At 34.0% G+C, this 72,089-nt stretch overlaps 1 protein-coding gene across 1 annotated transcript; it reads right to left on the reverse strand.

Annotated features, from left to right (window-relative positions):
* Positions 1 to 2,783: 2,783 nt before the first annotated feature.
* Positions 2,784 to 21,685, reverse strand: LOC139888309 (probable receptor-like protein kinase At2g23200). Its single transcript, XM_071871324.1, has 3 exons — positions 21,623 to 21,685; positions 4,668 to 5,615; positions 2,784 to 3,008 (listed from the first exon to the last, which is right to left on the reverse strand). The coding sequence occupies exons 1-3, from the start codon at positions 21,683 to 21,685 to the stop codon at positions 2,784 to 2,786; spliced, it is 1,236 nt and encodes a 411-aa protein (XP_071727425.1).
* Between the last annotated feature and the right edge of the window lie 50,404 nt (positions 21,686 to 72,089).

The following is a 72,089-nucleotide window of genomic DNA, read 5'->3' on the forward strand; positions in this document are numbered from 1 at the left end:
CCTTGTTCATAATTTTATTCGATTCATATTTATATAGCTATCTTATTTTGTGATATAAAATTTTAACAACAAGAACATAGTTTGAATGATTTCAAATTTGTTCGCAAACTAAATAGATCCTTCTAACTTAACTTTTAAAATACTTCAAGACTTGTAATATATCATAATGATATGCTAATTTAACAAGATATAACTTGTTTTTACAAAGAACACCTTAAAACTGAATCTATGTCGTCGGAGTGTAACCGGAGGCTGTTTTGGGTTGGATAATTAAAAACCATCTTGAACTTTGAATTAGAAGTTCATGTTTTGGAAAAATGATATTTCTTATGAATATGTTAACACATAAAAATTTCATGGTTTAATTCAAAGTATAAGTATTTTTAGAAAAATGACCATTAAATGTTGTTTTTATGACAAAAATGATTACTTTCATAAGATTCACCTAGAGTTTGGACTATAACCTGTGATTCCGAATGTAAACCAAGGTATTTACAGTTCATATTCTTAAAATTTGACTCGGTCCAAGGAAGTGGCAAGTTGAATCAACAAAAAAGGAGTTGTAACGAAGAAACTACGACTAAAATAAGATCGGGTATCCAAAGCTTGTTTAACAACGAAAATAATTGGAGAAAAATTAAATAAATCATATCTTTCCTAATTAATATGATATTTCATATATATTTACTCATGATTTAATTTTATATATTTCAGGACCACCCGTAAACAACACGAGAAGATTAATCATAAGACCTCATGTACGTACGCAACACGTCATTTGACAACACGGTACTTTATGTACGCAACACGTCATTTGACAACACGGTACCGTGGGTCAAGATTAATTCCGATCAACATGAATACGATGGGGTCTTTATTTTTTTTAGCAACTAATTGTGGACTACTAACATCGGACTGCTAACTACGGACTAAGAAATTATTAAAAGTATTAAAAGTATATATATGAAACGTTTATTTCTTAAAAAGAAAATATGTTGATATATCATATATATGGTTTGGTTTGTGATATCTATCGGAGACCAAGTCGAGTTAAATACCTTCAAGGAAAAGGTGAGTATATAGTCCCACTTTTAAACTCTAAATATTTCGGGATGAGAATACATGCATTTTATGATTTACGTTATAGACACAAGTACTTAAAAATATATTCTACGTTGAGTTGTACCACTGGCATATCTCCCTGTAACTTGGTAACTACTATTTACATGCGGTATTGTAAACGCGAATCCTGTTGATAGATCTATCGGGCCTGACAACCCCAACCGGACTGGACGACCAGTATTCAACGGTTGCACAGTACTTCGTTTCGGTGACTACACTTGGTACGGTGTAGTAAGATTTCATAATAAAGGGAATATGCGACGTTGATTAAATGTTAAGTATGGTTATCAAGTGCTCAACAACTTAGAATATTTTTATTGAAACGTTTATATATGAAATCTTGTGGTCTATATTTATAACGCTGCCGGCATTAAACCTATATCTCACCAACTTTATGTTGACCTTTTAAGCATGTTTATTCTCAGGTGATAACTAAAAGCTTCCGCTGCAACATGTTGAATTTAAGCAAGATCTTGAGTATGCATATTTGTGTCAAAAATAAAACTGCATATCGGAGGATTTGTAATGTAAAATATGTTGGAGGTCGTATTGTTATTATCACATGTAAAGTTTGTAAGTCTAAGATTATCGCTAAACGATAATCATTATTAAGTTGTTTAAACCTTGTATTTGTAATAAAAGCTATGGTTTGTATTGTAAAAACGAATGCAGTTTTTGAAAAATGTCGCATATAGAGGTCAATACCTCGCGATGAAATCATATGTTATTGTATTCGTCCTTATGGTTAAGGTTGGGTTATGACATGAAGGGTTCAATTCTTAGAACCCCATGATTCTCGAATTCTAGAAATGTGTAATATACTAACATGAAAATTTAATTTCTGAAACATTTTCATTTATGCATTGGTTAGTCTACTAAAATGTGAGTGTGTATGTGTATGTTTGTGTGTGTGTGTGGGGGGGGGGGGGGGGGTTGTTGGTGATTTTAGTGTTATTCAACAAGCATTTTAGGTAGTTGCGATTTACGTAGTAGCAATGGTTATCGAGTTATACCTATTAACGAGTTTAAAGAGTGTGAAGTGCACGCCCTTAAGGGTTGAGTCGATAATGCGGTGAAAATTAGCGGGGGTCAAGGGAGCAGTGCCCTTTGCAGGGTCCAAAAGGTAGCGTGCCTGGTTGGGGTCCCGCTCCCAGGCAGCGCCCCGAAACCTCAACCGAAAAGGCACTATATGTTATGTCGAAAAGGTGTTTGCCATGGGGTTTCCAGCCAAAATTTACACCTTTTCGTGTAATAGTTTTTCTCGCCAAAAATGAAGGGTTGCACCCTTTCATTTTAAATTGCCTATGAAACTGTATTTCATAATTCGTTTTGGTACTTTTGCTTACACATACACAACCCACATAATACACATTTCTCTAATAAAGTGATTTGTGATTTTATTGCCAAAGACACAAATTGCGTTCTTGCTTTATCCAGTTATCCTTGTAAAGATTTCGTGAAACCATGACAATCATTGAGTCGAAATACTTTATATAGAAAGTGATTACACGATTTAAGAATCAATCCGGACATTCAAATCATACCCTGTTTCTAACACCTTCCTCCTTTAGAACTGTTCGAATGCTTCCCAAAGTAATTACGTCATTAAGCTTCAATAAAACAGAATCTTGGGCATCAGGAAGCTACTTCAAATCGTTTTCTTAAAGAACAATTTTTTTGGTTGAATCCCCCTGGGTACCATTGCTAGTACCAACCTTCATCTTTATGACATTACTATAAGTGTTTTCTTTGACGTAAAACGCGGCAGGAGAAGTAACCTTCTTAACTAGTGCCTCAGTCCTCTCCTGTTTCTTAATTTCCATTTTAGCTGACTTACGATTTGAAGAACCATTAGGGTTACGACTCCCTTTCTGAAACACACCCACCTTCGCATATAATAGTACATTATCACAACATATCGTGGAAAGCAGTCTAGCAAAATTATCTGGTTCATTGACGTCCGCAACCCTAATAAACCTGAATCCTTGGCCCGTCTTCGAACTTTTGAATGCAACGTAAGACTCTTTAATCATCCCGTACGGTTGACATAAAAGCTTCAAACCCTCGTAATCAACTCTATCAGGAAGATTAGTGATAAAGAAAGTCGTAATATTCTTCTATCCATACAGATTCGGGATCGATCGTTGCACAAACTTGTTACCGTTACGAACCTTACAGTACCAACCATCATCGTCCATTCGATAACGTCCCAAAAAAAAAAAAAGAAACAATCAGAACGAAAGGAAAAAAATTGGCGTCGAAAATAACCTTTAAAAAAATATAGTGGGTGAGTAGTTTAGTGTCATTGGTCAAAATTTTGAGAAAGAAACTATTTTTCCATTATTAATTATTAATTATTATTATTTTGTGTTATTATCTATTTAGTTTAATTATTATACTTAAAATAATAAAAGAGACCTTAAAAATAAAGTAACACTTTCATTGATGAATAAAACTACAGTTCATCAAAAACGAGCTATATCTATCTATAGTTTCTACTAAAATTCTATAATGATGATGTGCTAATTCTTTTGTTAAAAAAAATCAAAAAACAAAAGAAAAAAATCTAACCATGGCGGATGATGCCATTAATCTAAATAATTTTGAATTAAAAATAAATCTTATTAATTATTAATTAATTATTAATTATTATTATTAAATCTTATTAATAATTATTTTAATCATTAAAATTAAATAATTTTGAATTATTTTAATTTACACTTTTAAATTTATATTTATATTTTGAAATATAAATATAAATTTATATTTTAATTTACATTTTTAAAATAAAATGACAACCAATATGATCTCTTATGATTGGATGTGGATTGTTTAATATGCATCTTAGGCGTTTGATGAAATATTCAGCTGACGAATTTTTTAGTCGGACTATGTGGTTCCACGGGTCATTAAACTAAATGACTTTAGCATTTACGTTCACTTAATACCTAAAACATATCATTAAACTGTTTCATTTAAACAAACTCGTGGTTCCACGGGTCATTTCACCTGTATAAAAATGCTACTTTCATAAAAAATGAAAGAACCACAAAAATACAGAGACAAACATAACACAACCAAACTAATACGGAGCACTAAACTACCTATACGAACACCTATAAAATCATAAACGAACAAACTAACAAGAAACACGAGAAAACACGAAACCAATCTCACCAACGAACTCGCAATACTAAGTGCCCGGAGAACTGACGTCACCAAACAAATTGTCGAAGGATAAGAAAGTTATATTCGTGTAAATTGGTTACATATAATAAAAAGTCAATGCATAATAAAGTCAACGCATAATTTGATGCATTTATGTGCATTTAAACCTTAGATAAATCCCAACCCCTGACCTACTTTAAATTTTTGAATAAAATAAATAATTAACTGTGGTTAGAACTTACTGTTAGATAGTGAAACCTAATCCTATGTGTAACCTAAAATTTCACGATTGTGAATTACTATTATTATAATTAGATTTTCTAACCAAGATGAAACAATATGAAAATAAAATATTTTGTTATCAAAAAATGACTTACTTGTAAAGATAATGCTTTCTCAAGTTCTTCCATGATTTCTTTAGCAATAGGACGCTCATCTTGAGTTTCTGCCACACATCGATATGCGACTTCTATAAAAGCATTTAAAGAATCTTGATTTGGTCCTTTATTTAGGGCGGAACTAAGCTCATCTACTTCGTCCAATATTTTTGGATCTATCAATGCATTTATTGTTCCTTCTTCATACCGTCGTCGTGCAACATGTGCAATGCCCTTTTCATCCTCCGCAATGTAAATTTGATCATTGGCAATCTTCCCTGACAAGATCTCAAATAAAACTACCCCGAATGAGTAGATATCTATTGCTCTTTTCAACCTACCCGTCTTCAAATATTCTGGATCCAAATACACTTGAGTGCCTGCAATATTATTTGTATAAATAGTTTCTTTTTCTTGATTTGCATAATGAAATCTCGAGAGCCCAAAGTCAGCAATCTTAGCTACCAACTTCACGCCTAACAAAATGTTGCCGCTTTTTATGTCACGGTGTATTATCCTTTCCTCATCCTCTGTCTTGTTATGAAGATAGTTTAATCCACGTGCAATATCAATGCAGATCTTTAAACGTAGTGCCCAAGTAAGGTTAATTGATTTAGTTGTGCTTCCCAAATAGGTATCAAGGCTTCCATTAGAAGCATACTCATAAACAAGTATCATATGAGGACCTTCATCACAAAAACCAAGTAGAGTGACTATGTTGGGATGCTTACAACTAGTAAGCAATTCAATTTCTGCAACAAATCCTTCTTTTGCATGCTTATCTTCTTTAAGGCACTTTATTGCTACAGTTTTGCGCTTTTTTGAAATTTCACTTTTATTTTGATCTTCTGTTGGGAGCTCAAGTTCTGCTCCGTACACGTTACCATATGTTCCCGACCCAAGATATCTTTGAGTAAAATTCTTAGTGGCCAACACTATTGTTGGAAGCTTCGACGAGCCCAACACACCCACTATAGAGGACCTAGACTATACTAGACTCACTACACCAACACTTTGACGTTGGTTAGCCTTTAATTTTATAAATCCTTAGTGCACAATGTACTTAGGCGACAGTGTCGACCATATATCTTTAGGCGGTATAACCGACCATGTATTACTTAGGCGGCAGAGCCGACCATATAATAAGAACAACAAAAGTGCACTAAGAACTTAAACACAAACTAAGGCTTAACCGGAAAACTTAACAAAGAACACTTTTATTAATACAAAATACAATTACAATATTACCTACTTATAAGTTTTCTCTTCTCTAACTCACACTCTTCTTACTTCCTCACAACTCTCACTCACTCCTTATTTCACTCTCACAACTTCACACAACACAAATGAAATCTCCTCCCATATTTATACTACTCCATGGAACATTCTAGAACCTAGATATTTCCATAGATATATAAATATCTAGATATTTCTACAACCTATAAATATCTAGATTTTTCTTTTACATTTCAATTTCTAGATTTTTCTCTCATATTCTAATATCTAGATATTTTCTTATACATATTAATATCTAGATATTTTACCCATATACATTTACTAATTCCATATTATTCTAAATTTGCATTGTATTTTAACACTCCCCCTCAATGCAAATTTTCTTCCAACGATGTCTTGCAGACCATTCCAAGTGCTTCTCTGAATTTTGTAAACTTCGGTTTACTTAGGCTCTTGGTGAATATATCTGCAACCTGTTCATCTGACTTTGTTGGCACCATCTTGATCTCCCCTTCAAGGACCTTCTCACGAACATAGTGATAGTGCACTTCTATATGTTTTGTTCTCGCATGAAAGACTGGATTTTCTGCTAGACGTATAGCTGATAAGTTATCGCAGAAAAGCTTTACTTGATAATCTGTTGATTGATGAAGATCTTCCATTAGTTGCTTCAACCAAGTAATTTCTTGTGTTGCTGATGCTGCCGATCGATATTCTGCTTCGGTGCTTGATAAGGATACAGTTGGTTGTCTCTTGCTGCACCATGATATTACTCCCGATCCAAGACTAAACATGTATCCAGTTGTTGATCGTCGTGTATCATAGTCTCCAGCATAATCAGCGTCACAGTATCCATGTAACAACCCGACTTCATAACCCAAAAACGCGTACCAAAAAAAAAAAATTTAAGGCAGTGCATCTGGACGGCGTCCAGAATCCTGGACGGCGTCCAGCTCAGAAGGGTGGGACGGCGTCCAGTGTTTTGGGACGGCGTCCAGCTCAAACAACTGGGACGGCGTCTAAGCAATTGGGACGGCGTCCCAATGGCCTTCCAGCCACTGATCACGGGTCCAACTCACACGAGCGGAAAACCCGCTTCCCGACACTTTCAAACGGAAACCTTTTTACCACAAGTCAATATAAGTGAAACTAAGAGATTTTCATCATCAAATCAAGTTTTACATCAACGGGTCCACATCGCCCATTTTACGAGTTTCGTTCTAAAGTAAAAGTTTCGACCAAATATAAGTTTAAGTTCCAAACGACACTAGAGCATGGTGTTTGGGGTTAAACTACCCAATCTCGGTCGAACTCCAAAAGCTAATACCCAAAAGCATCCCCTAACAAAACAAGCGGGAGATCACTAATCCAATTGAACGCTCTTACCCTTGTCAATGCCCGAGCCTATAAAAAAAGTAAACAACGAGAGGGTAAGCAAAGCTTAGTGAATGCAATAATTATACGAATACATATATAATTATACCTACTTGCATACACTTACACAACCGCAAACATGCTAGCAAACAACATTAGCTTATCGTCGCAATAACAAGCTATAAATCACCAATACCCCCAAGCTAGCATAACATCCGCATATAAATGTAACTCGAATAATATAATATGCTTACAACACAAATAACCATGGTCGACCAATAGTACAAGGGAACGGCGCTCGCAAAAACGCCATCGGTGTTCATAACATCCGTTAGGGCACTTAACACCTCGCACCACTAACCCCTAGGGTGGCACCTTAACACCTCGGCACATCACCCCGAGTGGCATCTTAACACCTCGATGCAACACTCATTATTTTACGGAGTGGTGTCTTAACACCTCGACACTACACTCCTAGGTGGCATCTTAACACCTCGATGCTACACCCGAGTGGCATCTTAACACCTCGATGCTACACTCTTCACGTGAAACATGGTGTCTTAGCACCTCGACACTACCCGTTTCACGCTACAACAAATAGATACATTATATACATACGCATATAATTATTCCACTCACCTCAAAGTCTTCGTGTAAGATAACCGAACTTGCAACGTCAATGTAACTTACCTATTACATTTTAGCACATAATCAATTCACAACTCAAGTCGGTCAAGCAACTCACTTAACAATCTAGAGTCTTTTGACCCTAAGTGCAATCCCGACCCATTTTGCACCTTTAACCCTAATAATGGGTTAACTTCACCAAAAACCCTAACTTTAGCCAATTAAGGTATTAACACACTTTTAACCACAAAGTTAACTCGTTTTCATACTTGCAAGACAACCTAGGTCATCAAAGACCCATTTGACCCATTTTTAGGTCAACACACCCATTTGGGTCACCCACAACCCAAATCACACCCACTAACATTAACTATAAGTGTATTAGTATTTACTTAGGTCTTTAAGACCCATTTACACCATTTACCCTTTCAAAACCCTAAGTTAGTCACCAATTGGGTCTTCATGACCCAAACTTACCCAAAAACCCCAAATTACTCACAAATGGGTTTTATGTGCAATACTAACCCAAACCCTAACCCTTAAACACATTAAACTAAGGTAATCAAGTTTAGGGCTTACCACAACAATCAAAACGTAGCTAAGGAGGAGATGAACAACTTTAACTCCCGAGTTCTAACCCGAAATGAGCTTCTTCTTCCCCGATTTAAGCTTTCTCACACTTAACCACCCCCTCTCTCTCTAGAATGAATGGATGATGTTTGGTGGTTGAGAAATGAAGTAATGAGCTCACCAAACTGATCCTAAGGCCTTTAATTCATTTACCAAGTGAAATTACCAATTTACCCATCTAAAATATTTAAAAACAAAAAGACATGCCTGCAAGCCATCCTGGACGGCGTCCAAAATGTTGGACGGCGTCCAGGTCTTCAAACTGGGACGGCGTCCCAAAGTGTTGGACGGCGTCCAGGTATTCAAACTAGGATGGCGTCCCAAAGTGTTGGACGGCGTCCAAACCCAAAAGAAAACAGGATCTTACAACTCTCCCCCACTTGAACCGGATTGCGACCTCGCAATCCAAGCCGCATGACACGAGGGAAGATAAACTAACACGAACTCTTCGGGCTCCCAAGTGAACTCGGAACCTTTACTTCGCCGCCATTGAACCTTGAAAGTTCTCACCTCTTTATTCCTCAACATTTTCACCTTCTCGTCAAGGATAGCAATCGGTTCCTCGACATATTCTAACTTGTTGTTTAGCTCGATCTCGTCTAAAGGCATCCATGAGGAATCATCCGCAAGACACTTACGGAGGTGGGAAACATGAAATGTATTATTGATCCCCGCAAGCTCTTCGGGTAATTCCAATCGATATGCAACTTCACCAACACGAGCTGAAACCTTGAACGGCCCAATAAACCGAGGAGCTAACTTTCCCCGTTTTCGAAATCGAATAATACCCTTCCATGGCGAAACCTTAAGCATCAACATATCGCCTTCTTGGAACTCAATCAATCGCCTACGTCTATCGGCATACGACTTTTGCCTATCTTGAGCCTTCTTCAAATGTTCCCGAATCAAATCGATCTTGTTATTTGTCTCTAAAACCAAATCGGTACTCCCGATCTCTCTTTGACCCACTTCTCCCCAACAAACGGGAGTTCGACACCTACGCCCATAAAGCATTTCGTAAGGTGGCATCCCGATACTAGTATGATAACTATTATTGTACAAGAATTCCACCAAAGGCAAATGTTCATCCCAACTACCACCAAAGTCAATGATGCACGCCCGTAACATATCTTCCAAAGTTTGATTCGTACGTTCGGTTTGACCGTCCGTTTGAGGATGATACGCCGTGCTCAACTTCAATTGCGTGCCCATATCTTCATGAAACTTTTCCCAAAACCGAGATGTAAAACGGGTATCTCGATCCGAAATAATAGATATAGGAACCCCATGTCGCGAGACCACTTCTTTGATAAACAACTTAGCCAAAGTCTCCGACGATATCGCTTCTTTAATGGGAAGAAACAAAGCGCTTTTTGTCAATCGGTCAACTATAACCCAAATCGAATCGAATTGGGTTCTCGCCGTTTTAGGTAACTTTGTAATGAAATCCATGGTAATGTGCTCCCATTTCCATTTCAGGATTTCTAACGGTTGCAACTTACCATACGGCTTTTGGTGTTCGGCTTTTACTTGTAAACACGTGACACATTGCTCAACATACTTCACAACATCACGTTTCATGCCCGGCCACCAATAATCTTTCTTCAAGTCAAGATACATTTTCGTCGCGCCCGGATGAATGGAGTATTTTGACTTATGTGCTTCATCAAGTAGCACTCGTCGGTAATCACCCATCTTAGGCACCCACACCCTTCCTTGGAAAGACAACAAACCACGCGGACCCATAGTAATAAACTCCGATTGGCCCACGATTCACTCCGTATGCTTGTTGTGAACATAAGCCTCTATTTGAATCTCACCAAGCTTTTCAAGAAAATCGTTGGTAATAATCAAACGTAACGACCCCACTTTTATCGCCGGATGTTGACTCTTTCGACTCAACGCATCCGCGACCACATTCGCCTTACCCGGATGATAAAGTATTTCACAATCGTAGTCTTTCACCACATCCATCCACCTACGTTGGCGATAATTCAAATCTCGTTGATTAAAGAGATGTTTCAAACTCTTATGATCCGAATAAATCGTACACTTGACACCATACAAGTAATGGCGCCAAATTTTCAACGCATGCACTACCGCCGCCAACTCAAGATCATGAGTCGGATACCTCGTTTCATGTTCCTTTAATTGTCGAGAGGCATAAGCGATGACTTTACCTCTTTGCATTAGAACACACCCGAGACCATTTAAGGAAGCATCACAATAAACCACCATGTCTTCAACACCTTCCGGTAACACTAACACCGGAGCTTGACACAACTTCTCTTTTAACAATTGAAAAGCAATTTCTTGCTCGTTCTCCCAACCAAACCTCGCATTCTTCCTTGTCAATTTCGTCAATGAAGAAGCGATCTTAGAAAAATCTTGGATAAACCTACGATAATAACCGGCCAATCCGAGAAAACTTCGGATTTCCGTAGGTGTAGTCGGTCGTCCCCAACTCTTCACCGTCTCGATCTTCCCCGGATCTACTTGAATACCGTTTTCGTTCACAATATGACCAAGGAATTGAACTTCCCTTAGCCAAAATTCACATTTGGAGAACTTTGCATACAACTTCTCCTTTCGTAGCGTCTTCAATACTTCACGCAAATGATGTTCATGTTCGTTCATACTTTTCGAGTAGACTAGTATGTCGTCAATGAACACTATTACCGACTTGTCCAACATAGGTTGGCACACTCGGTTTATAAGATCCATGAATGCCGCCGGTGCATTCGTAAGACCAAAGGGCATAACTACAAACTCATAATGCCCGTAACGCGTTCGAAAAGCCGTTTTCTCTATGTCTTCCTCACGGACCCGCATTTGGTGATAGCCGGACCGTAGGTCGATCTTAGAGAAATACGTTGCACCTTGAAGTTGATCAAATAAATCGTCAATCCTAGGTAATGGATAACGATTCTTGATCGTCACTTTATTCAACTCACGGTAATCAATGCACATACGCATACTACCATCTTTCTTCTTCACAAATAACACCGGAGCGCCCTACGGTGAAGCACTCGGTCGAATAAAACCCTTCTCGAGCAACTCTTGGGTTTGATTTAACAACTCTTGCATTTCCGTTGGTGCTAAACGATAAGGGGTTTTAGCAATGGGAGTAGCTCCCGGAACCAACTCAATACGAAACTCAACTTGTCTTTCCGCCGGAACACCCGGTAATTCGTCCGGAAAAACGTCTTCGAATTCACTAACAACCAGAATTTCATGAATAGGTGGTGGCTCATTGCGAGTATCAACAACATGAGCAAGGAAAGCCATGCCACCGGTAACAACAAAACGACGTGCCCGTGCAAAAGTGCATATCGGCACCGGTCTCCTTCGCTTATCACCATGAATAATTAACTCTCCCCCACTTAGGGTCTTTACACGAATAAACTTATCATGGAATGCAATATCGGCTCTATAACGATCAAGCCAATCCATACCAACGACAATATCAAAGTCGCCCAAGGTCATTGGAATAAGATCAATTTTAAAGGTTTCGGCACCAAAAACAACATCACAATTTTCACACACATCAACCACTAGCACCGTCTTGCCGTCTGCTATTTCGACTTCTATCGGACGACTTAACTTAGCTAACGGTCTATTAAGTTTAGGCACAAATTTAGGAGACACAAACGACAAATTTGCACCGCTATCGAAAAGAATCCTTGCCGGATTAGAATTAACCATGTAAGTACCTGAGACAACTTCGTGCGATTGTTTGGCTTCATCATTGGTCATCAAATAGTTGCGACCCCTAGCCGTACCCGACGCCTTCTCTAACCGTTTCACATTGTTCTTTCGCAAGTCGGGACACTCCGGCTTCTTATGCCCCTCTTTGCCGCAATTAAAACAAGTGATTTTGTTTCCGGAACGTGGTTTCGGACACTCACTGTAGTGACCCGAACTTTTCCATGTTTATATATATTAATTGAGATTGATATTACATGATTAAATGTTTCCAACATGTTAAGCAATCAAACTTGTTAAGACTTGATTAATTGAAATATGTTTCATATAGACAATTGACCACCCAAGTTGACCGGCGATTCACGAACGTTAAAACTTGTAAAAACGACATGACGATATATATATGGATATACATATGGTTAACATGAGATTATGATAAGTAAGTATCTCCATAAGTATATTAACAATGAGTTATATACATATAAACAAGACTACTAACTTAAGGATTTCGAAACGAGACATATATGTAACGATTATCGTTGTAACGACATTTAAAGGTATATATATCATATTAAGATATATTAATATATCATAATATCATGATAATATAATAATTTAACATCTCATTAGATATAATAAACAATGGGTTAACAACATTAATTGAGATCGTTAACTTAAAGGTTTCAAAACAACACTTACATGTAACGACTAACGATGACTTAACGACTCAATTAAAATGTATATACATGTAGTGTATTTAGATGTATTAAAATACTTTTGGAAGACTTCAAGACATATATCAAAACACTCATACTTAACGAAAATGGTTACAGTTACTTTCCCATTCTTTTCTTTCATCAAGAATTCTAGTCGTATTCTTACCCGTATTATACACAGCTTCAAAACGTACTTACTATGGGTATATACCAATAGGAACTAGCATGGGATTCCACTCTTGATTATGTCATGTATGACTAATCAATTTTAACTTCTACCATGAGCTAGTCAACTAACTAGAACTCCTTTTAACCCCACTCACCACTCACCAATTACCACTCATCATTCACTCCATTTCACTTCCAATTCTCTTTCTAATTCTCTCTCAACACACACACACACACACACTATTATGAACGTATTTTTCCAGTAGTTAATCATCATCTTCATCAAAAATCACTTCAAGAATCAAGCTATAATCATCATAGGAAGAACACTTCAAGAACACTTCAAAAATCCCTTCAAGTTTACTAATTTACTTCCAAGCTTTCTAATCCATTCCAAGTAATCATCTAAGATCAAGAAACCTTTATTATATACAGTAGGTTATCTTTCTTATTCAAGGTAATATTCATATTCAAACTTTGATTTAATTTCTATAACTATAAACTATCTTAATTCGAGTAAAAATCTTACTTGAACTTGTTTTTGTGTCATGATCCTACTTCAAGAACTTTCAAGCCATCCAAGATCCTTTGAAGCTAGATCATTTCTTGTCACTTCCAGTAGGTTTACCTACTAAACTTGAGGTAGTAATGATGTTCATAACATCATTCGATTCATATATATAAAACTATCTTATTCGAAGGTTTAAACTCGTAATCACTAGAACATAGTTTAGTTAATTCTAAACTTGTTCGCAAACAAAAGTTAATCCTTCTAACTTGACTTTTAAAATTAACTAAACACATGTTCTATATCTATATGATATGCTAACTTAATGATTTAAAACCTGGAAACACGAAAAACACCGTAAAACCGGATTTACGCCGTCGTAGTAACACCGCGGGCTGTTTTGGGTTAGTTAATTAAAAACTATGATAAACTTTGATTTAAAAGTTGTTATTCTGAGAAAATGATTTTTATTATGAACATGAAACTATATCCAAAAATTATGGTTAAACTCAAAGTGGAAGTATGTTTTCTAAAATGGTCATCTAGACTTCGTTCTTTCGACTGAAATGACTACCTTTACAAAAACGACTAGTAACTTATTTTTTCGACCAAAAACCTATACTTTTTCTGTTTAGATTCATAAAATAGAGTTCAATATGAAACCATAGCAATTTGATTCACTCAAAACGGATTTAAAATGAAGAAGTTATGGGTAAAACAAGATTGGATAATTTTTCTCATTTAAGCTACGTGAAAATTGGTAACAAATCTATTCCAACCATAACTTAATCAACTTGTATTGTATATTATGTAATCTTGAGATACCATAGACACGTATACAATGTTTCGACCTATCATGTCGACACATCTATATATATTTCGGAACAACCATAGACACTCTATATGTGAATGTTGGAGTTAGCTATACAGGGTTGAGGTTGATTCCAAAATATATATAGTTTGAGTTGTGATCAATACTGAGATACGTATACACTGGGTCGTGGATTGAATCAAGATAATATTTATCGATTTATTTCTGTACATCTAACTGTGGACAACTAGTTGTAGGTTACTAACGAGGACAGCTGACTTAATAAACTTAAAACATCAAAATATATTAAAAGTGTTGTAAATATATTTTGAACATGCTTTAATATACATGTATATATTGTTATAGGTTCGTGAATCAACAGTGGCCAAGTCTTACTTCTCGACGAAGTAAAAATCTGTGAAAGTGAGTTATAGTCCCACTTTTAAAATCTAATATTTTTGGGATGAGAATACATGCAGGTTTTATAAATGATTTACAAAATAGACACAAGTACGTGAAACTACATTCTATGGTTGAATTATCGAAATCGAATATGCCCCTTTTTATTAAGTCTGGTAATCTAAGAATTAGGGGACAGACACCCTAATTGACGCGAATCCTAAAGATAGATCTATTGGGCCTAACAAACCCCATCCAAAGTACCGGATAACTAGATACCCTCTGACCAAGTCTGACGATTCACGAACAATTGTGTGTAAATAAAAATTTAAATATATATAAATATATAAATGTTATGAATCTATATATGATTACTATCAGTAATATTATTATTCGTAAGTAATTTTATCAATAATAAAATCATTGTTAATATTATTAGTATTTTTATCAAATTAATAATTATTAATTAATAGAATTACTATTATTATTACTATTATTATTAATAATTATATTATTATTAATACATGTACAGTTATTAATTAATGAAATTAAAATAAAATAAAATATATAAGGATGGATAGAACACGTACTATGCTTCTCTAATCAGTTCCTATATATATATTTTTTTTCTATTCCTGTTAAACTATTAAACCCGTGATTTGTTAAATGATAAAGTCAAGGTATCTATTTATCACCTTTTCCTCAATGCTCTCTATATATACATAATCATATACATAACATACATAAAAATTGTTATAATTCAGTAGGCTTATAACTACCTTTAGTGGTTTGATTCTTGATGTTATAATTCAGTAGGCTTATAACTACCTTTAGTGGTTTGATTCTTGATGTTATAATTCAGTAGGCTTATAACTACCTTTAGTGATTTGATTCTTGATTTAGAATACTAATAATGAAGTGTAAGAACAATGATGATAATGGAGAGAAAGAAAGAAAACACTTTGTAAGTGTGAGAAATGGTGCTAGTTTAATGCTTGCATTCATGAGTATTTATAGCCTAAAATCTCAATATAAAAATACATACTTTGTGTACCAAAATTGACTATATGTATACACCAAAATTGACTATCCATATCTATATTATTATTATTATTATAACACTCCCCCTTGGATAGCAATTTTATTTTGTTGAAGATCAACTATAAATTACTGCCTCGTTAAAAACCTTGCTAAAGAAAACCCAGTGGGAAAAAACTTTAGCTAAGGGAAAAAGAGTGCAGCATGGAGTTGACTCCCCCTCAAGTAGACATCGCTTCAGCTGTTACATCTTTTGAACATGTCTCATGCCAATGTTATGAACGTGTGTTCTGAAAATAGCAGTTGGAAGTGCTTTCGTGAAAAGATCAGCAGAGTTTTTGCTAGATTGCACATATCTCATTTCAATCTGGTTGTCCTTAATGAGATTTTGAATGTATGAGAAGAATCTAGGTGGTATGTGTTTTGTTCGGTCACTTTTGATATACCCTTCTTTCATCTGTGCTATGCAAGCTGCATTATCTTCATAGATAGTTGTTGGACTTTTATCGCGTTCTAGTCCACAAGAATCAGTAATGAGTTGTGTCATTGATCTCAACCAAAAACATTCTCGAGTAGCTTCATGTAATGCAATCACTTCGGCATGATTTGACGATGTAGCAACAAGTGTTTGTTTTTGAGAACGCCATGATATTGCAGTACCTCCATTTAGGAATACATATCCAGTTTGAGATTTAGCTTTATGTGGATCAGATAAATAACCTGCATCTGCATAACCAACCAAATCTTGTTTTGATTCGTTAGAATAAAATAATCCTAAATCAGTAGTTCCTCGAAGGTATCGAAATATGTGTTTGATCCCATTCCAGTGTCTTTTGGTAGGAGCAGAGCTGAACCTTGCCAACAAATTAACTGCAAAAGAAATGTCAGGTCTTGTACAATTTGTAAGATACATAAGAGCTCCAATTGCACTAAGATATGGTACTTCTGGTCCAAGAATGTCTTCTTGATCTTCACATGGACGAAATGGATCAGCTTCAACATTGAGTGATCTAACAACCATAGGAGTACTTAATGGTTTTGCCTTGTCCATATTGAAACGTTTCAAAATCTTTTCAGTATATGTTGTTTGATGTACAAGTAAACCATTAGGCATATGCTCAATTTGTAAACCAAGGCAATACTTGGTTTTTCCGAGATCTTTCATTTCAAATTCTTTCTTTAGAAGTTGAATGGCTTCATAGATCTCTTTATTTGTACCTATGATGTTAAGATCATCAACATAAACAGCTATGATCACATATCCGGATGTTGTTTTCTTAATGAAAACACAAGGGCAAGTAAGATTATTTGTATACCCTTTGCTTATCAAGTAATCACTTAATCGGTTATACCACATACGTCCCGATTGTTTTAACCCATATAAAGATCTTTGTAATTTAATCGAATACATTTCTTTGGGTTTTGCATTTGATGCTTCTGGTACCTTAAATCCTTCAGGTATCTTCATATATATATCACTATCAAGTGATCCATATAGATAAGCAGTCACAACATCCATGAGATGCATTTCTAAATTTTTAGAAACTGCCAGACTGATTAAGTACCTAAAAGTAATTGCATCCATAACAGGAGAATAAGTTTCTTCATAATCAATTCCCGGTCTTTGAGAAAAACCTTGAGCTACAAGTCTAGCTTTATACCTTGTAACTTCATTTTTCTCATTTCTTTTTCGGACAAAAATCCATCTGTATCCTACAGGTTTCACATCTTTAGGAGTGAGAATGATGGATCCGAAAACTTTTCTTTTATTGAGTGATTCTAATTTAGCTCGTATTGCTTCTTTCCATTGAGCCCAATCATGTCTATTTTGACATTCAACCATAGATGTTGGTTCTGGATCATCATCATTATTCATGATGTCATATGCAACATTAAATGAAAATTTCTCATCAAGATTTTTCATTTCATTTCGGTTCCATAATATTTTTGAATATGCATAATTGATTGCAATTTCTGTATTGACATCATCAATCTCCTCTGCAGTAGGAGTACTGATTTGTGGTTCTTCTTGAACACTTTCTTTTACTTCATTATCAGCTGATTTTCTTTTTCGAGGATTTTTATCCTTTGAACCGATTGGTCTTCCACGTTTCTGACGTGGCAAAGATTCATGAGTGACGTTATTGCCAGCTTTTGGAATTTCAATTCGAGCTGGAGTATTTACTGCTGGTATATATGATTTTGTCACCGTTTTTGTATCTGTAAATGCATCAGGCAATTGATTTGCAAGTTCTTGTATATGCATTATCTTTTGAACTTCTGTCTCGCATTCTTTTGTGCGAGGATCAAGATACTTTAATTGAGGTTCACACCATGAAACATCATTTTCTTTATTTTTCATTTCTCCCCCTAATCTAGGGAACAATGTTTCATTAAAATGACAATCAGCAAAACGTGCTGTAAAAACGTCACCTGTCATAGGTTCAATATACCTTAATATTGAAGATGTTTCATATCCAACATATATTCCCAACCTCCTTTGAGGACCCATTTTTGTACGTTGTGGTGTCGCAATTGGAACATACACTGCACAACCAAATGTTCTAAGATGGGAAATATTTGGCTCTTGACCAAAAGCAAGTTGTAGGGGGGAATATTTATGACTTGCACTTGGTCTGATGCGAATCAATGCAGCAGCATGTAAAATTGCATGACCCCATATAGATACAGGGAGTTTTGTTCTCATTATCAATGGTCTAGCGATTAACTGTAAACGTTTAATCAATGACTCGGCTAAACCATTTTGTGTATGCACATGAGCAACAGAATGTTCAACAACAATTCCTATAGACATGCAATAGTCATTAAATGCTTGAGATGTAAATTCACCAGCATTATCAAGTCTCACCCTTTTAATGGTGTAATCAGGAAAATGAGCTCTCAATTTAATAATTTGGGCAAGAAATTTTGCAAATGCCACATTACGGCTTGATAACAGACAAACATGAGACCATCTGCTAGATGCGTCTATTAGAACCATGAAATATCTAAATGGTCCACATGGTGGATGAATTGGTCCACATATATCACCTTGAATTCTTTCAAGAAACATTGGTGATTCTTTCTCAACCTTAAGTGGTGAGGGTCTAGTTATCAATTTTCCAAGAGAGCAAGATGTACATGGAACCATTGTATCATGATGGATTTTTCTATCCTTTAGTGGATGTCCATGAGTACATTCAATAATCCTTTTCATCATTGTTGATCCTGGATGGCCTAATCTGTTATGCCATAAACTGAATACACCAGGATCAATATATTTTTCGTTAACTACCATATGTATTTCTGGTACATTTATATGTGTATAATGTAATCCAGAACTAAGTCTTGGCAGTTTTTCAACCACATGACTCTTGTCAGTGATACTTAAATATTTCTCATTTTCTGTTGTCACTGACTGATAATCATACCCGTTAAGGTATATGTCGGAGAAACTCAATAAATTTCTGCTTGACTTGGGAGAAAATAAGGCATCATTTATTAAAAATTTTGTACCATTTGGTAGTATGAAATTTGCCTTTCCTATCCCTTTTATCAAGTTAGCAGGTCCTGATATTGTATGTATAGTTCCTTCCGTTGGTTTTAGATCAATAAAATATTTCTCGGATTTAAGTATAGTGTGTGTAGTTCCACTGTCTGCTATACAGAGATCTCCACCACTTGATTGATGTTGTATTCCAGCAAAATTCATATTGAACTTCATATATAAGAAATAAATAGTGAGTACATTAATATTACACAATATTTTAAACGCAAATAGATAGTACTGAAACATTTAGCAAACATAATGACAAAGACAGACGATATTAAATCGTTTATTTTTCAAAAGACACACAACTTAAACATTCAAGAAATCTTCATATAAATCAGATGGTTTCTCAGTGACTGTTGGATCAATATTATCCACAAAATTTACTTCCTTTTCTTTACCTTTCAGCGAATCCTGATACATCTTAACAAGATGTTTAGATGTTCGGCAAGTATTAGCCCAGTGGCCCATTCTACCACATCTGTAGCAAGATTCTTCAGAATTTTTAGAAGAATTTTCTTCAACATCTTGTTTAATGGGCTTGTTTTGTGGTTGATATTTATATTTTCGTGGATTACTATTTCTTTGACCACCACGGCCACGACCACGACCACGTCCACGCCCATTACCATTACCATAAGGATGGTTTCTACCATAGTTATGGCTTTTGGCATGATGATGGTGATGGTTATTATAACCACGACCTTGCCCGCGTCCTTGTCCCTGTTTATAATTATTTGCAGTATTTGCTTCAGGGATTGCAAGTGTACCAGTAGGACGGGATTGCTGATTTTTCATTAATAGCTCATCATTTTGCTCTGCAACTAAGAGATATGAATTAAGTTCAGGATATGTTTTGAACTTTAGCATTCTCAAGTTTCTTTGCACTGTGATGTTTGCAGCATTCATTGTGGAGAAAGTTTTCTCCATCATGTCTGCATCACTAATTTCATGTCCACAGAATTTAAGTTGTGAACATGTATTATACAGAGCTGAGCTGTATTCATTTACTTTCTTAAAGTCTTGGAACCTTAATGTTCTCCATTGTTCCATTGCAGCTGGAAGTAAAATTTCTCTTTGATTATTGAATCTGCTTTTGAGACCTTCCCATAAAACATGGGGATCTTCTACAGTCACATAATTATTTTGTAAGCATTCATCAATATGTTGATGAATAAAGCAACATGCCGTAGCTTGTTCTTTTTCAGAACAAGTGTTGTTTTCATTTATGGTTTCAAGAATACCCATTGATTTAAGATGCATTTTTACTTTTATAACCCATGGCATGTAGTTGTTTCCAGTTGATTCTAAAGGAGTAAATTTAAGCTTTTCCAGATTCGACATTTTCTATTATCAAAAATTAAAACAAACATCATGATAAATTAGAGTCAATTTATATTCATAAGTATATAAACATTAAACATAAATTTAATATAACATAAATGATAAGTAGGTGACAGTGTCGACCATGTGTAAGCAATCATAAATAAATGTTATATAACAAAAATATAAATATTAGTAAACATAAATGAAAATTTGGCGACAGTGTCGACCATATATTTTTTCAGGTGGTATAACCGACCTATATCATTCTGGTGGTATAACCGACCATATATCATTTTGGTGGTATAACCGACCATATATCATTTTGGTGGTATAACCGACCATATATCATTTTGGTGGCAGAGCCAACCATATTTAGTATTAAGATTATCGTGCTGATAACGTGTTATAATTCAGTAGGCTTATAACTACCTTTAGTGGTTTGATTCTTGATGTTATAATTCAGTAGGCTTATAACTACCTTTAGTGGTTTGATTCTTGATGTTATAATTCAGTAGGCTTATAACTACCTTTAGTGATTTGATTCTTGATTTAGAATACTAATAATGAAGTGTAAGAACAATGATGATAATGGAGAGAAAGAAAGAAAACACTTTGTAAGTGTGAGAAATGGTGCTAGTTTAATGCTTGCATTCATGAGTATTTATAGCCTAAAATCTCAATATAAAAATACATACTTTGTGTACCAAAATTGACTATATGTATACACCAAAATTGACTATCCATATCTATATTATTATTATTATTATAACAAAAATCATAAATGTTGAACTTTCTAACTAGTAATCACACCCTTCACCGACACTTTATCTTCAACCGGCATCATGAGCAACCAATTTACCATCTTGCATTCTCTTCTAAACTATCACCCATTTCATCACTACCACCAGGACCATCACCAATCACCACCATGGTTTTATTCTTCTTCTTCCACTAAGAACCACTTGTTCAAGTTAACTTTCAAAACCAAACCCATCATCTTTAATCACCATCGACCGTTTGTAATATGCTAACTTGTTTCTATCTTTATCAAATCACCATCCACCCCCGACACCATCCTCATCATTGATAACCGTAAACCACCACTTTGAGCAACAAACTGCAATTACTACTTTAATATTACGGTACCATCTATTTTTCTGTTTCATTTTAACCAAACAAACAACCACAAACCCACCATCATCGTTGCTAGTTCCTTGCTTTGATCCGTTCGTTTCTGTGCGAAGCACCACCACCCTTGCCATATTTATTCTCACTCTCTCAAATACACCATATATCTTTCTCTTGATTCCTGATTGAAACCCGTTGTGAAACCCACCAATTTCTTAGCTAATACTCGTCAATTATGGTTATGATGATGGGTCCTGTAGTGAGTTACGATAGTGAATAAAGATAACAATGAAAGATGTCGATTTAGTTAAAAAAAAAAAAAAAAAAAGAACCGTGACTTATAATTATACACGAACCTGTAACTTTTCTTCTTTCCTTTGCTTGTCAAACCGACCCAAACCTTCACCCAAATCTACACAGTTCGTAACTCTTCTATCTATCTCTTTCTCTTCAATTAAACCCTAGCGATTTAGGGTTTCACCAACTAAAATACCACCATTCAAATCACCATTCTATCGATATTCTCTTTTTCTTCCTTTTCTTCTGTTTGCAACCGTAGGCAAACCAAACACTATCTAAACCCACCTAAATGTCGACTATCACAACATGCTACTACCTTGCTGCTGTTAATCGTTTTCTTGTGTCTTTCGATTATCAAATAACACCATTAAACTATTGAACGAATTATCTACTACTCCTGCTGTTACCGTAACAATTTGGTGAAGATGATGGCCACTGTTTACGATGAAGGGTTAATAACTATGATAGAGTGATGATAAAGGATCATGTTATGATGATAATATGATATGAAGACAAGCGGCTGCCATTATTTTGGGTTATAACCATCGAATAAAGAAAAGAGAGAGAGAAAGAACCGATTTTCATTTTTTTTCCCCTTCAATTACGGGTGTAATTAGATAATGACGGCTTCAATATCTGTTTCGAATCCTATGCTAAAAACGTTTGGACTTGTTTCAATTGTTGCTATGGGCCATTTTTGATATTGGGCCGATTTGATTAAGCTGTTGTTGGGTTACGATTTAATTGGGAACGAAACAGGAACAAGGGTAAATAAAAATGAGTTACCTATCTTAACAGAAAATAAGAAGTGGCGTAATGGTTTATGGTGTTGGTGATTTCCGAGAGGTCGCGGGTTCGAGCCTGTGGAGGGGTATTTTTTTAAAAAAGCCATTATAAGCACTCTTGAGGTAGCAATTTAAATTCTATTAATATTCTATCATTATTACTACACTAAAATAAATGTTATACTCATTATTATTATTATTATTATTATTATTATTATTATTATTATTATTATTATTATTATTATCATCATCATTAAAATGAGCACTAGGAATATTATTACTATTTTTATTTTTATTATTATTACTATTATTATTATTATTATTATTATTATTATTATTATTATTATTATCATAAAAATTATCATTCTTATTAAAACTAATTTTTTTTTTAGTATTATTACTTTTACTATTATAAGTATGATCATTTTATTATTTTATCATAACAAATAAACTTCTCTATGAATATATATATATTATAAGATATTAATATAACTAGGTATGAAAATATTTATACACTGTAGTATATAATATATACAATTAGATATATCTAATCAGTTCCTATATATATATTTTTTTTCTATTCCTGTTAAACTATTAAACCCGTGATTTGTTAAATGATAAAGTCAAGGTATCTATTTATCACCTTTTCCTCAATGCTCTCTATATATACATAATCATATACATAACATACATAAAAATCATAAATGTTGAACTTTCTAACTAGTAATCACACCCTTCACCGACACTTTATCTTCAACCGGCATCATGAGCAACCAATTTACCATCTTGCATTCTCTTCTAAACTATCACCCATTTCATCACTACCACCAGGACCATCACCAATCACCACCATGGTTTTATTCTTCTTCTTCCACTAAGAACCACTTGTTCAAGTTAACTTTCAAAACCAAACCCATCATCTTTAATCACCATCGACCGTTTGTAATATGCTAACTTGTTTCTATCTTTATCAAATCACCATCCACCCCCGACACCATCCTCATCATTGATAACCGTAAACCACCACTTTGAGCAACAAACTGCAATTACTACTTTAATATTACGGTACCATCTATTTTTCTGTTTCATTTTAACCAAACAAACAACCACAAACCCACCATCATCGTTGCTAGTTCCTTGCTTTGATCCGTTCGTTTCTGTGCGAAGCACCACCACCCTTGCCATATTTATTCTCACTCTCTCAAATACACCATATATCTTTCTCTTGATTCCTGATTGAAACCCGTTGTGAAACCCACCAATTTCTTAGCTAATACTCGTCAATTATGGTTATGATGATGGGTCCTGTAGTGAGTTACGATAGTGAATAAAGATAACAATGAAAGATGTCGATTTAGTTAAAAAAAAAAAAAAAAAAAGAACCGTGACTTATAATTATACACGAACCTGTAACTTTTCTTCTTTCCTTTGCTTGTCAAACCGACCCAAACCTTCACCCAAATCTACACAGTTCGTAACTCTTCTATCTATCTCTTTCTCTTCAATTAAACCCTAGCGATTTAGGGTTTCACCAACTAAAATACCACCATTCAAATCACCATTCTATCGATATTCTCTTTTTCTTCCTTTTCTTCTGTTTGCAACCGTAGGCAAACCAAACACTATCTAAACCCACCTAAATGTCGACTATCACAACATGCTACTACCTTGCTGCTGTTAATCGTTTTCTTGTGTCTTTCGATTATCAAATAACACCATTAAACTATTGAACGAATTATCTACTACTCCTGCTGTTACCGTAACAATTTGGTGAAGATGATGGCCACTGTTTACGATGAAGGGTTAATAACTATGATAGAGTGATGATAAAGGATCATGTTATGATGATAATATGATATGAAGACAAGCGGCTGCCATTATTTTGGGTTATAACCATCGAATAAAGAAAAGAGAGAGAGAAAGAACCGATTTTCATTTTTTTTCCCCTTCAATTACGGGTGTAATTAGATAATGACGGCTTCAATATCTGTTTCGAATCCTATGCTAAAAACGTTTGGACTTGTTTCAATTGTTGCTATGGGCCATTTTTGATATTGGGCCGATTTGATTAAGCTGTTGTTGGGTTACGATTTAATTGGGAACGAAACAGGAACAAGGGTAAATAAAAATGAGTTACCTATCTTAACAGAAAATAAGAAGTGGCGTAATGGTTTATGGTGTTGGTGATTTCCGAGAGGTCGCGGGTTCGAGCCTGTGGAGGGGTATTTTTTTAAAAAAGCCATTATAAGCACTCTTGAGGTAGCAATTTAAATTCTATTAATATTCTATCATTATTACTACACTAAAATAAATGTTATACTCATTATTATTATTATTATTATTATTATTATTATTATTATTATTATTATTATTATTATCATCATCATTAAAATGAGCACTAGGAATATTATTACTATTTTTATTTTTATTATTATTACTATTATTATTATTATTATTATTATTATTATTATTATTATTATCATAAAAATTATCATTCTTATTAAAACTAATTTTTTTTTTAGTATTATTACTTTTACTATTATAAGTATGATCATTTTATTATTTTATCATAACAAATAAACTTCTCTATGAATATATATATATTATAAGATATTAATATAACTAGGTATGAAAATATTTATACACTGTAGTATATAATATATACAATTAGATATATTTAAATCAATGAATAACATAACTTGAAACTTTAATTGTTTGATTATAAGTATAAGTGTTAATATATATACTTGATATAGGTTCGTGAATCCGAGGCCAACCTTATATTTGATCAATGATGTTATATGTATTTTTACTACAAAATACATTAGGTGAGTATATAGTCCCACTTTTAAACTCTAAATATTTCGGGATGAGAATACATGTATTTTATGTTTTACGATATGGACACAAGTAACTGAAAAATATATTCTACGTTGAGTTGTACCACTGGCATACTTCCCTGTAGCTTGGTAACTGCTATTTACAGCGGTATTGTAAACGCGAATCCTGTTGATAGATCTATCGGGCCTGACAACCCCAACCGGACTGGACGACCAGTATTCAACAGTTGCACAGTACTTCGTTTCGTGACTACACCTTGGTACGGTGTAGTAAGATTTCATAATAAAGGGAATATGCGACGTGATTAAATGTTAAGTATGGTTACCAAGTGCTCAACCACTTAGAATATTTTTATTAAATGTATATATATGAAATCTTGTGGTCCATAGTTATAACGCTGCTAGCATCAAACCTATATATCTCACCAACTTTATGTTGACATTTTAAAGCATGTTATTCTCAGGTACGATTTAAGTCTTCCGCTGTGCATTTGCTCATATTAAAGATATTATTTGGAGTCGATCATCGCAATGGAACCAAATGTTGATGACATCGTCCCGAAGGATTAGGTCGGGTCGTCTCACATACCAACAATAACCTTGGATCTAGCAGTACAGGAAATCGTGTAGGATGCACCTACAAAGAATTCACTGCCTGCAAACCTTTGGAATTTGATGGAACCGAAGGACCGATCGGATTGAAACGGTGGACCGAGAAGGTCGAATCGGTGTTTGCCATAAGTAAGTGTACTGAAGAGGACAAAGTGAAGTACGCTACGCATACCTTCACAGGTTCTACGTTAACATGGTGGAATACCTATCTAGAGCAAGTGGGACAAGACGATGCGTACGCACTACCGTGGTCAGCATTCAAGCACTTGATGAACGAGAAGTACCGTCCCAGAACCGAGGTCAATAAGCTCAAGACAGAACTTAGAGGGTTACGAACCCAAGGATTTGATATTACCACGTACGAAAGACGATTCACAGAATTGTGCCTATTGTGTCCGGGAGCATTCGAAGATGAGGAAGAGAAGATCGACGCGTTTGTGAAAGGATTACCGGAAAGAATCCAAGAAGATATAAGTTCACACGAGCCCACCTCCATACAACAGGCATGTAGAATGGCTCACAAACTAGTGAACCAGATTGAAGAAAGAATTAAAGAACAGACTGCTGAAGAGGCCAATGTGAAGCAAGTCAAAAGAAAGTGGGAGGAAAACGGTGATAAGAATCACCAATACAACAACAACAACAATTACAACAATAATCGCAACAATTATCCCAACAATCGCAACATCAATCGCAACTACAACAAACGGTCCAACAACAACAACAACAACAACCACAACAACTACAACAATCATCCCAATAACAATAATAACCGCAACAACAACAACAACAACAATCAGAAGCAGCTATGCCAAAGGTGTGAAAAGTATCACTCGGGGTTCTACACCAAATTTTGCAACAAGTGTAAAAGAAATGGTCATAGCGCGGCGAAGTGTGAGGTCTACGGACCAGGGGTTAATAGAACGAAAGGAACAAATGGTGTCGGAACGAGTAATGGCGGAGCAAGTAGTGTCGGAGCAAGTTATGCCAATGTAGTTTGTTATAAATGTGGAAAACCGGGCCACATTATTAGAAATTGCCCGAACCAGGAGAACACGAATGGACAAGGCCGCGGAAGAGTTTTCAATATTAATGCGGCAGAGGCACAGGAAGACCCGGAGCTTGTTACGGGTACGTTTCTTATTGACAATAAATCTGCTTAGTGAACCACAAACTAGTGAACCAGATTGAAGAAAGAATTAAAGAACAGACTGCTGAAGAGGCCAATGTGAAGAAAGTCAAAAGAAAGTGGGAGGAAAACGGTGATAAGAATCACCAATACAACAACAACAGCAATTACAACAATAATCGCAACAATTATCCCAACAATCGCAACATCAATCGCAACTACAACAAACGGCCCAACAACAACAACAACAACAACAACAACAACAACAACAGCAACTACAACAATCATCCCAATAACAATAATAACCGCAACAACAACAATAATCAGAAGCAGCTATGCCAAAGGTGTGAAAAGTATCACTCGGGGTTCTGCACCAAATTTTGCAACAAGTGTAAAAGAAATGGTCATAGCGCGGCGAAGTGTGAGGTCTACGGACCAGGGCTTAATAGAACGAAAGGAACAAATGGTGTCGGAACGAGTAATGGCGGAGCAAGTAGTGTCGGAGCAAGTTATGCCAATGTAGTTTGTTATAAATGTGGAAAACCGGGCCACATTATTAGAAATTGCCCGAACCAGGAGAACACGAATGGACAAGGCCGCGGAAGAGTTTTCAATATTAATGCGGCAGAGGCACAGGAAGACCCGGAGCTTGTTATGGGTACGTTTCTTATTGACAATAAATCTGCTTACGTTTTATTTGATTCGGGTGCGGATAGAAGCTATATGAGTAGAGATTTTTGTGCTAAATTAAGTTGTCCATTGACGCCTTTGGATAGTAAATTTTTACTCGAATTAGCAAATGGTAAATTAATTTCAGCAGATAATATATGTCGGAATCGAGAAATTAAACTGGTTAGCGAAACATTTAAGATTGATTTGATACCAGTAGAGTTAGGGAGTTTTGATGTGATAATCGGTATGGACTGGTTGAAAGAAGTGAAAGCAGAGATCGTTTGTTACAAAAATGCAATTCGCATTATACGAGAAAAAGGAAAACCCTTAATGGTGTACGGAGAAAAGGGCAACACGAAGCTACATCTTATTAGTAATTTGAAGGCACAAAAACTAATAAGAAAAGGTTGCCATGCTGTTCTAGCACATGTCGAGAAAGTACAAACTGAAGAAAAGAGCATCAATGATGTTCCCATTGCAAAAGAATTTCCCGATGTATTTCCGAAAGAATTACCGGGATTACCCCCACATCGATCCGTTGAATTTCAAATAGATCTTGTACCAGGAGCTGCACCAATAGCTCGTGCTCCTTACAGACTAGCACCCAGCGAGATGAAAGAACTGCAAAGCCAATTACAAGAACTTTTAGAGTGTGGTTTCATTCGACCAAGCACATCACCGTGAGGAGCTCCTGTTTTGTTTGTCAAGAAGAAAGATGGTACATTCAGGTTGTGTATCGACTACCGAGAGTTGAACAAACTTACCATCAAGAACCGCTACCCACTACCGAGAATCGACGACTTATTTGATCAACTACAAGGCTCGTCTGTTTATTCAAAGATTGACTTACGTTCCGGGTATCATCAAATGAGGGTGAAAGAAGATGATATTCCAAAGACTGCTTTCAGAACACGTTACGGTCATTACGAGTTTATGGTCATGCCGTTTGGTTTAACTAATGCACTAGCTGTGTTCATGGACCTTATGAACCGAGTGTGTGGACCATACCTTGACAAGTTTGTCATTGTTTTCATTGATGACATACTTATTTACTCAAAGAATGACCAAGAACACGGTGAACATTTGAGAAAGGTGTTAGAAGTATTGAGGAAGGAAGAATTGTACGCTAAGTGAACAAAGAAGGTATTAAGATGGATCCGGCAAAGATAGAAACTGTTGAAAAGTGGGAAACCTCGAAAACTCCAAAACACATACGCCAGTTTTTAGGACTAGCTGGTTACTACAGAAGGTTCATCCAAGACTTTTCCAGAATAGCAAAACCCTTGACTGCATTAACGCATAAAGGGAAGAAATTTGAATGGAATGATGAACAAGAGAAAGCGTTTTAGTTATTGAAGAAAAAGCTAACTACGGCACCTATATTGTCATTGCCTGAAGGGAATGATGATTTTGTGATTTATTGTGACGCATCAAAGCAAGGTCTCGGTTGTGTATTAATGCAACGAACGAAGGTGATTGCTTATGCGTCTAGACAATTGAAGATTCACGAACAAAATTATACGACGCATGATTTGGAATTAGGCGCGGTTGTTTTTGCATTAAAGACTTGGAGGCACTACTTATATGGGGTCAAAAGTATTATATATACCGACCACAAAAGTCTTCAACACATATTTAATCAGAAACAACTGAATATGAGGCAGCGTAGGTGGATTGAATTATTGAATGATTACGACTTTGAGATTCGTTACCACCCGGGGAAGGCAAATGTGGTAGCCGATGCCTTGAGCAGGAAGGACAGAGAACCCATTCGAGTAAAATCTATGAATATAATGATTCATAATAACCTTACTACTCAAATAAAGGAGGCGCAACAAGGAGTTTTAAAAGAAGGAAATTTAAAGGATGAAATACCTAAAGGATCGGAGCAGCATCTTAATATTCGGGAAGACGGAACCCGGTATAGGGCTGAAAGGATTTGGGTACCAAAATTTAGAGATATGAGAGAAATGGTACTTAGAGAAGCTCATAAAACCAGATACTCAATACATCCTGGAACGGGGAAGATGTACAAGGATCTCAAGAAACATTTTTGGTGGCCGGGTATGAAAGCCGATGTTGCTAAATACGTAGGAGAATGTTTGACGTGTTCTAAGGTCAAAGCTGAGCATCAGAAACCATCAGGTCTACTTCAACAACCCGAAATCCCAGAATGGAAATGGGAAAACATTACCATGGATTTCATCACTAAATTGCCAAGGACTGCAAGTGGTTTTGATACTATTTGGGTAATAGTTGATCGTCTCACCAAATCAGCACACTTTATGCCAATAAGAGAAGATGACAAGATGGAGAAGTTAGCACGACTGTATTTGAAAGAAGTCGTCTCCATACATGGAATACCAATCTCTATTATCTCTGATAGGGATGGCAGAATTATTTCAAGATTCTGGCAGACATTACAGCAAGCATTAGGAACTCGTCTAGACATGAGTACTGCCTATCATCCACAAACTGATGGGCAGAGCAAAAGGACGATACAAACGCTTGAAGACATGCTACGAGCATGTGTTATTGATTTCGGAAACAGTTGGGATCGACATCTACCGTTAGCAGAATTTTCCTACAACAACAGCTACCATTCAAGCATTGAGATGGCGCCGTTTGAAGCACTTTATAGTAGAAAGTGCAGGTCTCCGATTTGTTGGAGTGAAGTGGGGGATAGACAAATTACGGGTACGGATATTATACAAGAAACTACCGAGAAGATCATCCAAATTCAACAACGGTTGAAAACCGCCCAAAGTCGACAAAAGAGCTACGCTGACATTAAAAGAAAAGATATAGAATTTGAAATTGGAGAGATGGTCATGCTTAAAGTTGCACCTTGGAAAGGCGTTGTTCGATTTGGTAAACGAGGGAAATTAAATCCAAGGTATATTGGACCATTCAAGATTATTGATCGTGTCGGACCAGTAGCTTACCGACTTGAGTTACCTCAACAACTCGTGGCTGTACATAACACTTTCCACGTCTCGAATTTGAAGAAATGTTTTGCTAAAGAAGATCTCACTATTCCGTTAGATGAAATCCAAATCAACGAAAAACTTAAATTCATCGAAGAACCCGTCGAAATAATGGATCGTGAGGTTAAAAGACTTAAGCAAAACAAGATACCAATTGTTAAGGTTCAATGGAATGCTCGTAGAGGACCTGAGTTCACCTGGGAGCGTGAAGATTCGATGAAGAAGAAATACCCGCATCTATTTCCAGAAGATTCGTCAACACCTTCAACAGCTTAAAATTTCGGGACGAAATTTATTTAACGGGTAGGTACTGTAGTGACCCGAACTTTTCCATGTTTATATATATTAATTGAGATTGATATTACATGATTAAATGTTTCCAACATGTTAAGCAATCAAACTTGTTAAGACTTGATTAATTGAAATATGTTTCATATAGACAATTGACCACCCAAGTTGACCGGCAATTCACGAACGTTAAAACTTGTAAAAACGACATGACGATATATATATGGATATACATATGGTTAACATGAGATTATGATAAGTAAGTATCTCCATAAGTATATTAACAATGAGTTATATACATATAAACAAGACTACTAACTTAAGGATTTCGAAACGAGACATATATGTAACGATTATCGTTGTAACGACATTTAAATGTATATATATCATATTAAGATATATTAATATATCATAATATCATGATAATATAATAATTTAACATCTCATTAGATATAATAAACAATGGGTTAACAACATTAATTGAGATCGTTAACTTAAAGGTTTCAAAACAACACTTACATGTAACGACTAACGATGACTTAACGACTCAATTAAAATGTATATACATGTAGTGTATTTAGATGTATTAAAATACTTTTGGAAGACTTCAATACATATATCAAAACACTCATACTTAAAGAAAATGGTTACAGTTACTTTCCCATTCTTTTCTTTCATCAAGAATTCTAGTCGTATTCTTACCCGTATTATACACAGCTTCAAAACGTACTTACTATGGGTATATACCAATAGGAACTAGCATGGGATTCCACTCTTGATTATGTCATGTATGACTAATCAATTTTAACTTCTACCATGAGCTAGTCAACTAACTAGAACTCCTTTTAACCCCACTCACCACTCACCAATTACCACTCATCATTCACTCCATTTCACTTCCAATTCTCTTTCTAATTCTCTCTCAACACACACACACACACACTATTATGAACGTATTTTTACAGTAGTTAATCATCATCTTCATCAAAAATCACTTCAAGAATCAAGCTATAATCATCATAGGAAGAACACTTCAAGAACACTTCAAAAATCCCTTCAAGTTTACTAATTTACTTCCAAGCTTTCTAATCCATTCCAAGTAATCATCTAAGATCAAGAAACCTTTGTTATATACAGTAGGTTATCTTTCTTATTCAAGGTAATATTCATATTCAAACTTTGATTCAATTTCTATAACTATAAACTATCTTAATTCGAGTAAAAATCTTACTTGAACTTGTTTTTGTGTCATGATCCTACTTCAAGAACTTTCAAGCCATCCAAGATCCTTTGAAGCTAGATCATTTCTTGTCACTTCCAGTAGGTTTACCTACTAAACTTGAGGTAGTAATGATGTTCATAACATCATTCGATTCATATATATAAAACTATCTTATTCGAAGGTTTAAACTCGTAATCACTAGAACATAGTTTAGTTAATTCTAAACTTGTTCGCAAACAAAAGTTAATCCTTCTAACTTGACTTTTAAAATTAACTAAACACATGTTCTATATCTATATGATATGCTAACTTAATGATTTAAAACCTGGAAACACGAAAAACACCGTAAAACCGGATTTACGCCGTCGTAGTAACACCGCGGGCTGTTTTGGGTTAGTTAATTAAAAACTATGATAAACTTTGATTTAAAAGTTGTTATTCTGAGAAAATGATTTTTATTATGAACATGAAACTATATCCAAAAATTATGGTTAAACTCAAAGTGGAAGTATGTTTTCTAAAATGGTCATCTAGACGTCGTTCTTTCGACTGAAATGACTACCTTTACAAAAACGACTTGTAACTTATTTTTCCGACTATAAACCTATACTTTTTCTATTTAGATTCATAAAATCGAGTTCAATATGAAACCATAGCAATTTGATTCACTCAAAACGGATTTAAAATGAAGAAGTTATGGGTAAAACAAGATTGGATAATTTTTCTCATTTAAGCTACGTGAAAATTGGTAACAAATCTATTCCAACCATAACTTAATCAACTTGTATTGTATATTATGTAATCTTGAGATACCATAGACACGTATACAATGTTTCGACCTATCATGTCGACACATCTATATATATTTCGGAACAACCATAGACACTCTATATGTGAATGTTGGAGTTAGCTATACAGGGTTGAGGTTGATTCCAAAATATATATAGTTTGAGTTGTGATCAATACTGAGATACCTATACACTGGATCGTGGATTGATTCAAGATAATATTTATCGATTTATTTCTGTACATCTAACTGTGGACAACTAGTTGTAGGTTACTAACGAGGACAGCTGACTTAATAAACTTAAAACATCAAAATATATTAAAAGTGTTGTAAATATATTTTGAACATACTTTAATATACATGTATATATTGTTATAGGTTCGTGAATCAACAGTGGCCAAGTCTTACTTCTCGACGAAGTAAAAATCTGTGAAAGTGAGTTATAGTCCCACTTTTAAAATCTAATATTTTTGGGATGAGAATACATGCAGGTTTTATAAATGATTTACAAAATAGACACAAGTACGTGAAACTACATTCTATGGTTGAATTATCGAAATCGAATATGCCCTTTTTTATTAAGTCTGGTAATCTAAGAATTAGGGAACAGACACCCTAATTGACGCGAATCCTAAAGATAGATCTATTGGGCCTAACAAACCCCATCCAAAGTACCGGATGCTTTAGTACTTCGAAATTTATATCATATTCGAAGGGTGTCCCGGAATGATGGGGATATTCTTATATATGCATCTTGTTAATGTCGGTTACCAGGTGTTCACCATATAAATGATTTTTATCTCTATGTATGGGAGGTGTATTGAAATATGAAATCTTGTGGTCTATTATTATGTTTTGATATATATAGGTTAAACCTATAACTCACCAACATTTTTGTTGACGTTTTAAGCATGTTTATTCTCAGGTGATTATTAAGAGCTTCCGCTGTCACATACTTAAATAAGGAAGAGATTTGGAGTCCATGCTTGTATGATATTGTGTAAAAACTGCATTCAAGAAACTTATTTTGTTGTAACATATTTGTATTGTAAACCATTATGTAATGGTCGTGTGTAAACAGGATATTTTAGATTATCATTATTTGATAATCTACGTAAAGCTTTTTAAACCTTTATTGATGAAATAAAGGTTATGGTTTGTTTTAAAATGAATGCAGTCTTTGAAAAACGTCTCATATAGAGGTCAAAACCTCGCAACGAAATCAATTAATATGGAACGTTTTTAATCAATAAGAACGGGACATTTCACTCACGAGCCCTATGATCCGGTTGCCCACAATTGTAGCACGTATAAGAAAACCCACCGGTAGTGCCCTTCTTTGCACTATTGACACTTTCGGCCCCCCTCTTGCTCTTGCTCTTCTTGCTTGAGGCGTTAGAGTAACTAGAACCTTCAAATTTTCTTTTGGAAAACATGAAATCACTCTTTCTTGGAACCTCCGGCTCAAAACCCCGAGCCAACTCAAACAATTCATCAAAAGTCTTAGCCATACCCCGACTAATCTTCCCCTTGTACTCATCATTCAAAGTACGGTAGAAATCCTTCATGAGCTTATGATCATCACCAACATATTCCGGGCAAAAACGAGTCTTTGCCAAGAATGTAGACTTAAGAGTAACTAAGTCCATTGAGCCTTGTTGCAAATGGTGCAACTCGTCCCGGATTCTATCGAGATCGGAAGAAGTTCGGTATTCCTTGAAAAACTCCTTCTTAAACTCTTCCCACGTCAAGCCCATACATTGTTCCTCACCATACAAGTTTATTTTATCATCCCACCATAACTTAGCCTCTTCTCGTAGCATGCTAGAGCCATACCTCGCCTTCTTTTCGGGAGGACATTCCGCGGTACGGAAAGCTCCCTCAATATCGGAGATCCAACATGTACTTTTTAAAGGATCCCGCACCCCATTAAACATCGGGGGTTGAGCATCCTTGAAGTTCTTGTAGTGGAAGTCCCGCCTTCCTTCACCTCCTTCACCGCGAGGGTAGATATTCCTAGCGTCAAGGGCCTCTTCGATAGTGGCCTTCATTCGTTCATTTATCAAATCGGTCACCTGCCCATCGACCGAATCTTGAAAGACCTTTCGGACGTCCGTAAGAAAATCCGCTTTTAACTTTTTAAAGACGGCCTCAACCTTGGTCGAAAACTCGGCGTCCTCGCTTGTACTTCCGTTATCATGATCGGGACCGTTTATCGTCTTCATTCTATAAAACGAAATAGGTTAAACCACAAAAACGAAAGGACAAATTACATATGTATATACATATATGCCACACTACTCCATCTCGCTCAACAATCGTCGTACATTGCTTGTTTAACACGATTTGCACCCATAACAACGGTAGCTACTCTTTGTTACGCGAGCACGTCGCATTCACTTGCTAGTACAACGTCCGTCTTGCTTGATGATTGCTAAACACACACAACAAATAGCGCATGATTAGTTCACATAAACCTATGCACTAACCATCCCGATCCGACCCAAGATCCTACAAGTCCCGCATAAACGCGCACACAAAAAGTCTAAGTCTAGGCGCCTATCTCAAGTCACCTAAATCCCTTAGACCATGCTCTGATACCACTTGTAACAACCCGACTTCATAACCCAAAAACGCGTACCAAAAAAAAAAATTTAAGGCAGTGCATCTGGACGGCGTCCAGAATCCTGGACGGCGTCCAGCTCAGAAGGGTGGGACGGCGTCCAGTGTTTTAGGACGGCGTCCAGCTCAAACAACTGGGACGGCGTCCAAGCAATTGGGACGGCGTCCCAATGGCCTTCCAGCCACTGATCACGGGTCCAACTCACACGAGCGGAAAACCCGCTTCCCGACACTTTCAAACGGAAACCTTTTTACCACAAGTCAATATAAGTGAAACTAAGAGATTTTCATCATCAAATCAAGTTTTACATCAACGGGTCCACATCGCCCATTTTACGAGTTTCGTTCTAAAGTAAAAGTTTCGACCAAATATAAGTTTAAGTTCCAAACTGAAAGGACCCGTCCTAATCCATCCAGACGAAGTCCATATCGATTACAAACGATTCACAACAGTTGATTACATCGCGAGGTAATTGACCTCTATATGATAAATTTTACAAACATTGCATTCGTTTTTAAAAGACGAACTTTCGTTACATCGACAGTTGACAGGCATGTAAATCATTTCATAATATATCCAAATATAATTGACTTAATAATAATCTTGATGAACTCAACGACTCGAATGCAACATCTTTTGAAATATGTCATGAATGACTCCAAGTAATATCTCTAATATGAGCAAATGCACAGCGGAAGATTTCTTTCGTACCTGAGAATAAACATGCTTTAAAGTATCAACCAAAAGGTTGGTGAGTTCATTAGTTTAACATAAATAATCATTTTCATCATTTTAATAGACCACAAGATTTCCATTTCTCATAAATAAGCGTCCCATACATAGAGACAAAATATCATTCATATGGATTGAACACCTGGTAACCGACATTCACAATATGTAAATAAGAATATCCCCATCATTCCGGGATCCTCCTTCGGACATGATATAAATTTCGAAGTACTAAAGCATCCGGTACTTTGGATGGGGCTTGTTGGGCCCGATAGATCTATCTTTAGAGTTCGAGTCAATTAGGGTGTCTGTTCCCTAATTTTTAGATTACCAGACTTAATAAAAAGGGCATATTCGATTAGATAATCCAACCATAGAATGTAGTTTCGATTACTTGTGTCTATCTCGTAAAGCATTTATAAAAGCAGCGCATGTATTCTCAGTCCCAAAAATATATATTGCAAAAGCATTTAAAAAGGGATTAATGAAACTCACCATACTGTATTTTGTAGTAAAAATACATATGACATCATTTAACAAGTGTAGGGTTGGCCTCGAATTCACGAACCTATATCATTTATATATATATTAACACACATTATTGTAGTCGAACAAATATATATATTATATCTTATATATTTAGTTTGTATATTCATTTAAAATAGTTAATATTTAGATAGTTATATATATATATATATATATATATATATATATATATATATATATATATATATATATATATATATATATATATATATATATATATATATATATATATATATATATATATATATATATATATATATATATATATATGTGATTAGTATTATGTTGAAAATCAATAATTCGTTATATGTAAATATTTATATAATAAGTGTTAATACGTTTATTCTATAACTTTATGTAATACTAATATATTATGTATCAAATATATTTTTATGTATCTAATATTTCTTAGATTAATAATAAAAATAATAATAATAATAATAATAATAATGTTAACTAATACTTTTAGATGACAAAATCTATAATAATAATTACATTAATAATGTTAGTAATAATAATAATAATAATTATTACTAATAATAATGATAATAGGAATGAATTTAAGAGTGTATACCCCTCTTGAAGCCTTTTCTAAAAAAAATGCTCCATACGAGACTCGAACCCGTGACCTCCTGTTTAAACCAAACACCCCTAACCATTCCACTGTTTTGTATTTCCTGATTTAGTTTAACTGTTAATTCCATATAGCCCATTACTCCCATAACATTCGGCCCAAGTAACCAAAACGAGTTTCACAGCCCAATTATAATTCTGGATTTATAAACTGGATAAGGTTGTTAACAAGCCTTATAACTTAAAATGATATAATCGAAGGGTTTGCAGTAATCAAATTGTTTTCTTTTCGTTCATCATCATCCAATCTTAACCATGTATCATTATCATTCGTTAGATCGTGTGACATCATCATACATTAATCTAATCGTGATCCTTCATCATCTAACATCATCATGATCATCATCGAACACATTTATATTGTGTGACATCATAACCATCTTCAACATAATTCATCATCGCGACATGATCGTCTACATATCCTCTTCATCATTGTTTATATTGTTTGAATAAAAAAAAATAGCAGTGCTGCAGGAACATAGTTGATGGTTGATACGTACCAGGAGATAGATAAACAAACACGTAAAAAAAAATAATAAACATCTTGGCCGGAAAAAAAAAATTTGGAATATGGCAGCCACAAAAGTCGTTGTCTTTTTTTTTTTATAACGATCCACTAGCAAAAGCAATTCATTCTCAATAATTAATTCCACTCCATCACCAATTTTTGTCGGTCATTATACTTTAATTTACCCCACATATAATTGTTTGTGTGGGAATTGATAAGTGTTGTATTTAATACTCCCTAAGTCTCTTTACTTGAAGAGACAGAAGCTATCGAACCATGGAAGAAGAAGTAGTAGCATCGAAACAGTGATATTGCAACAGGTTTCGAGGTTGAGAAGGTATTACAAAAATGGGTTTCTTCGTTTGGTTTCCAACAGAAAGACATTTGGGTTTCGTTTTCGTTCGTGAACAATAACAACAATAGAGGTGACTAGTTGATGGGGTTTTAATAGTGATCAAGGGTGGTGGTGGTTTTACGAGTTTGAAATAGAAGGTCACATGACAGTCGATGGGGGTGTTGTGGGATAACCGATGGTTGTTGAAGGTGAGGATAGGATGGTGTGTGATCGAACTTGGTGAAAGGTGGTTGTCAAGGATGGTTCCCGGTGATGATGAAGGTGGATGAAATGGGTTCCTAATAATACTGAAGGGAGAGATAGATGAATATGATCGTTGGCGTTGGAACAAAAAAAAAACAGAAAATAATAACCGTAGCGGTAGTGGTAGCAAGGGGTGGTGATTTGAGTTGATCGAAGGGAAAGGATGATTGTTTGTTCAAGTTTAAAACAAGAAGATGTCATCGAACAAAAGTGGGTTTGTGGTGTGCTCGTTTTGTTGAAGATGGTGTCGAGTGCTGGTGTGAAGATGGAGGTTAATGTTTATAGTTCATCAAAAAGAAAAACTAAGAAAGGTGGTAGATAAGAATTTGGTGTCGATAGATTTAAGTACCCAGTACACACAAAAATATAAACAATTAAAAAGAGGAAAAGACTTCTAACAGAATTTGTTATTTTGTGAATAACTTAGAATCAAATGGCACAGTTTAGGTGACATAAAGCAATACTACTACAGTATGAAAATGATAGAGAACATAATATGAAATTTATTTGTATCTAACTTTCTCATATATATGTTGGATCGAATTATGTCCATATTTATATATATATATATATATATATATATATATATATATATATATATAAATATTCTGTATATATATATATTTGTTTGTATATATGATTATATATATATATATATTTATATAATTCATAAATTCTAATATCTATAATGTTATTATTAATAAATACTAATACAAATGAATATTTCAAAATACTAATAATAATAATAATAATTGTATTAATAATAATTATAAATAGTAGTGATATTAAGAGTCGTAAATTGATAATTTTAATAGGTTTACTAATAACAAAGAACATAAAATGATAACAAGTATTAATATCAATATTAATGTTGATAATAATTTTAATGAAAGTAATGATCATAATTTTAGTATAACATTATACTTTAACTTATAAATACATATAATACCCTAACCTTATACTTCATATTTATTTATATGGTAATCTATTTGAATATTTTATACGTGTTACAATATACATATAATATTACTTATACATAGTAATCATATATATATATATATATATATATATATATATATATATATATATATATATATATATATATATATATATATATATATATATATATATATATATATATATATAATTGTTTTAGATTACATTTAATTATTTTGTATCGCATTTTACATATTTAGTTCTATTATTTATTTTATAAATTCAAATTATTATATATACAAACATTCATATGTACACATATTTATTTTCAACAATTGTTCGTGAATCGTCAGGCATGGTCAAAGGGTATTTGCATATATAAAATAGTTTAAAATTTTTAAGATTCAACATTACAGACTTTGCTTATCGTGTCGAAACCATACAAGATTCAAGTTTAACTTTGGTCGAAAATTCCCGGGTCATCACACAAACGACACTAGAGCATGGTGTTTGGGGTTAAACTACCCAATCTCGGTCGAACTCCAAAAGCTAACACCCAAAAGCATCCCCTAACAAAACAAGCGGGAGATCACTAATCCAATTGAACGCTCTTACCCTTGTCAATGCCCGAGCCTATAAAAAAAGTAAACAACGAGAGGGTAAGCAAAGCTTAGTGAATGCAATAATTATACGAATACATATATAATTATACCTACTTGCATACACTTACACAACCGCAAACATGCTAGCAAACAACATTAGCTTATCGTCGCAATAACAAGCTATAAATCACCAATACCCCCAAGCTAGCATAACATCTGCATATAAATGTAACTCGAATAATATAATATGCTTACAACACAAATAACCATGGTCGACCAATAGTACAAGGGAACGGCGCTCGCGAAAACGCCATCGGTGTTCATAACATCCGTTAAGGCACTTAACACCTCGCACCACTAACCCCTAGGGTGGCACCTTAACACCTCGGCACATCACCCCGAGTGGCATCTTAACACCTCGATGCAACACTCATTATTTTACGGAGTGGTGTCTTAACACCTCGACACTACACTCCTAGGTGGCATCTTAACACCTCGATGCTACACCCGAGTGGCATCTTAACATCTCGATGCTACACTCTTCACGTGAAACATGGTGTCTTAGCACCTCGACACTACCCGTTTCACGCTACAACAAATAGATACATTATATACATACGCATATAATTATTCCACTCACCTCAAAGTCTTCGTGTAAGATAACCGAACTTGCAACGTCAATGTAACGTACCTATTACATTTTAGCACATAATCAATTCACAACTCAAGTCGGTCAAGCAACTCACTTAACAATCTAGAGTCTTTTGACCCTAAGTGCAATCCCGACCCATTTTGCACCGTTAACCCTAATAATGGGTTAACTTCACCAAAAACCCTAACTTTAGCCAATTAAGGTATTAACACACTTTTAACCACAAAGTTAACTCGTTTTCATACTTGCAAGACAACCTAGGTCATCAAAGACCCATTTGACCCATTTCTAGGTCAACACACCCATTTGGGTCACCCACAACCCAAATCACACCCACTAACATTAACTATAAGTGTATTAGTATTTACTTAGGTCTTTAAGACCCATTTACACCATTTACCCTTTCAAAACCCTAAGTTAGTCACCAATTGGGTCTTCATGACCCAAACTTACCCAAAAACCCGAAATTACTCACAAATGGGTTTTATGTGCAATACTAACCCAAACCCTAACCCTTAAACACATTAAACTAAGGTAATCAAGTTTAGGGCTTACCACAACAATCAAAACGTAGCTAAGGAGGAGATGAACAACTTTAACTCCCGAGTTCTAACCCGAAATGAGCTTCTTCTTCCCCGATTTAAGCTTTCTCACACTTAACCACCCCCTCTCTCTCTAGAATGAATGGATGATGTTTGGTGGTTGAGAAATGAAGTAATGAGCTCACCAAACTGATCCTAAGGCCTTTAATTCGTCCACCAAGTGAAATTACCAATTTACCCATCTAAAATATTTAAAAACAAAAAGACATGCCTGCCAGCCATCCTGGACGGCGTCCAGGTCTTCAAACTGGGACGGCGTCCCAAAGTGTTGGACGGCGTCCAGGTATTCAAACTAGGACGGCGTCCCAAAGTGTTGGACGACGTCCAAACCTAAAAGAAAACAGGATCTTACAATCCAGTCACCCGACATTCTTTTGTTCTCTTATATAAAATGCCAAAGTTAATACTGCCTTTAACATACCTTAAGATGCGTCGTACAACATCAAGATGAGGCTTCTTCGGATTGCTCATGTATCGACTAACCACTCCAACTGCATAAGATATGTCTGGCCGGCTTAGTGTGAGATAAATAAGACTTCCGATCATCTTTCGATACATGGTAACATCTTGAAGACTTTTTCCTTCATCTGCTCGTAGTTTTGTATTCGGATCCATCGGAGTTGAGACAGGTTTGCAATTAAGCATTCCGTACTTTTGTAAAAGATCTCGCGCATATTTCTGTTGTTCCAGAAATAATCCTTCTCTTTTCTGCTCTATTTCGAGTCCAAGAAAATGTTTGAGTTCTCCAAACTCCTTCATATGAAATCTGATAGACAGATTCTCTCTTGTTCTTTGAATCTCCTCATAGTGATCTCCCGTGATGATTAAGTCATCCACATATACTAGCACTATGGCTAGTTTTCCTTGATCTTGTTTCACAAATAAACTAGAATCTGAAGGAGCTAATGTGAAACCACTTTTTACTAAAAACTCGCCAATCTTCCCGTACCAAGCTTTTGGAGCCTGCTTCAAGCCGTATAGTGCTTTCTTTAATTTGCAGACATGGTCAGGATGGGACTTGTTCTCAAAGCCTCTTGGTTGCTCCATATAAATTTCTTTGTCAAGTTCTCCATGTAAGAAAGCGTTCTTGACATCCATCTGCCACAGCTTCCAAGATTTGCTAGCGGCTAAAGCTAGTAGAGCTCGAATTGTTGTAATCTTCGCAACTGGACTAAACGTTTCTTCATAATCCAGCCCATATTGTTGAGAAAAACCTCTAGCAACAAGTCGAGCTTTATACCTTTCAATGGAGCCATCTGATCGAGTCTTCACCTTATAAACCCATTTACAAGATATTGGTTTTACATCTTTTGGCTTTGGAACTAAACTCCATGTCTGGTTTTCTTTTAGTGCATTACTTTCTTCTTCCATTGCTTTCTGCCACTCTCGACTTTGTGCTGCTTCTTCATAAGTAGAAGGCTCAATAGGTATTGATTCATCCACATGAGCAGCATTGGCATACCTTGGATTAGGTTGCCTCGGTCTTGTTGATCTCCGTAATTCTTGTACATGCTCCTCGACATCCATTTGACTTGGACGAACCTCCTCGGATACAGATTGATGCACACCAGTTTTCCATGGACTCTTTTCCTTAGAGTACGACCCTTCTCCTTCTTTTATTGGATCCAATATCTGCTCTTTAGGTTCTTCTTTTTCTTCTGGACCTTCTTCTAATCCATGAGATTCTGGAAGCTCTATTTTTTGAGGTGACCACCATGAAGACGCTTCATCAAATACCACATTTCTTGAAGTATGACACTTTCCAGTATTTGGATCACAACATCTCCATCCTTTTCTTGATTCATCATAACCGACAAAAATGCACCGAATTGCCTTCTTATCAAATTTGCTTCGGAGATGATCTGGCACGAAGACGTAGCATACACATCCAAAAACCTTGAGATGATTGACGGTTGTCTTGATCTTCCATAATCTTTCAAATGGTGAAATATATCCCAACTTTGTTTGCGGGAGTCTGTTAATCACGTATGAAGCCGTCCTCATACATTCGGCCCAAAATCTTCCTGGTACATTCTTACCATGAAGCATACTTCGACAAGTTTCAGCAAGATGACGATTCTTACGTTCTGCCACTCCATTCTGTTGTGGAGTATTAGGGCAAGTTAATTGCCTTCTGATCTTGTGCTTCTCAAGATACATATTGAACTCAGTCGATAAATATTCTCCTCCATTATCTGTGCGTAAGCACCTAATCTTATTATTGAGCTCACTTTCTATCTTCTTCTTGAACTCTTTAAACTTCTAAAAAGTCTCCGACTTTTCCTTCATGAAGTAAACCCACACATACCTTGAGAAGTCATCAATGAATGTCACCATATACTTCATTCCTCCAAGTGATGTTTGTTTCACTGGGCCAAAGACGTCTGAGTGTATGAGCTCTAGTGGTGTCTTGGACTGATGTTGTGACTCCTTGAATGGCAATTGGTGAGCTTTTCCAAATTGACATCCAGCACATATTGTATTTGTTCGGATATCAATTTGAGGAAGCCCATTTACTATGTGTTTCACCATCATCTCCTTTAACTTGTTGTAGCCCACATGCCCAAGACGTTCATGCCAAAGATCAGCCGTCTCATTCTTTCGAGTCTTATCCACATATGCTGTTTCAGCAGATAGTACATAGACCGACTCTATTCTTCTTCCTTGCATAATTGGATTGCCAACCACCTTCACTCTCTTGAATACGGACACATCTTCTGGTCCAAAGAGTACATAGTTCCCTTCTGCTGTTAATTGTGGTACTGACAGTAAATTCTTCTTTAGGCCAGGGACAAGATACACCTTCTCGAGTTGGAGCTTATGAGAGCCTCCTTCATTTGAAATTATTGTCTTTCCAATGTGAGAAATAGATAACCTTGAATTATCGGCTGTCAACACGACTCTCTTTCCTTTGTAATCCTCCATTTCTTGCAGCTTTGCCCCATCGTTGGTCATATGATTTGAGCACCCAGAATCGATGATCCAATCATCTTTGTAGTTTATTTTTGACTTTAAAGTTGTTGTAAGAGCTTGATCATCTATGTCAGCTTCAACAGAGAGTCCAGCTTCTGCATCCCATGTTTCCTCATTAATGGTTGCTTCGAATGTGACATCTTTCTTCTCATCTCTTGCAGCGGCCACATTTCCTTCGAAAGTTCGCCTTCTGGGGAATCTACAATCTCGAACAAAATGACCCTTCTTGCCACAATTGAAGCATTCACCATACTTTCTCTTATCATTCTTCCCGTATTGTTGGCGATGATCTCTTCTTCCTTGTTGAGCTCCCCCTGAAGCGTTGCCTTTTGATTTTGGGTGACCCTTCCACCCATATGTCTTACTTTCTTTCATCGCCTCTTGTCTTCGAGATGTTGCTTTCTTCTTATTGGTGAAGAGTGCATCTTCTCCGTCTTTTATGGTTACTTCATTCATCTGCTTGGCTAATGCTTCTTGGTTAGCCAATAAATTCTCCAGCTCTATTAATGATGGTTGAGTAGGCCATCCTCTCACAGCGGCTATAAATCCATTATACTCGGATCTTAAGCCATGGATGATAATTCTCTTCATCCTTGCATCACTCACTTTCTCTTCAGGAGCAAGTTGAGATATCTCACGACAAATAGATTTTACCTTGGTGAAATACTGAGAAATAGATAGACTTCCTTGTGAGATACCTGCGAGCTCATTTTCCAAGAGCTGGAGGCGTGCTTCATTCTTCTTTAAAAATAATTTTTCAAAAGTTTCCCAAGCTGCCTTTGGTGTTTTCTCGTCACGGATGTGCTCCAATAGATCCTCCTCGATTGTAGTCTTCAATATAAATAAAGCCTTCCCGGCCTTGATGTTCCATTTTCTCAAGGCTTCAACATTTTCTTTCGGTGGAGGCGTTGTGTCACTGCCAGCAACTATTTCCCATAAATCATGTCCTTGTAGGTAGGATTATATACAAGTCCGCCAATAACCATAGTTGTGGTTATTGAGACTCTTGATTCCACTGCTCGTACTTGCAAGATCTGTCATCATGACGTCCAACGTCCAATAAGCTTGGTCCCAGACCGATGAGCTTTCAGAGTTCCTAACTGTGCTCCGACAGAATCTCCCTTAGAGCCTTGGTGAAAATAAGTAGATGTAAACGTCCAACGTTTACCGATTTCCTCCACTAGAAATGGTCCCGAACGACCCGCTCTGATACCAATTGTTGGAAGCTTCGACGAGCCCAACACACACACTATAGAGGACCTAGACTATACTAGACTCACTACACCAACACTTTGACGTTGGTTAGCCTTTAATTTTATAAATCCTTAGTGCACAATGTACTTAGGCGACAGTGTCGATCATATATCTTTAGGCGGTATAACCGACCATGTATTACTTAGGCGGCAGAGCCGATCATATAATAAGAACAACAAAAGTGCACTAAGAACTTAAACACAAACTAAGGCTTAACCGGGAAACTTAACAAAGAACACTTTTATTAATACAAAATACAATTACAATATTACCTACTTATAAGTTTTCTCTTCTCTAACTCACACTCTTCTTACTTCCTCACAACTCTCACTCACTCGTTATTTCACTCTCACAACTTCACACAACACAAATGAAATCTCCTCCCATATTTATACTACTCCATGAAACATTCTAGAACCTAGATATTTCCATGGATATATAAATATCTAGATATTTCTACAACCTATAAATATCTAGATTTTTCTTTTACATTTCAATTTCTAGATTTTTCTCTCATATTCTAATATCTAGATATTTTCTTATACATATTAATATCTAGATATTTTACCCATATACATTTACTAATTCCATATTATTCTAAATTTGCATTGTATTTTAACAACTATATCACTCAGTGGAATCTTTAAGTGTTCCATGTTTGTCCCCTGTAACATTTCAGGTGTACAAGACACAGGAATTGAAGTGTCAATAATACAAGATAAAGTTGATAGTTAGGTTTAAGCATGACGAAGTGCCTATGGTGTCGTCTCTATGGCGGATGGTTTTAACGGATATATTATTATGAGCCGAGCCCAGTCGATCTATAAACAGTTCGCTAACAATATATTTACATAGGGATTTTGGCCCAGGAAATAGAGTTTGGTAAAAAAAAAAAAATAAAAAAAAAAAATCAATGACTTTTCGTATCAAACTAGTGCATCATTTTGTTCATCAGTGTATAATTACTTTAATTTACCATAAGGAGCTTAAGTAAAATAAATAGATTACCTTCCAATGGTTAGATGACGATGTTCCTTCAACTTTATCAGCAATTATTGACTGCTCCTTCAATTTGTTTAATTGCATCATAATTAAAAATACACTAATTAAATAGTCACACTAATAATATTATGATAATGATAAAAGAAATTAGAAGGATGGTCTTACAGGATTATCATGTCTCATTTGAAGTTCCATGGCGCTCTCAAGATTTCTAACAATTTGATCAATGTTAGGACGTTGTGCTCGTTGTTCCTTCAAGCAACTATACGCCGTTTCTGAATATATTTGATATGATTCTTGGTCAATTTGTTCCAGTAGACCTGGATCGATCAAATCCTTTAGGCTTTCATCATCATAACATGATTTAGCCAACTGAGCTAATAAGCCCTGTTTTGGCGTATGTACGTATTTCTCGAGTCTTTTCATGGTATATAAGGGGTGTAGAGTGTAAAATTGTTCCTTTGATGAGTTAGCCTCCGCCGAATGTACGTCTCCATGCGACCGTGGTTTTCCATCATTAAATGAATACGGTCGTCCGTAAAGGAACGAAGAAGGCTGCCTATAAACGAACGAAGACGACCGCCCAGCAACGAACGAGGACCGTCGCACGTCAACGAACGACGACCGCCACCCATCAGCGAACGAGGACGGCCTCTCATCAACGAACGAAGACGGTCTGCCATCAGCGAACGAAGAAGACCGTCTTCGTCCATAATTGTTTGTTGTTGTTATCTGCTGCTGATGTGTCATTATGTTATTGGACGATGACGACGCGGTGTCATCTATTGAAGTGTGAAATTGTGATTTAACATCAAGTTTTCCATTTTCTGGAATAAAGGCTCTTCTACCACAAAGGATTTCAAACAATACAACTCCGAAAGAGTACACATCCGATTTGTGAGTAACAAATCCCGTCTTTTCATATGTTGGATCTATATACCCGATTGTGCCGATTACTTCAGCAAGGTGAAGACGATGCCTTCGATCACTTGCACAAGTCAACGCATGTTCAAAACCAGATAACTTAGGTTTCCAGTTTTCATCTAGTAATATTTTCGAGCTCTTAATATTACGATGTACGACACTATAATTGCGTCCAACATCAAAATGGATGTAATTTATTGCACGTGCAATGCCAACACTTATCTCAAGTCGTTGCATCCATGTAAGGTTTGAATCTTTTAGATATTTCACGAGACTTTCATGGTTCTCGTACTTGTGTATGATGATTTTCTCACCTTTTTCATTACAATAACCGAAAAAACAAACAAGATTTTGATGGTTGAGATCACAAAGCATTGAAACTTCTTGCCAAAACTCAAGGTCTCCTTGGCCATAATCATAGTGCAATCTCCTTGCAGCGATGATAACCGTCTGCTGTTCGAACCAAACGAGTTGTCCCTTATAAACCTTACCGAATCCACCTTGGCCGATGATATTTTCATCGCCAAAGTTGTTGGTGGCCTTCAATACTTCTTTAAGCGGGACTTGAAACCAACGAAAATCTTCGTACGAGGACATTATATGTTCATATATTCTTAATTAAAACTCTCGCGTATAAATTGTAGTTGCATCTCACTCCCTAAAACTCCTAATTACTATTGTGATACAATGTTTGCAAATCAATACTAAAACTAACAAGATTAATGGGTCGTACGATTTGCAGTTAATTAAGAATTAATGACAGGATGCATAAAGAATACTCCAATTATTTAATCATGACAGCCTGTATGTGTTGCATTACTATCCGATCCATGTGATGGTTATAAAAGTCAACTCTCTAGCTACCTCGTTTCGTGAAAATTACTCTATGGTGTCGGCTGCACAGCGGTGAACGAGAATATTTTTTTTACAATAGTGATCTTTTTCAACAACCATACAAAATTAATTTAAAAAAAAAAAAAAAGTTACTTCTTCACTCATTGACCAGTATTCCATTTTGACACACCCAAATTAATTAGCACAAATTAATTAGCAGTTCTATTATGCGCTTAATGTATGTGGATATAAATAAAGAAGAAAGAAAAAACAAAGGTAAACTTGGAATGTAAACAAAAAAGTACAATACTTTTATACATCTTTTTATACTGTGTTTTTTTTTATCTAGTGACAATAAATACGGGAAGGAGAAAGTATAAATATCGTAAACCGGATGTTGGGTTTGTCTAAGTCGCCAAACGTAGGCATTGCTAATGTCGGTTTGTTCTAGTCACCCTGATTTTTGTTGATTGTACTGAAACTGGCATTCCAAACGCATGTTTCAGTATTTTTCTGATTTTTAGTCCATTATTGCTGCAAAGCAACACAATTGTTGAACCATTGATACAAGGCTGCAACCGTATCATATCATATCCTAGTGCATTATTGCAATTCATTTTTAGTTTTAACTAGTTTAAGACCCGCAACCTTGCAGGTTTTTGTTAAGAATTTTGTTTACATGTAATTTATCATGTGATTAACAATACATGTTTTAAAAGTTTGAATGTAATTTTACAAAAAATAATGGATGTTTATTTATAACATATATATATATATATATATATATATATATATATATATATATATATATATATATATATATATAGCATATATAGAATATTATATATAGATAAATATACTTCATTAGGACTACATATATAGTAATTCTAAATATTGACCTTCAAATTGATGGGAAAATAAATCACAACGGGCAATCTACAAAATGGAAACAAACAACCGTTTGACAAACATTTCCTGACCCGTATGAAACCGTGAGGATGCTAACAAACAAGTTATACCAAAATCAACCCAAATCAGTCCAAATTCAGTACCAAATAAGCTAATAACAAATAATCGAGCACACACAATACACAAGAGACTTTTTTACGTGGAAAACCTCTCAAAATTGAGAGTAAAAACACGGGACTCGTAAGCCACTTAAATTTCACTATCATCAACAAAGAGAACAATACAATAGGTCTTCTCTAGATCATCTAGAGGTATACAACATCATCATACTCTTGAACTACAACAATCAACAAGTATATGAACAACCTAAAAGACAAAAGAGGAATTATCTCACCCAAAAAAAAATCTGCTCTCTGTTCCAGCAGCAAAATCACGACCTACAGACCTCTTTAGACAAATTCAACGGTTGAAAATGTTGGCCCTGATGTCAGGAAGACACAGTCCAAAAATGAAGAAGATTCACCGATCGGATCTACGGGGATCGTCGATTTATTGGGCTGCTGTACACAAAAACGGGAATTGAGAAAACACACTTTTTCTTTGAAGACTTTTTGCTCTCTTCTCTCTTGATAATGAATACAGCTGCACACAACTGATCTAAATAATGCCTAAGACACTTGACCAAGTCAACAAGCATCTTGGGCCTATATTTGTTGGGCTTTAGACATTGGGCTAAAACTTCCTCATATTGGAAACTAAATAAAAAAACCCAACAAATCTTCCCCTTTCCAATTATGAGGAAGGAATCGCCATCCCGGCGATCGAGCAACATACCTTGAGCTTCTCACTTGCTAAAGCCTTTGTGAACATGTCGGAACCATTATCATCAGTATGAACTTTTTCAAGTTCAAACAAGCCATCTTCAAGACGTTCTCTAATCCAATGATACCGCACATCTATATGTTTTGTCCGCTTATGATACATAGAATTTCTAGCCAAATGAATCGCACTCTCATTATCACAAAGAACCACATATCGTGATTGCTTAAACCCAAGGTCTTATAGAAACCTTTTCATCCACAATAGTTCTTTGCACGCTTCTGTTGCTGCCATATACTCAGCTTCGGTCGTAGACAATGCAACACACTTTTGTAACCTTGATTGCCATGAAACTGCTCCCCCTGCGAAGGTCATCAAATATCCAGAAGTGGATTTCACGTTATCTTTGTTTCCTGCCATATCTGAGTCTGTATAACCAACAAGCATCGGCTCTCCATTTCCAAATGTGATACCCAACTTTGAAGTACCTCGTAAGTATCTCATAATCCATTTAACTGCTTCCCAATGCTTCTTACCCGGATTTGACATAAACTGACTAACAACACCTACCGCATGAGCTATATCAGGTCTAGTACACACCATAGCATACATTAAGCTACCAACCGCTGAAGCATATGGAACTTTATCCATCTCCTCAACATCCTCATTTGAAGAAGGGCAATCTCTATCTGTTAGCTTAAAGTTGGTAGTAAGAGGGGAACTAACCACTTTAGCATTCTGCATGTTGAATCTACTAAGCACCTTTTCAATGTATCGCTCTTGTGATATATGTAACTTCTTAGAACCTCTATCTCTAGAAATACGAATGCCAAGAATCTGTTTTGCTGGCCCTAAGTCTTTCATAGCAAAAGACTTGCTCAATTCTCGCTTCAACTGCGCAATTCTTTTAATATTTTTACCAACAATCAACATATCATCAACGTATAACAACAATATGATGAAATCATCATCACCAAACCTCTGAAAGAAAACACAATGATCTGAAGTTGTCTTTCAGTAGCCTTACTTTCCTATAACCGACTCAAACTTCTTATACCACTGTCTCGGTGCTTGCTTTAACCCATATAGACTTTTCTGAAGTCTACAAACATAATCTTCTTTACCCTTAACCCGAAAACCTTCAGGTTGCATCATGTAGATTTCCTTATCCAAATCACCATGAAGAAAAGCAGTCTTGACATCCATCTGTTCAACCTCAAGATCAAGACTAGCAGCTAACCCAAGAACCACTCGAATATCCTGTTCAGCAGTTTTAAGCATCGAGTGCACCTCTGCCAGAGATTTCTCCCAACCTTGCATATTGTAATTCATTACAAATTGGTGATACGATTTTGGTAGTGAAACCAAAACCATGTTCACAGCCAAGTTAGGCGGCAAGGTAGTTCCAAGTTTATCCAATCGGTCAATGTAGCTTTTCATTTTCAAGACATGAGAGCTCACTGATTGACCCTCCTCCATTTTGCATGTTTGAAGAAGCTTATAAGTTTCATATAACTCTTGACTAGCCTGTTTTTAAAACATATTTTTCAGCTCAGTCATCATATCATATGTTGTACGATCTTCCATTTCCTTTTGGAGGTTAGAAGTCATACTAGCAAGCATGATTAAAGCTATCTTCTCTTGCTCATCAAACAACTTCTGATAAGCATTCTTTTGAGCAGCAGTAGCTGTCTCAGGAGGAGCTTCGGGTAAGGGTTCTTCAATTTTGTTCAACTTCCCTTCATATTTGAGAACAATTCTCAGGTTGCAGTACCAATCGAGGAAGTTTGAACCATTGAGTTTCTCCTTCTCCAACAAAGAACGGAGGGTGTTTTGGTTTACGTTTTGATTGTTTGACATCTACAAAAGAACAAGGTTCAATTTTAGTATTTTCGATATAATACTTTAATAAATTAATTACCCAAGTTTTAATATATTTAAAAACAATTAATTTACGAAAGCCTAAGATCCACATAGAGGTTCCATAACTACATCTGTTGATCAGCTAGTAGTTATAGAGTCTACTGGTAGGTAGCGAGTACAAATTGCATCACAGGTGCAACTCTTAGATCTTTATGGGACCTTGAGATACGTGTAGTCTAACAAACCACTATTATCTATTGGCATGTTTGTCCCATCCTTGCCTCGAACTCAGATCTCATCGTGAATACGATTAAGTCGTCCAATTTAAAAACAGTGGAAATTCATCCTAGTCTCACTCGTAACTGAAAATTCACCTCGTGGCTATAATTCGATTAGGTCTCACCGTAATCAAAAAATATCGAGGAGTGTTTGCAAGCTCATTGGATGGCATGACTTAAATTTGACGGGTATTTTGAAAATGTTTGTGTTAACGAATAATGCATGCACACAAGATTCGCTACACTTTTTGTTAAAAATCATTCTAACCAATTTTATATATGTCGATCGTGTTTATGCGTCTAGTTTGTTATTTTATTTTATATGAAAAATAACAAATACACATTGTGTATCATTTTAAAACATTTTTAAAAGATGTCGCTCATATATATTATTTGAGTTTCAAAAAAAAAAAAAATTATTTAACTTTAAACTCGTTAGAGTTTAACTTTTTTAAAATCATCAATTTTAACCTTTGAAACTCGTTACTAGTTTTATTTGATGTTTTCATCAAAAACATTTAGCATATATTATAATCAACAATTAAATATAAATGCAGAAAAATAAAACACAACCATACCATGCATCACACACACATAGCCTAGCCCAAAAATCCTATGCTTGATCTCATGAGCCGACATGGGATCACGAAGTCAAACTAAGGGTAATATCGTAGCTCCCACTTGATTCAAGAATCAAGTGAAAACTTGACAAACGCCGTCGTTGTCAACTTGACCTGTTCGCCATCTTCTAAGCCAAAAGCATGTTGTATTTTATCTTCAATCTTCATCTTGTTACATTTATTTAAATTTAAAAATACAACTAAACTAGTACTTTTACAAATTGAAATAAACTTAAATACAATACCATGAAAATGAAAAATAAATATAATACAAATTTGGATTCAAAATGGCCTTTCTAATAATACAAATAATCAACATGACATAATATTGCCGTAATCAACAATCACAACAATCATACATAGGTTGGGGCATTATGAGCTATGTGTGCAATCACAATTTTAATAACTACATTATTAAAACTTAAATATGGCTTGTCCATGGTTACAATGCATGTGTATAACCATGGAATAAAACAATCAACAATTATAATAAATATTCAAGCCATAACAAATAAATTCAAAATTTATAACAGTGATTTTTTTTCCAGATCTTATTCGTGCGTCATGAGGTAATCAACAAAGTTGACTTTCAAAACCATAAAGGTTTTGACTGTTACCAATTCACCACAAAGCTAAATCTAAAAAAAATCACGCGACAATTAAGATGGTGTAAAAGCGGCTCGGATACCACTGATGGAAAATCGTGTGTACTTTTACCAAAACAGATTAACACAGCGGATAGTTAAAATAATAATCTTTTATTATTTTAAGAACAAAATTTAACAAGATTAAATTTTCACTTATTTAATGAAACATGCACACGATTAATCTTTCCCAATAATCCAGTTACATCATAATAATTGTCATAAATATAAAACAAAAGAGGAGAACGATATACCTTTCTTGAAGAATTGATGAGAAGGAGAGAAACTTACGATCAAAAGTATGACCGTCTCTTTGGATAGTCTACACTACACTTCAAACAACCGTCAATGGATGCTAGTCCAAACCCAAGTAATATTAATCAACCTTTGGTTAATATTATGAAATCAAAATATTTAATATGTGTTTTTTTAGTTCACTGAAAGAATACGATATGAACTAATTTGGTGCAATATATAAAGATATTTTTTTCAAAACACCGTGAACCTTTATGAAAAATCCGTGAATCCAAATTAGAACGAATATATATCATAAAGTCGTATTTTTCAAATACTTCAGGGGTATGTTATGTAACTTATAATTAATAATTCGTATCATATCGCTTTCATGTGAATAGTAAATTAATTAATTTCAATTCATTTACTATTCATATGAATAGTAAATGAATTAATTTCGATTTATTATTTTGTTACTTGAGTAATATATATATACATCATATATATATTTTATTTGAAGTCTCGGTGTATATGTGTGTGACCCCGAAGGTTCAAATGAGGTTGGCCATATAGTTATATGTTATACCTTGCACATTAATCCTACAAAAACACACCTCAGTTAACCCGATGGTAGTCTAAAACCTGAACTCACTTAAGAACCAAATACAGAAGAGGTCATTGATCGTATTTTAAAAATTGAAATTGTGGTGGGGGGGTTGTGGGGGAATTAGCACCGCAATCAAGCGGTGATTGAACTTGACAATAGCATGCAAGCTCAACTACCACTTCCTATCAGATGGCTTCGATGGTGTTCGTTGTTCATAGCCGTCACAATTAACGGAATGAAAAACAATTCTTAGGTGATGTGATTTTATATTTATATTTAATATTTATGTTTATCTATATCTATATTCATGTAAGTTCATTTACTTTGTACAAATAAAGATAAGAAACGTTAATCAAATTCATCAAGAAAAGTGTGCACCCATCATAATAACAAAGACGAGCAACAAGTAACAGTCTAGATAGCGTGAAAGATTAGCAAAAACACAACCGTTGTTTGGTACTGATAAAAAAACAATTCCTATAATGCAACAGCAATATGTGTTGTAGTTTAGAAAAAATAAACCACAATTTTATCGTAAGAAGAACAACAAAATGCAATACTACAAACTCAATGGAACTTATTCAATGGAACTTACAATACTACTCTCCTATGTCATCATCAAAACTAACTGATTATGTTATATATCATTTGCAAAACAAAGTGACCATTTTATAAAAGACTTCTTTAGTTGTACATGAAAAAAAGAAGATAATACCTTGATTCTGGAAGATGAAAAATCGATTGTTATCTCAATGGTGAATACACTTAAGTTATGATAGCAATTTATGTAGTTGCAGCGTAAATTACATGTGATGTGTAAAATCAAGTATATAATTTATAGAACAAGAATCACCGATTAAAACTACACACTCACGGGCAGTGTACCCGATCGTTCAATAGTATAGCAAATGGTAAAATCCAAGTGTCGATCCAAGGACATTTTTAAGGGTAATCAAGTTTGTTCAACTAAATTAAATTAACTAAAAGTAAATGAAATAAAAGGGAAATACGAATAATTTGGTTGTGGTTATTTAGTGATAACCAATCAAAAAGATTTAAACTTAAAAACAATATTTTTGGGTGTTTTATATTAATAAAACGTTTATAAGATAGATTTAAAATCAGATGATTCAAATATGTCCACCTAGGATGTATTTATTCACTATGCTGGATGCATTAAGATTAAGTCCTGATTAAATATCAACACACATGCAATTCATCAAGCTAATTCACTTAAGAGCTCTCTTCCATGAATATACAATTAGAATGAAATAGTCCAGAGTTCTCTGCAACCAAGACTTCCTAACCGTTGCTCACTAAATTAGCTAAATTAAAGTTAAGAGCTGTGACCTAGAGTTCTCTGTGATCAACAATCAATCAACTCTTATTTCAACTAATGCTTACATCAATTCAATACCTTGCTCCAGTAATTGCTCAAATCACCCAATCCAAATTACCACCTTGATTCAGACTCTCCATTTGGTAAATTTGATGAGATAATGAAGAATTTCAGAGGCGTTAAAGTAGACGCCATTCTTATTAATCCGAGTGATTCATCCAACCGTCCGCCTAAGCATAAGATGACTCAAAAGAGGCGTCTAGTACAAGGCAAATAAATGAATAGTTTTACGGAGTTTGTTATGACATTTGAGTATGGTTCTGTTGGGTTCTCTTTTGTTTGTCTTGATGTTTTAGTCCTTAATCTTTCGCCGACGTCTTGATGAGAACCCTTGTTGGTCCCTTAATAAACTGTGACAACCCGGAAATTTCCAATCAAATTTAAACTTTATCTTTATATTATTCCGACACGATAAGCAAAGTTTGTTAAGTTAAATCTCAAGAATTTTAAATTGTGTTCATACATTCATTATAACCTCGACCAAATTCAGACGATTCACGAACCGTTATATATAAATAAATATGTATATATATGTATATATATATATTATAACTTGAGAATATTAATAAAGTATTAAACGTATAATACTTTACATGATCGTATTTGTTTCAATATGTTTATCGATGGAATTAGAAGATAATATCAAATTGTTGATTTATCAGATACATTATGATATGATTACGGGTCTATGTTATGAGGTCCACTGTGATTTAAGAAATCTATTCTTTTTGACAACATTCGAAAAATGGTAAAGTGATTTATAAGTAAGAACGTGAAGTGTAAATAACTTAGATGTTGGATATCGACAAGTTAAGTAACTCGACATTTTTCATTAAGATGATTCCATACGTTTATTTAACCTTTGAACTTTATCCCATGCTTCACCAACAAACTGTAATTTAAAAACTTGAAACCTATTATGAATATATATGATTCTATTTTTTTAAAATATTTTATGATATAACGATTTCCATTATTTTAACCTTTAAACAAAATGATTCTTAAAAATATATTTGGTTTTGGAAAACAAAATTATTATATTTATTTGATTTAGTTTCAAACGTACAAAAACGTTTTCAGTTTAAAAAGAACTTTATTATTAAAACGTATATAACTTTTATAAATATCTAGAACCACTTTTGACAACTCATTACTTAACCAGTATGATAAAGATAACGATATTTATATTTTATTTTATTAAATATATATAACGATTTAAATTAATATTATATATATTTATACGCGTATTATACGTACATAGTTTTATACTTTTACTATACTTAAACTTTACCTTTACTTTATTTTTACTTTACTTTAACTTTAATAATTCACTTTAATAATTCATACTTTAATAATTCACTTTAATAATTCATACTTTAATAATTCACTTTAATAATTCATACTTTAATAATTCACTTTAATAATTCATACTTTAATAATTCACTTTAATAATTCATACTTTAATAATTCACTTTAATAATTCATACTTTAATAATTCAAAAATCTATTATAAATAGAATTCAATAGGTTTCATTATTTCATAGAAACTTGAAAATATTTTTCTCTAAACTCTCTCAATCAATTTACATATATATATTTACTCCGTATTATTTCAAGATATTATTATTATACATAAAATATTACGTCAGAGTGCTGTCCGAGTGATTTCGAAATTATTTTTCGAGTGGGATTGGATTAAGGAAATTATGGGTTATAGCTATGGAGGTGATTGGTATGGTTCATGGGTATGCTCGTGAGGTCAATATAGTGTTTATCATCTCCGTTGCGTCTACGTACCTTTTCTGCAATATTGAATCTCAATATTGATACGTGAGTACTCATAATTTAACTTTTACATACTAATAGTGTATCCCTGACTAGTGCTCGAGTATATAGGATTATGCATGTTTGTACTTTTGATATTGCCTTTAGTTAGGTTATGTTGAATCCTGAATTAGTTATATATGCGACTGAGATAAGGTATAAGATATGCATGTCGTTGGAAAGCTAGTGAAAAATTAAGAACTTTTCATTTAGATATCGAATGATTTCGATGAACGGATTTGAAGTTATAGTCCATCGAATTTTTGTATTATTATTAAAAATGATTATTATTATCGTCGTTATTATCGTCGTTCTAGTTTTATATTATTATTATTATTATTATTATTATTATTATTATCTTTATCAATAAACGGATTTATCATTAAAAATTGTTATTTTTATTATTATTACTATCGTTATTATCGTTAAAGTTATAATTAGTATTATTATTATTATCCAATTATTATTATTATTATTATTATTATTATTATTATTATTATTATTATTATTATTGGTATTATTATTATTATTATTATCATTATTAATATATATATCATTATTTAAAAATGGTTATTGTTATTGTTATTATTATTATTACTATATTATCATTAAGATAATTATTAGTATTATCGTTAATAATGTTATAGTAACTATCATTATTAATATTAGTGTATTTAAAACAAATATTTGTAACACCTAATTATTTTGATTACTATTATTATCATTATTACGAACACGATATAAAAGACGATTAAAAGCTATTAAACGAAACGATTAGGAAATAATGGGTAAGAGTATCATGATGAAATTAAAATATTATAAGATATTGATTTAGATAAAATTATCGTTCTTATTATTTTTATCATTACTATTATTATTAAAATTATCGTTAGTATTAAAACTATCATTTTAACAAAAATTATCATTTTAATAGAAATGTCATTGTTACTATAAAATATCATTATTATTATTATTATTTTAAATAGAATTATTATTTTAAAGATAATATTAAAAATTATCGTAAATATTAAAGTTATCATAATTAGAATTATTGTTTTATCATAATGTCATCTTAGTAATTATAAATATTGATATTTTTATAATAATAATTATTATTACAAAATAATACAACTTTTACTTACTATCATTATAGATATTATTTTATCAAATAAATATTTGATACAAACATATTTTACTACTTGTAATAATTTACTTTAATAATACGTATCATATTATCTTTATAATATTAAATGAACCCTATAAATTTTATTACTTAATATATATAAAAGTATATTTTATTATATAAATATAATATAAAATTTTATTTATTAATAAATAAATTATATTATTTACTCTAATAAATCTTTTAAAAATATTTAAAAATATAAAACGACGATATTTAAACTATATATTAATCATGTATAAATTTTTGAAAATTATTTTGAGTCAAATTTACTTTTGTTGACTTTTGCATATTAGTCTCGAGCATTAGGATTGTGGTACACTATGACTTGACCTAATTTGTTAGACAAATATTGACCAACACATAAATATATATAATTAATTTAGATTCGTGAATCCGAGGCCAACCTTGCACTTGTTCAATGACGTTATATGTATTTTTACTACGAAATACAGTATGGTGAGTTTCATTTGCCTTTTTACCCTTTATATTTTTGGACTGAGAATACATGCGCAAGTTTTATAAATGTTTTACGAAATAGACACAAGTAATCGAAACTACATTATATGGTTGAATTATCGAAGTCGAATATGCCCCTTTTTATTAAGTCTGGTAATCTAAGAATTAGGGAACAGACACCCTAATTGACACGAATCCTAAAGATAGATCTATTGGGCCTAACAAACCCCATCCAAAGTACCGGATGCTTTAGTACTTCGAAATTTATATCATGTCCGAAGGAGGATCCCGGAATGATAGGGGATATTCTTATATGTATCTAGTTAATGTCGGTTACCAGGTGTTCACCATATGAATGATTATTTTTGTCTCTATGCATGGGACGTATATTTATGAGAACTGGAAATGAAATTCTTGTGGTCTATTAAAATGATGGAAATAAATGATTATGATAAACTAATGAACTCACCAACTTTTTGGTTGACACTTTAAAGCATGTTTATTCTCAAGTGTTAAAGAAATCTTCCGCTGTGCATTTGCTCATTTTAAAGATATTACTTGGAGTCTTTCATAGCATATTTCGAAGAACGTTGCATTCGAGTCATTGAGTTCATCAAAGATTATTATTAAATCAATTTATAGTTGGATAGTGGATATTATGAAATGGTATGCATGCCTGTCAATTTTCGATGTAAAGAAAGATTGTCTTTTAAAAACGAATGCAATGTTTGTAAAATGTATCATATAGAGGTCAAATACCTCGCAATGTAATCAACTATTGTGAATCGTTTATAATGTATATGAACGGGTCCTTTCAGTTGGTATCAGAGCGGTGGTCTTAGTGAACCAGGTCTGCATTAGTGTGTCTAACTGATAAGTCGTTAGGATGCATTAGTGAGTCTGGACTTCGACCGTGTCTGCATGTCAAAAGTTTTGCTTATCATTTCTAGTCGGAAATCATCTGCTTATCATCCATAGGAAATTACCTGCTTATCATTATTAGTCTAGACACGTCTTGCTACATTAATTGCATGAGTAGTATATAGACAAACTTCATATCTTAGCGTATCTGCTAAATCATATCTTATCGTATCTGTTACTTTAAACTTTACCTGACATACCCCGCAAATTCCTCCGTAATCTATGAAATCTTTTGATCTCTATATATAGATATCCTATGTAAATAGAATACCACCCGATAGCCGAAAAATCATTTTTATATCGAAAATCCTTTATCCAATCGTACGAAATGGAATTTTTCATCAGTTCAAGTCACTCGGATTCTGAAATGGAATCTCACTCAAGCTCCGAAAGCAGTGTGACCGGAATGGATCAACCAATCAGTCATCACCTATTCTGGATGAATTGGGGATGGGTTCGTAGCCTCCTCAATCATTGGAAACAAGAAGAATGCGATCCTTTCCATCCACCACATTGCCCTCTTGGCGAAGAACCTGAAGCACTTACCGGCGAACCTGTTTGAGACACCATTTTCTCTCTCATTTCCAGGGTATCTCATCACGATTATATACTACATCAAATTCTAGATTTTATTTATCCGCTCGTTCCGACCGACAATCATCCTGGAATAATAGAAGAAGTCAACGAACTTCGCGCTCGGGTAGTGGCTTTGGAGAATATGGTGCAGAGATTACAAACACCAGCAGCAGCACCAGTAGCATAACCAGTACCACCATCATCAACGCCAACAGTACCATTACCACCTCTAACCACAACCGCGTTGTAAACCTCAACTTCACAATCTGTCCCACGAGCATCAACGTCATACGCACCATAGATACCAAGGAGTACCAACAACAATAACTGACGAAGTATTAATTCATAACTTCATTGGAGAAACATTCCGCGGCGATTATATAATCTCTAAAGTCTTAGAGATTATCTAATCTAGCCCTAACCATAAATCAGTTAAGCGAACCAAAATGATAGAAGGAAGAGTAGAAACCCTGACAAAAATGGTGTATGATTAACAAGTTAAACTTGTTTTACTAACAGCATCAGCAGTACCGTCAACGTCACCAGCATCGTCAGTACAGTCAACATCAGAATCAACAACACCTATAACATCACAAACTCTGTCAGTTCAAGAATCACTGTGGACATCATTACGAATCAATAACGTGTATATTGTATCAACAAGTTATGAAGAATTAAGTCATTCCCTCTGAAGAAATTATATATATATTATATATATATATATATATATATATATATATATATTTTTTTTGAAATAAAAAATAAATCTTTCCGTGCTAAGCTATTGTGTGTGAATCTTAACTACTCAGTTAATTCATATTACAAATATGAAATAATGTACGTCCCTCACCCGCGACTTAACCATCGTTAACTACAATCTCTGTCTCAATTCAACAAATTCCAATTCTTAATAAATCAAGTATATATTTGATTTTACACTTCATCATTGATGTAACCGAAACTTTTCAGATAACATCATTCGTACTTTGCGAAGTTCACAAGAATTTAACGAAAACCAACATCACATCTCAACAAATAACGAAATATAGATTCATAATTTCAATATTATTGAAGAAATACTTATGTAAACTCTAAACCTTCAAGGAATTATTCAATTCTAGTTCCAACCATAAATCGAATGAGTTTAATTTAGTATTAACTCATTAAAATCTATGTTACATCTGAGGAGAATATATACATATATATTTTCATAAAGACTGTAATAAAATTCTTATGTACAAAATATTAATTGTGAAAATTTTTTAACGGGTAGGTAATACCTTAGAGATATATATAAATTCACAATTAATATGTTACATTCTTCGAATCAGATTAAGCAAATTATCAATTATACTTCCTACTTTCACAATAATATACATTCTTTCATAGAAATCAAAACAACCATACTCATTCAAACCCAATTAAGTATTCTGATTTTAAAATCTCAGAATTCAATTCGAGATATAACCGGTACCATTACTTTTAGATTCCTACATCTTTCAAAGCTATACTTTGACTTCAAAAGTGTGTTAGAACATCAAATGTATACAAACGATTACAATCTATGTTCAAACCCTTCGAAAATCTCTGAAGACACTTCAAATAATGAGTAATCGAGATGATGATCCAACCACATATTACCCACAGTTATGTACTTAAAAAGCTCTCGAAACCAAAGTCATAATTCAACACATATCTGTGTCAGATCTTTTGGCATTTATTAGCAAAAATAACCTTGCAATTCCTTTGCAAAGTAGCAAATTATATCACAGCTCCAGCAAGACAACTTCGATTTTTTCATTCGGAGTAGCCTTATCATAATTTTGATATATGTGATTACCCTTTTGTTACCGGAGAACCTTTCATATTCCACCACATTAGCAATAAACTTACCAAAAACTTCACTGATCTTGGGCATTTCGAAGAATCTTTATATTTATCGAAACCTCATCATTTACTCATCTGCCTCTTGTAACGAGAATTGTCATACGAATCATTGGGAGTTAGCAATCAGTATTTTGAAATCTCACAGCATGTTGACGCCAACAGTTATACATAACGTCTATTTCCAAGGCTTACATACTTCGAATGTGAAGTTTCTGAAAAACACTCTGAACCGCGAACTAGTTCTCGAAATGCTGATGAAGCAACAAAAACTGTAAACGACCTTAGCAGTAAAAAGTTTGATGATAAAGATTAGTGTATTAACAAAGCTCAGAAATAGAGAAGTTTTGGAACTGGAAAACGGATTGAGCAAAGTATGAAGGAGGCTGTGGACAAATCACAAAGACTGAACCTGCCTTCAAAGAATCCAAATGATTCAGTGTCTGCTGAAGTCATTAACGAATACCTTGCTCCTGACACTAAACCCATACAGACAATATTCTTCATCATCCTCTGATATTAGAAATTCTAAGATATCATCGTATCTTTCATTATAAATATCCTCCATATTTCTGAAGATATTTCCATAATTATTCTTATCTGGAATCATTTATCTCTCTGCGCTATCTGTATTACATAAAAAAGGAAACTGTTTAGTTCCTATACTCTGTAAACCTTTGAGTTTAAAATATGAATGTTTTTGAAGTAGTATTGGAAACTGAAGCATGAGTTAGTATAATATAATGACACTTGATCAACGTGATTATATTACAGTAATTCATGCTGAGTTTCTAAATGGAACGTGATGATTCACAGATCATAACATCATCATGTGCCATGTTATACGACTCTTGTATTCTATTTAACCTCTAAAATATCAAGAAAATATTTCTTGATGATTCGGCCTTTTCCAAGGTATTCTAGTAATTTGACAAGTCAAGATCGTGCCATCACAATTTCCTTCCTAGAACATTAACAATGTTCATTCCGAAAATCATATTTGTGAATTCTGGACCATTACAAGCGGTGCTTAATCGCAAGAAGAAGAAACGAAAGGACAAACTCCAAAATAGAAATTGGGGTATAAATTGCAGCAAATAAAAGAGAGCATTAACTGTGGATGACAATGATTATAGAAGATAGAAATAGAGACTTTGAAATATAAGGGAAGATATAAAGCCCAACGACAAACCAAAAATTATAAACCATATATATCGATGCATATAGCAATATAAAGACACGGGAGAACTAGAAACACTATAAACCCAAGAGTATAGTAGAAGTAAATAGATTCTTCCGGCGGTAGATGAAAAAGAAGAATGACCGATATGAAAGTTATAAGTATATCGAGAATCAGAACTGGATGGAGCATATTGATGAATACTTTAAAATATGAGTTGAGGGGGAAAGAATAGAAGGTGATGAAACATGACTAGGAACTTAGAAATCAACAGATTTAACTCACACAATGACGGAATAAGTGAATCAAACCCTCTAGTAAATAGGTTAAGCTTTTTGTGATTAATTTAGTTATACCACAACTAAATCAAGTGTGATTAGATCAACACCTAGAGCTATTATTCACCACCTGGGTGATTTGGGTTGAGAGAGAATCGGAGGAGCTCACCAGATCTGAGTGTGTGTAACAAATGAGAGGCTTAACCTAAAAAAATGAAGAACATAAGACTTTATATACCCCTGCTGTTGACTCACCCGTACGATTCATCCATCACACATACGAGTTGGCTTCATCAGCCGTACGGGTGATCACTCACTCGTGTCTTCTCATTTAGGTTGTAATTGTGACTTAGCTCAGCATCAATCGTGCGTATGAGCCTGTTAGCTGTACGAGTGAGGCTTCACTCGGACGTCTGACTAAGTCTAACATAGTCAAACATCCACATCTCGTTCCTGTAGTTGCTGTAACCACATACAAACACGGATAGGATAATAACGAACAATCATGGTGGCCTGTAAACTGTTGTACCTGCAATGGACGTGGGTAGATGTCTAGGAACTTGCATAAAATGCATCAACAGAAGGTGTGAGTTGTAAGAAAAGGAAGGAGGTGAATTTATAAGAAAATCTCCGACAGAACAATTAAAATGGACGATCGCATTTAAAGCGGATCCTAATTCCTTTTGTTACCGGAGAATCAAATCTTATTACAAAGATTTTCTTCAAATCCCTTGAAATCTGGAAATCAATCATATCTACGTCAAATGATAAGATGAATCTACACTTACTCATTTCACTCTTCTATGTTAGCCTCATTCGTACTCTTCATATAAATGGATTGTTTATCCAAATTATTCGCTGATGATAAAACTCTAATTTTCAGCCTGTATGCATCATGAAAACATACTTATTATCATTCACAACCTTTCCACTCAAATTTCGGGACGAAATTTCTTTAACGGGTAGGTACTGTGACAACCCGGAAATTTCCAATCAAATTTAAACTTTATCTTTATATTATTCCGACACGATAAGCAAAGTTTGTTAAGTTAAATCTCAAGAATTTTAAATTGTGTTCATACATTCATTATAACCTCGACCAAATTCAGACGATTCACGAACCGTTATATATAAATAAATATGTATATATATGTATATATATATATTATAACTTGAAAATATTAATAAAGTATTAAACGTATAATACTTTACATGATCGTATTTGTTTCAATATGTTTATCGATGGAATTAGAAGATAATATCAAATTGTTGATTTATCAGATACATTATGATATGATTACGGGTCTATGTTATGAGGTCCACTGTGATTTAAGAAATCTATTCTTTTTGACAACATTCGGAAAATGGTAAAGTGATTTATAAGTAAGAACGTGAAGTGTAAATAACTTAGATGTTGGATATCGACAAGTTAAGTAACTCGACATTTTTCATTAAGATGATTCCATACGTTTATTTAACCTTTGAACTTTATCCCATGCTTCACCAACAAACTGTAATTTAAAAACTTGAAACCTATTATGAATATATATGATTCTATTTTTTTAAAACATTTTATGATATAACGATTTCCATTATTTTAACCTTTAAACAAAATGATTCTTAAAAATATATTTGGTTTTGGAAAACAAAATTATTATATTTATTTGATTTAGTTTCAAACGTACAAAAATGTTTTCAGTTTAAAAAGAACTTTATTATTAAAACGTATATAACTTTTATAAATATCTAGAACCACTTTTGACAACTCATTACTTAACCAGTATGATAAAGATAACGATATTTATATTTTATTTTATTAAATATATATAACGATTTAAATTAATATTATATATATTTATACGCGTATTATACGTACATAGTTTTATACTTTTACTATACTTAAACTTTACCTTTACTTTATTTTTACTTTACTTTAACTTTAATAATTCACTTTAATAATTCATACTTTAATAATTCACTTTAATAATTCATACTTTAATAATTCACTTTAATAATTCATACTTTAATAATTCACTTTAATAATTCATACTTTAATAATTCACTTTAATAATTCATACTTTAATAATTCAAAAATCTATTATAAATAGAATTCAATAGGTTTCATTATTTCATAGAAACTTGAAAATATTTTTCTCTAAACTCTCTCAATCAATTTACATATATATATTTACTCCGTATTATTTCAAGATATTATTAGTATACATAAAATATTACGTCAGAGTGCTGTCCGAGTGATTTCGAAATTATTTTTCGAGTGGGATTAGATTAAGGAAATTATGGGTTATAGCTATGGAGGTGATTGGTATGGTTCATGGGTATGCTCGTGAGGTCAATATAGTGTTTATCATCTCCATTGCGTCTACGTACCTTTCCTGCAATATTGAATCTCAATATTGATACGTGAGTACTCATAATTTAACTTTTACATACTAATAGTGTATCCCTGACTAGTGCTCGAGTATATAGGATTATGCATGTTTGTACTTTTGATATTGCCTTTAGTTAGGTTATGTTGAATCCTGAATTAGTTATATATGCGACTGAGATAAGGTATAAGATATGCATGTCGTTGGAAAGCTAGTGAAAAATTAAGAACTTTTCATTTAGATATCGAATGATTTCGATGAACGGATTTGAAGTTATAGTCCATCGAATTTTTGTATTATTATTAAAAATGATTATTATTATCGTCGTTATTATCGTCGTTCTAGTTTTATCTTATTATTATTATTATTATTATCTTTATCAATAAAAGGATTTATCATTAAAAATTGTTATTTTTATTATTATTACTATCGTTATTATCGTTAAAGTTATAATTAGTATTATTATTATTATCCAATTATTATTATTATTATTATTATTATTATTATTATTATTATTATTATTATTGGTATTATTATTATTATTATCATTATTAATATATATATATATATATCATTATTTAAAAATGGTTATTGTTATTGTTATTATTATTATTACTATATTATCATTAAGATAATTATTAGTATTATCGTTAATAATGTTATAGTAACTATCATTATTAATATTAGTGTAATTAAAACAAATATTTGTAACACCTAATTATTTTGATTACTATTATTATCATTATTACGAACACGATATAAAAGACGATTAAAAGCTATTAAACGAAACGATTAGGAAATAATGGGTAAGAGTATCATGATGAAATTAAAATATTATAAGATATTGATTTAGATAAAATTATCGTTCTTATTATTTTTATCATTACTATTATTATTAAAATTATCGTTAGTATTAAAACTATCATTTTAACAAAAATTATCATTTTAATAGAAATGTCATTGTTACTATAAAATATCATTATTATTATTATTATTTTAAATAGAATTATTATTTTAAAGATAATATTAAAAATTATCGTAAATATTAAAGTTATCATAATTAGAATTATCGTTTTATCATAATGTCATCTTAGTAATTATAAATATTGATATTTTTATAATAATAATTATTATTACAAAATAATACAACTTTTACTTACTATCATTATAGATATTATTTTATCAAATAAATATTTGATACAAACATATTTTACTACGTGTAATAATTTACTTTAATAATACGTATCATATTATCTTTATAATATTAAATGAACCCTATAAATTTTATTACTTAATATATATAAAAGTATATTTTATTATATAAATATAATATAAAATTTTATTTATTAATAAATAAATTATATTATTTACTCTAATAAATCTTTTAAAAATATTTAAAAATATAAAACGACGATATTTAAACTATATATTAATCATGTATAAATTTTTGAAAATTATTTTGAGTCAAATTTACTTTTGTTGACTTTTGCATATTAGTCTTGAGCATTAGGATTGTGGTACACTATGACTTGACCTAATTTGTTAGACAAATATTGACCAACACATAAATATATATAATTAATTTAGGTTCGTGAATCCGAGGCCAACCTTGCACTTGTTCAATGACGTTATATGTATTTTTACTACGAAATACAGTATGGTGAGTTTCATTTGCCTTTTTACCCTTTATATTTTTGGGCTGAGAATACATGCGCAATTTTTATAAATGTTTTACGAAATAGACACAAGTAATCGAAACTACATTATATGGTTGAATTATCAAAGTCGAATATGCCCCTTTTTATTAAGTCTGGTAATCTAAGAATTAGGGAACAGACACCCTAATTGACGCGAATCCTAAAGATAGATCTATTGGGCCTAACAAACCCCATCCAAAGTACCGGATGCTTTAGTACTTCGAAATTTATATCATGTCCGAAGGAGGATCCCGGAATGATAGGGGATATTCTTATATGTATCTAGTTAATGTCGGTTACCAGGTGTTCACCATATGAATGATTATTTTTGTCTCTATGCATGGGACGTATATTTATGAGAACTGGAAATGAAATTCTTGTGGTCTATTAAAATGATGGAAATAAATGATTATGATAAACTAATGAACTCACCAACCTTTTGGTTGACACTTTAAAGCATGTTTATTCTCAGGTGTTAAAGAAATCTTCCGCTGTGCATTTGCTCATTTTAAAGATATTACTTGGAGTCTTTCATAGCATATTTCGAAGAACGTTGCATTCGAGTCATTGAGTTCATCAAAGATTATTATTAAATCAATTTATAGTTGGATAGTGGATATCATGCCTGTCAATTTTTGATGTAAAGAAAGATTGTCTTTTAAAAACGAATGCAATGTTTGTAAAATGTATCATATAGAGGTCAAATACCTCGCAATGTAATCAACTATTGTGAATCGTTTATAATGTATATGAACGGGTCCTTTCATAAACAACAGGAGTATTGTAGAGGGGGGGGGGGGGAGGGGGAGGGGGTGAATACAATTCTTTTAATTAACTTAACAGTTAAGACACATTTTAGTATTCAAGCAAGTAAATTAAATAGAGTTGTGATGCCCCTTATTAAATCAACATGTACGGACCATCAACAACAGGATCATACAAGGTCAAACACTATATGCGTTTTCAAAACAAGTTTGCATTCATGATAAAAGGTGACGTCATAACTAACGTCAAATGTTTTACAACCAAAAGTATGCTTCTATGAATAGAAGTAAAGTTAATAGTATGTGACCCTTAGGTCGTTACAAATCATTGTTCAACAGTAATAAAGTTTTAAGGCAAGATAAAATGTTTCATGCGGTAACAACTCTAACAAGGCAGTGGGTGGCTAATCAGCAAGACTAGTACAACAGCGGAAGCGGCTAACCTTAAGCACCTGAGAAAAACATGCTTGAAAACGTCAACACAAAGGTTGGTGAGCTATAGTTTAAGTATAACAGTATGTAAGGTAGGCCACGAGATTTCAGTGCTACAAAGAGCGTTTCAAAACAGTATGTAAAGTATATGTTTAACCGTGGGCACTTGGTAACTAACTTAACGTTTATAACCCCCTGAAAGTACACTTGGCGAGTGCGTATGTTTACGAAGTATTAAACACCCATTAAATGCTAGCGCTACTAGCCCGAGTGGGGATGTCAAACCCTATGGATCCATATCTAAGATTCGCGTTCACCGGTTCAAAAATCGATGACTAAACGTTACCGAGCTAAGGGGAAAGTTTATGCCGTTGTATAACCCATACATATAATAAGTTTAAGTACTCGTGCCTAGTATGTAAAACGTAAAATGCGCATGTATTCTTAGTTCCCAAAATAGTTAAAGTAAAAAGGGATGCTATAACTCACAGTGGAAAAGTAGTAGTAAAGTTGACTCGGGAAAAGTAAGCAAGTATGTAGGTCCGGAAAGTCCTCAACCTAAGTCAAATATTACTAAGTCAGTAAATCATCCCAATAGGTTTAAAAGTATGTAAATTAGGTCTTAAGGGTCATCATCATTCATCATCAAACAAAAGTATAAAGTATGTTTCATTCTAGAAAAGAGTTTAAAACAAAGGCTGACTTCGGTCAGTCGCCACGGCCTCTATACCTACTGAAATGAGGTGAGACTAATGGCCATGGCTCCGTATATGAGTCCTTTAGTTTCTGTAAAAATTCCAGAAGCAAACTCGTCTTTGTTTGACCGTGGCGACGGTTTAATTGCTAGTAGGTCAGAATTTTTTCAGCACAACGTTAAAAGGACATAGTGACGTTCGGATGGGCCATAGATCCTAAACCGTAACTCAGATTAAGACGAGTCTTGAACGTAAAATTATCTACTCGAACAGAGCTAACTGAAAATCAACTTTACAGTAGCCAAGGTATTCTGATCAGTTCCAGAAAATAGTAAACAGTGTGTTCCGGTGGGTTCTTGGTGCTTGATGTTCATCACGGTTCTCATCCTTGATGCATATAGCTTCAAGTGTACAACTCGTTGATGTGTTTACATAATCTTTACCAAGTTTTGACCATCATAACACAAGTGTAAGTCTAAGATAAGTAGCACAACTCAATTAAGTGTTGCAAGTAGTTTGATGAACCAAAGTTACATCAAGATCTTAGATCCGACACATACATGAACTCTTAAAGTATTATTAAGCTACAAACTTGAAAGTAAACTAAATAATCAAGATCTTCAGTTGTAGAATATAGTTCTTAGTTAAATCTTGAAGATCCTAGACTCAAAAGTCTAGATATAAAGTTCTTAAGTTAGATCCAACACAAGTATATGAAGTTATAACTAAAAAGTTATACTTCCATGTTCTTGAACTTACAAAGTTAACTTTTAGTTCCAAGAAATATGAGATCAAGATTAACTAGTAATACTTGGCCAAATCACAACTTTAAAGTATACAAAATGAAGAAATAAGTTAAATCTACAAGTAATAAGTTCATGGTTGTTCATACTTTAAAGATTCAAGCCAAAGCTTTGATCTTTAAGAATGTAAACTTTAAGTTTACAAACATGAGTCACAAGTATGATTTTAACACTCATGAACTTTAAATCCTTAACAAGTTTTATGGAAGAATCAAAACATAAACTTGATTCTCCTAGGTTCTTTATGTTCTTGAATAAAGAAGATGATATGAAGAATAAACCAGAGAGTTTGATTCTTTCAACTAGTAAGTAAATAACAACTAAGAACAAGTAACAAAACAACAACAATGAACAAGTAAGTAAACAACAACAAGGAACAAGTATCAAAACAAACAAATGATGATGATATGTATGTATATAATTTCGGTTTTTGGAAGAGGAAAAGAAGAGAGAAATTGTTCATGTTACTTACAATCTTTGAGAGAAAAAGGAGAGAAAAAGAATGCAAGAAAGAGTGTGTGTGAAATGAGGAAGTATCACAAATGAATAAGTAATAAAATTTGAAAACAAAACCACCTCCCATCCATCAAAACCTACGGCCAAGAGGGTGAAAAAGAGGAAGGGACCAAAGCAACTTTCAAACATGGGGAGGTGGTGATAGCTTGGAATGGAAATAAAGCAAAATGGTGTGGGAAATATGCAAGTAACTAGA

This window comes from Rutidosis leptorrhynchoides, chromosome 2 (genome assembly GCF_046630445.1).
Source record: "Rutidosis leptorrhynchoides isolate AG116_Rl617_1_P2 chromosome 2, CSIRO_AGI_Rlap_v1, whole genome shotgun sequence".
Taxonomy (NCBI): Eukaryota; Viridiplantae; Streptophyta; class Magnoliopsida; order Asterales; family Asteraceae; genus Rutidosis; species Rutidosis leptorrhynchoides.

What these genes read in the sequence shown, in the direction of transcription:
- LOC139888309 (XM_071871324.1), bottom strand. Translation starts at nt 21,685, where the DNA reads ATGGTGGTGATTGGTGATGGTCCTGGTGGTAGTGATGAAATGGGTGAT. An exon ending in GTGATAGTTTAGAAGAGAAT is followed by an intron (nt 5,616 to 21,622) that starts GCAAGATGGTAA and finishes GGCTCGTCGAAG; the next exon opens with CTTCCAACAATAGTGTTGGC. An exon ending in AGAAAGCATTATCTTTACAA is followed by an intron (nt 3,009 to 4,667) that starts GTAAGTCATTTT and finishes TTATATGCGAAG; the next exon opens with GTGGGTGTGTTTCAGAAAGG.